This window comes from Oncorhynchus keta, chromosome 35 (assembly GCF_023373465.1).
Source record: "Oncorhynchus keta strain PuntledgeMale-10-30-2019 chromosome 35, Oket_V2, whole genome shotgun sequence".
In the NCBI taxonomy this organism is placed as follows: domain Eukaryota; kingdom Metazoa; phylum Chordata; class Actinopteri; order Salmoniformes; family Salmonidae; genus Oncorhynchus; species Oncorhynchus keta.
The window spans coordinates 7,068,090-7,128,522 of NC_068455.1; the positions used below are offsets into that span (position 1 = coordinate 7,068,090).

The following is a 60,433-nucleotide window of genomic DNA, read 5'->3' on the forward strand; positions in this document are numbered from 1 at the left end:
AGGATTTTTAATGAATTTATTTGCAAATTATGGTGGAAAATAAGTATTTGGTCACCTACAAACAAGCAAGATTTCTGGCTCTCACAGACCTGTCACTTCTTCTTTAAGAGGCTCCTCTGTCCTCCACTCGTTACCTGTATTAATGGCACCTGGATTTCTGTTCTCATTTTGTCATAGTTGAAGTGTACATATGATGAAAATTACAGGCCTCATCTTAAGTGGGAGAACTTGCACAATTGGTGGCCGACTAAATACTTTTTTGCCCCACTGTATATAAAATAAAAAAAACACACTACCGGCCAAAAGTTTTATAACACCTACTCATTCAAGAGTTTCTTTATTTGTACTTTTTTCCTACATTGTAACTATGAAATAACACATGGAATCATGTACCAAAAAGTGTTAAACTGATTTAAGTATATTTTATATTCTTCAAATAGCCACCCTTTGCCTTGATGACAGCTTTGCACACTCTTGGCATTCTCTCAACCAGCTTCAGCTGGAATGCTTTTCGAACAGCCTTGAAGGTGTTCCCACATATGCTGAGCACTTTTTGGCTGCTTTTGTCCGGTGGCTAAGCGTACCAACAGGACGGAACATAGTCTGTCCTTTGTCCTCACTGGAACTCTCATGGCAGCGTGTCCATGTTCTGAGTCAGATCTTGTATTGTACTAGTCTCTCTCATACTTGTCTGTAACCATGTTCATAATGTCGGGGCGGCAGCGTAGCCTAGTGGTTAGAGTGTTGGACTAGTAACCGGAAGGTTGCGAGTTCAAACCCCTGAGCTGACAAGGTCGTTCTGCCCCTGAACAGGCAGTTAACCCGCTGTTCCCAGGCAGTCATTGAAAATAAAAATGTGTTCTTAACTGACTTGCCTTGTTAAATAAAGGTAATTTTTTTTTTTTTAAGTTACTATTAGTTGAAAAATAAAACATTAAAATACATCAGATCAGAGACGATTAGATTTATTTTTAAGTAACAAATACAGAATATTTGAAAATTAAGGGTCATGATCAACTTTTTTTGATAACTTCACTTTCAAGTACAGTATGAGCCAGTTGGCAACTGAAAGACACGGTAAGAATCTGGTTGCAACAGTGTAGCACCTAGAAGACGGGGTCAGAAAAATAGAACACTGTTTGTTTATGCAGTCAACTGCTTTACATAAAGAGCTCCGTTTATGGAGTTACATATTTTCAGATTTTCCCTTTAAATAATGGCAGGCAATCTGGGGTGAAGTTTTCCCTAGGTACAGGTCAAGGATTAGCTTCCCCATCTCCCACTCCTAACCATTAAACTGACAAGAACAGCATCTAGGAGTAACTTCACCCTGGTCCACACCACACCAGGCAGCCTCACTTCTCCCGCAGCGCCCTGGCCGTCTCGTCGAGGGCCTCGCGTGGCTCATTGGGGGGTGGGATCTTCAGATCTGTAGGCTCCACCCCCCACACCTCCGTGGCGTAATCGGTGATGGTGCGGTCGCTAGAGAACTTCCCAGACGCAGCGATATTCTTGATCACCATCTTGGTCCACTCCCTCGGGTTCTAAGGGGAAAAAAACATGATATATATATATAGATATATAATGCCACTTTACTTTTACATTTTGGTCATTCAGCAATTTTTTAAAAATATACACACACACTTTTGTCTGAAAAGACTTGCAGTAGTGAGTGCAAACATGTTTATGGTAGCATGTAAACCCCTGTGGGAATTGAACCTACAAATTTGCTAACACCACTGTCTTACCTACTGCGCCACAAAGGACCACCTTAGAATGGTAATTGTGCCCAGATGTACCTTTTCTGCAGGACGATCCGTATCAGGCTCTACTGTAATCTATTCAGCAGGACGATCCGTATCAGGCTCTACTGTAATCTATTCAGCAGGATGGTCCGTATCAGGCTCTACTGTAATCTTTTCTGCAGGGTGATCCGTATCAGGCTCTACTGTAATCTAGTCAGCAGGATGATCCGTATCAGGCTCTACTGTAATCTATTCAGCAGGGTGATCCGTATCAGGCTCTACTGTAATCTAGTCAGCAGGATGATCCGTATCAGGCTCTACTGTAATCTAGTCAGCAGGATGATCCGTATCAGGCTCTACTGTAATCTAGTCAGCAGGATGGTCCGTATCAGGCTCTACTGTAATCTAGTCAGCAGGGTGATCCGTATCAGGCTCTACTGTAATCTAGTCAGCAGGATGATCCGTATCAGGCTCTACTAATCTAGTCAGCAGGGTGATCCGTATCAGGCTCTACTGTAATCTAGTCAGCAGGATGGTCCGTATCAGGCTCTACTGTAATCTAGTCAGCAGGATGATCCGTAATCAGGCTCTACTGTAATCTATTCAGCAGGATGGTCCGTATCAGGCTCTACTGTAATCTAGTCAGGATGGTCAGGCTCTACTGTAATCTATTCAGGTCCGTATCAGGCTCTACTGTAATCTAGTCAGCAGGGTGATCCGTATCAGGCTCTACTAATCTAGTCAGCAGGGTGATCCGTATCAGGCTCTACTGTAATCTAGTCAGCAGGATGGTCCGTATCAGGCTCTACTGTAATCTATTCAGCAGGATGATCCGTATCAGGCTCTACTGTAATCTAGTCAGCAGGATGATCCGTATCAGGCTCTACTGTAATCTAGTCAGCAGGATGGTCCGTATCAGGCTCTACTGTAATCTAGTCAGCAGGATGATCCGTATCAGGCTCTACTGTAATCTAGTCAGCAGGATGATCCGTATCAGGCTCTACTGTAATCTAGTCAGCAGGATGGTCCGTATCAGGCTCTACTGTAATCTATGCAGGATGGTCAGGATGGTCCGTGGTCCGTATCAGGCTCTACTGTAATCTAGTCAGCAGGGGTGATCCGTATCAGGCTCTACTGTAATCTAGTCAGCAGGGTGGTCAGGCTCTACTAATCTAGTCAGCAGGGTGGTCAGGCTCTACTGTAATCTAGTCAGCAGGATGGTCCGTATCAGGCTCTACTGTAATCTATTCAGCAGGATGGTCCGTATCAGGCTCTACTAATCTAGTCAGCAGGGTGATCCGTATCAGGCTCTACTGTAATCTAGTCAGCAAGATGATCCGTATCAGGCTCTACTGTAATCTATTCAGCAGGATGGTCCGTATCAGGCTCTACTGTAATCTATTCAGCAGGATGGTCCGTATCAGGCTCTACTGTAATCAGGCTTCCGCAGCATACCACCCTGCATCCCACTGCTGGCTTGCTTCTGAAGCAAAGCAGGGTTGGTCCTGGTTGGTCCCTGGATGGGAGACCAGATGCTGCTGGAAGTGGTGTTGGAGGGCCAGTAGGAGGCACTCTTTCCTCTGGTCAAAAAAAAAAAATCCCAATGCCCCAGGGCAGTGATTGGGGACATTGCCCTGTGTAGGGTGCAGTCTTTCAGATGGGATGTTAAAATAGATGTGTGGACTCTGTGGTCACTAAAGATCCCATGGTACTTATTGTTAGAGTAGGGGTGTTAACCCCGGTGTCCTGACTCTCTGTGGTCATTAAAGATCCCATGGCACTTATTGTTAGAGTAGGGGTGTTTAGCCAGGACACCAGGGTTAAGTCCCAATCTGGCCTTCATACCATCATGACAATCTAATCATCCCCAGCTTCTAACTGGCTCATTCATCTCCCCTGTAACTATTCCCCAGGTCGTTGCTGTAAAGGAGAATGTGTTCTCAGTCAACTTACCACGCTATTAGCTAGAGGTACATGGGCAATAATGATGATTACCTGATATAGTCATTATTAACTAGAGGTACATGGGGGATAATGATGATTACCTGATATAGTCATTATTAACTAGAGGTACATGGGGGATAATGATGATTACCTGATATAGTCATTATTAACTAGAGGTACATGAGGGATAATGATGATTACCTGATATAGTCATTATTAACTAGAAGTACATGGGGGATAATGATGATTACCTGATATAGTCATTATTAACTAGAGGTACATGGGGGATAATGATGATTACCTGATATAGTTCATTGACTTTCTCCTGGCACTTGATGTAGTCCTCATAGTCTGCAAACACCTTGAAGCTGAAGACAGAGACAGTCAATGTCATGACTCAGGAAGGACCGCAGCAGCCAACAGTACTGTAGCCATAGAAATACAATTACTGGAATCAACATTCCCATTCAAATTAATGTTCTGCGATGGGGTGTTGCAGTCAAATTGACTGGAGAGGCGTTCCTCGACCCCTCTGGTAATTCTATTTCTGCATCCCAAAATGGCATCCAAATCCTTTCAACAGTTGACTACTTTCGACCAGGGCCTGGTCAAAAGTAGTGCACTATATAGGGAATAGGGTGCCATAGGGCCTGGTCAAAAGTAGTGCACTATATAGGGAATAGGGTGCCATAGGGCCTGGTCAAAAGTAGTGCACTATATAGGGAATAGGGTGCCATAGGGCCTGGTCAAAAGTAGTGCACTATATAGGGAGCCATAGGGCCTGGTCAAAAGTAGTGCACTATATTGGGAATAGGGTGCCATAGGGCCTGGTCAAAAGTAGTGCACTATATAGGGAATAGGGTACCATTTTGGGGTTCACAGCCACTACCTACCGGTCATGGTTGAAAAGCATATTGGTGACGTCTTTGAAGAGCTCTGGTTGTTTGGGACAGAAGAATCCACTGTTGATCTGATCGATGGCTTGCTTCAGTTCTGGAATGTTCTGGTAATACGTCATGGCATCGTAGCTTAAGAGGAGAGAACAGGAAGAGCAGCAACATTTCTCACAACAAGACATCATAGTCACATCTCTACATTACAAGGTTTACAATAGAGCAACTTCCCTTTCAACCAAAACGGGTCAACGATGTGTTCATGGATGACTTACTCAGTAAATCAAACACGAGTCAAGATGCTTATTGAGTTAAGCATCGCATAACTTTATGGCGTGGTCGATGTGGTCGATGTGGTCGATGTGGCGCGGTCGATGTGGTCGATGTGGTCGATGTGGCGCGGTCGATGTGGTCGATGTGGCGCGGTCGATGTGGTCAATGTGGCCCATGTGGCGCGGTCGATGTGGTCGATGTGGCCCATGTGGCGCGGTCATGTGGTCGATGTGGCGCGGTCGATGTGGCGCGGTCGATGTGGTCGATGTGGCGCGGTCGATGTGGTCGATGTGGCGCGGTCGATGTGGTCGATGCGGTCGATTTGGCGCGGTCGATGTAACATTGCATAAAGTATGACCCTTAGATAAGTATTAGATATATTTTGTGAAAACAAACCCTACCCTCTATGTCCCCCTGTGTGTGTGTGTGTGTGTTACCCTTGTACGTCCATCTCTGCCACGTCCTCCACCCTCATGCCGAAGATGAACATGTTCTCCTCTCCAGCCTCCTCGGCCATCTCTACGTTGGCTCCGTCCATGGTGCCGATGGTGAGTGCTCCGTTCAGCATGAACTTCATGTTGCCAGTGCCGGATGCCTCCGTGCCAGCTGTGGAGATCTGCTCAGACAGGTCCGTGGCTGGGATTACTGTAGGGGGTAGATTACAGTAAGGTGGGAAATAGATTACAGTAAGGGGGGAAATAGATTACAGTAAGGTGGGAAATAGATTACAGTAAGGGGGAAATAGATTACAGTAAGGTGGGAAATAGATTACAGTAAGGTGGGAAATAGATTACAGTAAGGGGGAAATAGGTTACAGTAAGGGGGAAATAGGTTACAGTAAGGGGGAAATAGATTACAGTAAGGGGGAAATAGATTACAGTAAGGTGGGAAATAGATTACAGTAAGGTGGGAAATAGATTACAGTAAGGTGGGAAATAGATTACAGTAAGGGGGAAATAGATTACAGTAAGGTGGGAAATAGATTACAGTAAGGTGGGAAATAGATTACAGTAAGGGGGAAATAGATTACAGTAAGGGGGAAATAGATTACAGTAAGGGGGAAATAGATTACAGTAAGGGGGAAATAAGTTACAGTAAGGGGGAAATAGGTTACAGTAAGGTGGGAAATAGGTTACAGTAAGGGGGAAATAGGTTACAGTAAGGGGGGATAGATTACAGTAAGGTGGGAAATAGATTACAGTAAGGGGGAAATAGATTACAGTAAGGGGGAAATAGATTACAGTAAGGGGGAAATAGATTACAGTAAGGTGGGAAATAGATTACAGTAAGGTGGGAAATAGATTACAGTAAGGTGGGAAATAGATTACAGTAAGGGGGAAATAGATTACAGTAAGGTGGGAAATAGATTACAGTAAGGTGGGAAATAGATTACAGTAAGGGGGAAATAGATTACAGTAAGGGGGAAATAGATTACAGTGGGAGGGAAATAGATATAAAAAAACAGATCCATCTCTAATACAGGATACAGTTTATAGTGCACTACTTCTGACCAGGGCCCGATTTACATTTACATCGCTCATGTTAGTCATTCAGCAGACTCTTATCCAGAGAGACTTACAGTAGTGAGTCATTTAGCAGACCCTCTTATCCAGAGACTTACAGTAGTGAGCCATTTAACAGACTCTTACCCAGATAAACCTAATTGTTCCTGTAAGTCTAAGTTCATTGCTCAAGGGCACAGACACTTTTTTTTACCTAGCCAGCTTGGGGATTCAAACCAGCAACCTTTCGGTTATTGGCCCAATGTTCTTAACCGCTAGGCTACCTGGCACATTTTGGGGACACATTTAGCGCTACCTGTATCTAATAGAGTAACTGCCACTAAATGTAAATGAAGGACACAAAGTATATTGAAAGCAGGTGCTTCCACACAGGTGTAGTTCCTGGGCGAATTAAACAATTAACATCCCATCATGCTTAGGGTCACATAAAAATGTTGGGCAGGCCATTATTTTGGCTACGCCCTCACAGGATGACAATTCCCTCATCCACAGGGCACGAGTGGTCACAATGGTTTCATGAGCATGAAGACGATGTAAACCATATGCCCTGGCCGTCTCAGTCACCAGATCTCAACCTAATTACCTGGAGATTCTGAAGCGGTGCCTGAGACAGCGTTTTCCACCATCATCAACACACACACAACACAAAACACACAAAAAAAAACACAGAATGATGGAATTTCTCGTGGCAGAATGTTGTCGCATCCCTCCAATAGAGTTCTAGACATTTGTAGAATCTAGACCAAAGGTGCATTGAAGCTGTTCTGACTCACGGTGACCCAAAAACCCTTAAGACGCTTTATATGTTGACGTTTCCTTTATTTTGGCAGTTACCTGGACATCACTAATACTCCCACAAGGATAATGGTAATGCTTTTCCCCTGAAAAGGTAAGTATTATTTTGGCAGCATCATGTTATGGGTATGCTAGTCACTGGCAGGGACTGGAGAGTTTGTCAAGATCAAAATAAACATGAAAAAAGAGCAAAGCCCATGACTTTCACTAGCAACTGTAGATATATACACAGTACCTTTCTCAGCCAGAGAGACTCTGTAGTACTCCAGGTAGAGACAGTACCTTTCTCAGCCAGAGAGACTCTGTAGTTCTCCAGGTAGAGACAGTACCTTTCTCAGCCAGAGAGACTCTGTAGTACTCCAGGTAGAGACAGTACCTTTCTCAGCCAGAGAGACTCTGTAGTACTCCAGGTAGAGACAGTACCTTTCTCAGCCAGAGAGACTCTGTAGTTCTCCAGGTAGAGACAGTACCTTTCTCAGCCAGAGAGACTCTGTAGTACTCCAGGTAGAGACAGTACCTTTCTCAGCCAGAGAGACTCTGTAGTTCTCCAGGTAGAGACAGTACCTTTCTCAGCCAGAGAGACTCTGTAGTACTCCAGGTAGAGACAGTACCTTTCTCAGCCAGAGAGACTCTGTAGTACTCCAGGTAGAGACAGTACCTTTCTCAGCCAGAGAGACTCTGTAGTTCTCCAGGTAGATGACCTTCAGCTTGCTGCCCACCACAGGATCTTTGTTGACCACCTCTCCCACAGCCGTGATCAGCTTGATGATCATCTTGGCCATGTGGTACCCCGGCGCAGCCTGTAGAGGGAGACAAAGGATCCTTCTCAAATTCAGCTTTCCTCCATTCATGGGGTTGCATCCCAAAAAAAAAAAGGGTACCATTTTCCCTATATTTAGTGCACTACTTTTAACCAGGGCCCCCTAGGGGTCATGATAGTGCACTACTTTTTACCAGGGGCCCCCTAGGGGTCATGATAGTGCACTACTTTTTACCAGGGGCCCCTAGGGGTCATGATAGTGCACTACTTTTTACCAGGGGCCCCCTAGGGGTCATGATAGTGCACTACTTTTTACCAGGGGCCCCTAGGGGTCATGATAGTGCACTACCGTTTTACCAGGGGGCCTAGGGTGTCAATTAATTTCACTAGGGTGTCCCCTCTCCTCACTTCCATTTACATTTACATTCAAGTCATTTAGCAGACGTAGAAGAGCCACAGCTCCTCCCCTTCAAGCCTTTTCCTCCAATAGATGATGAAAACGAGGGGAGAGGGTGTAAGGAATACATGAAAGACACAGGGAGAATCTCAATTGCATTTCCTTGATTCCTCGCGTCCGCTTTCCTCCTCCTCAAAACCCCATTTGGATGAGAAAGTCAGGAGGTCAATTCTCTTTTCCGATATTGAGAGAAAGAGTTGAAGGTAGTCTGGAACGTACCTTGCCACCAATGATCACAGTCCGGGGAACAAAAGGTGCTTTTGGGTTCTTCCTGATGCCTTTAAAAAACAAAACAAATAAATAAAATATTTGATCAGATTTTAAACAATAAGGTGTTACTTATTGTAACGCCTAAATGAAGCCTTCATAACCCTTTATAAAAAAAGGCTACGTAGAAGCTTCACAGATCATATATAACCATGGGTCATCATAAGGCAGGTAGGCCCAAATGCCACCCTATTCCCTATTTGACAAAACTAGTGCACTACACACACAAACACACAACGTACGGTTGTACATGGTGACGATGTGAAGGCAGTTGAGGAGCTGGCGCTTGTACTCGTGAATCCTCTTGACGTGGACGTCGAACATGGAGGACGGGTTGATTTCCACCATGTACTCTTTCTCCAGGTACTGGGAAAACTTCTCCTTGTTATCCTGGGCACAGAAAGACATGATACACATGGCATTCTATTCCCTTTTAAGTGAATGTACTCCCTCTGACCAGGGGCCCTAATACCTCTGACCAGGGGCCCTAATACCTCTGACCAGGGCCCATAGGGCTCGCCACAAACAGTCAATGGGGATTTTTTACTTAAGTAGTTTTTTGGGGCATCTGTACTTTACTATTTATATTTTTCACTACTTTACTAAAGAAAATGTGGTACTTTTTACTCCATTAAATTCTCTCTGACACCCCCTGGCTATCTGTATTGATGTCTGAGTGTTGGAGTGTCCCCCTGGCTATCTGTAATGATGTCTGAGTGTTGGAGTGTTCCCCTGGCTATCTGTAAATGATGTCTGAGTGTTGGAGTGTCCCCCTGGCTATCTGTAATGATGTATGAGTGTTGGAGTGTCCCCCTGTAAAATGATGTCTGAGTGTTGGCTATCTGTGTTCCCCCCTGGCTATCTGTAAATGATGTCTGAGTGTTGGAGTGTGACCCTGGCTATCTGTAAATGATGTCTGAGTGTTGGAGTGTTCCCCTGGCTATCTGTAATGATGTCTGAGTGTTGGAGTGTCCTCCTGGCTATCTGTAATGATGTCTGAGTGTTGGCTAGTGTGACCCTGGCTATCTGTAATGATGTCTGAGTGTTGGAGTGTGACCCTGGCTATCTGTAAATGATGTCTGAGTGTTGGAGTGTGCCCCTGACTATCTGTAATGATGTCTGAGTGTTGGAGTGTGACCCTGGCTATCTGTAATGATGTTTGAGTGTTGGAGTGTGACCCTGGCTATCTGTAAATGAAAACCCCTAAAATAAAAAAAAAATTGTGTCCCTGGCTTCTTAAATATATAGTAAAAAATGATGTCTTTTTTTTTAAATCAAATCATTTCACTGTTGTAATTTTTCTTAATGTATATTTTGATGCAAATACATTTACTTTTGATACTTAAGAATATTTAAAACCCTAACTTAAATGATGTATTTTACCACCTATCTGTAAATGATGTCAGGAAGTATCTGTAAATGATGTCTGAGTGTTGGAGTGTCCCCCTGGCTATCTGTAATGATGTCTGAGTGTTGGAGTGTGACCCTGGCTATCTGTAAATGATGTCTGAGTGTTGGAGTGTCCCCCTGGCTATCTGTAATGATGTCTGAGTGTTGGAATGTGACCCTGGCTATCTGTAAATGATGTCAGTGTCCCCCTGGCTATCTGTAATGATGTCTGAGTGTTGGAGAACACAGAGGTTCCATTTGGGTTGCGTGTCCCCGTGTTGAACCAATGGGATTCAATATATGTAAAAAAGATCTTTTTTTTTTTTAAATAGTAACATCAGCAACAAGCCCCAAATACATTTACTTTTGATACCTAGGAACAAAAACCCCAAACTTTTATTTTACTCATGGTTTTACTGTGACTTTTACTTTTACTCTCTACGCTTTACTACAGTATGACATGCTACTTGTACCACCGCAGGAAGTAGAACACAGAGGTATCTTTACTACTGTTTACGTACCACCGAGTTTGCATGGCATTATATGACATGGTCAACTTCCAGGTTCTACGCCAGTATTTGCATGGCATTATATCTTTATGGTCAACTTCCTGTTTACGCAGGAAGTTTGCATGGCATTATATATGGTCAACTTCCTGTTTTTACGCCAGTTTGCATGGCATTATATATGGTCAACATCCTGTTTACGCCGAGTTTGCATGGCATTATATATGGTCAACATCCTACTTTACCACCGAGTTTGCATGGCATTATATAGTGGTCATCTTTACTGTTGACATCCTACGTGCCACCGAGTTTGCATGGCATTATATATGGTCAACTTCTTTACTGTTTACGTGCCACCGAGTTTGCATGGCATTCCATTTGGTCAACTTCCTGTTTAACCAATGGGATCAGTTTGAATGGAAAAATCTTATGAAATGGTCAACTTCCTGCAACGCCCCAACAGTTTGCAAATGGCATTATATATGGTCAACTTCCTGTCTGCGCTGAGTTTGCATGGCAATTATATGGTCAACTTCCTGTCTGCGCCAAGTTAGCATGGAATTAGAGTTCCACACTGATGTGTACTCAGTGTATTTATTCAGTTGGTTGGATTGTTTCTTTGGCTGGAACATTGTTTTTATCCATGGGGGGTCATTTTCTGCCAATATATTATATTACAACATTACTGGCATGGTTCTGAGCCATTTCCCAATAGTAATATTGGCAGAAAATGCCCCCCCCCCCAGGTTAAAAACAATGTTCCAGCCAAGCAAACAATCCAACCAACTGAATAAATAGAGTAAATAAACAGAGTAGAACTCACAAATATGCCCCATGATCCATTATAGGCCATGCATGTTGACTGTTGTTAATGAATGGGTGGGGAGACTTTACCTGCTTGACTTTAGACACATCTCTAATGAAGGTATCATCGTCTACCAGCTCATTGAGCTTCTGTAACTGGCTGAGGTCCTTCACATATTCCTCCCCAATGGCCTAGAAACATGTAGACGAAGTACATGAAGGTGACATAGCAGATTAGCAAAGAAAATTGCATTCAAAAGATACAGGAATATCAAGAGAGATAAAAAAAACGGACAATCAAAGATGCCAATCAAACCTCAGCAATGAGCTCAGCCAATCCCGGGTTACAGAGGAGGAGCCAGCGTCTAGGAGTGATGCCATTGGTCTTGTTCTGGAACTTCTCCGGTTCTAATTCGCTGAAGTCTCGGAACCTTTCAGAACAAAAAAATTAATTATATTTTAGATTCTAGAAGGACGGTAGAATCGTGTTCAATAAGGCCCACCGTACCAAAACAGTTTAACAACAATATAACAGAAGGTTTACATTGAAAAAATATTTTTATTTAAACGAGGCAAGTCAGTTAAGAACAAATTATTATTTACAATGACGGCCTACCGGGGAACAGTGGGTTAACTGCCTTGTTCAGGGGCAGAACGACACACTCCAACCACTAGGCTACCTGCCGCCCCTACACTCTAACCACTAGGCTACCTGCCGCCCCTACACTCTAACCACTAGGCTACCTGCCGCCCCTACACTCTAACCACTAGGCTACCCTGCCGCCCCTACACTCTAACCACTAGGCTACCCTGCCGCCCCTACACTCTAACCACTAGGCTACCCTGCCGCCCCTACACTCTAACCACTAGGCTACCCTGCCGCCCCTACACTCTAACCACTAGGCTACCCTGCCGCCCCTACACTCTAACCACTAGGCTACCCTGCCGCCCCTACACTCTAACCACTAGGCTACCTGCCGCCCCTACACTCTAACCACTAGGCTACCCTGCCGCCCCTACACTCTAACCACTAGGCTACCCTGCCGCCCCTACACTCTAACCACTAGGCTACCCTGCCGCCCCTACACTCTAACCACTAGGCTACCCTGCCGCCCCTACACTCTAACCACTAGGCTACCCTGCCGCCCCTACACTCTAACCACTAGGCTACCCTGCCGCCCCTACACTCTAACCACTAGGCTACCCTGCCGCCCCTACACTCTAACCACTAGGCTACCCTGCCGCCCCTACACTCTAACCACTAGGCTACCTGCCGCCCCTACACTCTAACCACTAGGCTACCCTGCCGCCCCTACACTCTAACCACTAGGCTACCCTGCCGCCCCTACACTCTAACCACTAGGCTACCTGCCTACACTCTAACCACTAGGCTACCCTGCCGTACACATCTGAACCACTAAGCTGTTACTCTAACCACAGGCCTAGAATAACCACTAGGATGAACCATCTACACATCTGAGAGAAAGCACCCTGTTCCTGTCAGGGAGAACCACAGCCTAGATGAACCATCATACACATCTGGCTAGAAAGCTGTTACTGTCAGGGAGAATACAGCAGAGATGAACCATCATACACATCTAACCACTGCCTACTGTCAGCCCCTACACTAACCACTAGGCTATGAACCATCCCCTACACATCTGAACCACTAGCTGCCTCCTACTGTCCACTAGGCTAGAATAACCACTAGGCACCCTGCCTCCATCTACACTCTAACCACTAGCCTACCTGCCGCCCTACACTCTAACCACTAGGCTACCCTGCCGCCCCTACACTCTAACCACTAGGCTGACCCTGCCGCCCCTACACTCTGAACCACTGTTACTGCCAGGGAGAATACAACCACTATGAACCATCTTACACATCTGAACCACTGGCTACCCTGTCAGGGAGAATAACCACTAGGATGAACCATCTTACCACATCTGAGAGAAACCTGTTACTGTCAGGGAGAATAACCAGCAGAGATGAACCATCTTACCACTAGTCTTGATGATGTTAACCACTAGGCTACCCTGCCGCCCCTCACTCTAACCACTAGGCTACCCTGAGATCCCACTAGGCACAGGTGAGCCATGGCTTGACCCCCTCACTCTTCCCCTGCCGTCCCTCCTCGAACCACTAGGCTATCCCTGCCGCCCCTACACTCTAACCATGTCCCTGGGAAGAGAGCTGAAACTAGGCTACCCTGCCTCCCCACACAGAAACCACTGGCTCAGCTGGTCCCACACTCTAACCACTATCCCTCCTAAAAACCACATGATTCTGCCAATCTAACCACAGGCTCCGGCCCCTATCTGACCACTAGGCTACCCTGCCGCCCCTACACTCAACCATGTCTATGGGTGAATTAACCACTAGGAGGGCCGCTGATGGGGACCGGCTGAGTGTCCCCCTCTTCTAACCACTAGGCTACCCTGCCGCCCCTACACTCTAACCACTCAGGCTATCAATGTATTCTAACCACTTAGGCTAGGGAGCCGCCCAGTCTAACCACTAGGCTACCCTGCCGCCCCTACACTCTAACCACTAGGCTACCCTGCCGCCCCTACACTCTAACCACTAGGCTACCCTGCCGCCCTCAGTCTAACCACTAGGCTACCCTGCCGCCCCTGACTCTAACCACTAGGCTACCCTGGTACATCTAACCACTAGGCTACCCTGCCTCCCCACACTCTAACCACTAGGCTACCTGCCACCCAGGTTTCAGACATTGGGAGTTTCTCTTACACAACCTAGAAAGCCCCATCGTACACATCTGAGCTGTTACAGTCAGGGAGAATACAGCAGAGATGCCCCATCATACACATCTGAGAGAAAGCTGTTACTGTCAGGGAGAATACAGCAGAGATGAACCATCTTACACATCTGAGAGAAAGCTGTTACTGTCAGGGAGAATACAGCAGAGATGAACCATCTTACACGTCAGTCTTGATGATGTTAGAGTGTATCTCAGCGACTCCGTTGACGGCGTGAGATCCCACGATGCACAGGTGAGCCATGTTGACCCTCTTTCCCCCGTCCTCCTCGATCAGAGACATCCTGCGTATCCGATCCATGTCCTCTGGGAAGAGAGCTGAAATCTCCTGGATCAACACCAGAAACACACTGTGTCAGCTGGTCCCAATCTGCTCCATATCCCTCCTAAAAACCACATGATTCTGCCAATCTGAAGAGTCCGGTTATTGACACAGTACAAGCAGCATGTCTATGGGTGAATTAGGGCCAAGAGGAGGGAGCTGATGGGGACCGGATGAGTGTCCATGAGTCTTGTAAGGGGGATACATTTCAAGTCATTCAGTATCAATGTATTCATACGCTTAGCAGGGAGCACAGCCCAGTCTATAGTGGTACATCAGTCAGAATACCACCCACTGAACCCAGTCTATAGTGGTACATCAGAATAGGACCCACTGAACCCAGTCTATAGTGGTACATCAGAATACGACCCACTGAACCCAGTCTATAGTGGTACATCAGAATACGACCCACTGACCCCAGTCTATAGTGGTACATCAGAATACGACCCACTGAACCCAGTCTATAGTGGTACATCAGAATACGACCCACTGAACCCAGTCTATAGTGGTACATCAGAATACGACCCACTGAACCCAGTCTATAGTGGTACATCAGAATACGACCCACTGAACCCAGTCTATAGTGGTACATCAGAATACCACCCACTGAACCCAGTCTATACAGTACGTACATCAGAATACCACCCACTGAACCCAGTCTATAGTGGTACATCAGAATACCACCCACTGAACCCAGTCTATACAGTACGTACGTCCAGGTGTCCCTGGTTGATCCTGTAGATGATCTGAAGGTGTCTGGGTAGCAGGGTCTCCAGCAGTCCAATGGGCCAGCGCTCCAGAGCCTCGGGAAGCACCGTGTGATTGGTGTACGCAAAGGTCCGCTTGGTGATGGCCCACGCCTGATAGGAAAGAGCAATGGTTCTAATAGCGCAGTACACACTGAATGACGTAGCCTGGTCACTTTAAATCATGTTTACACACGGCTTTACTCATCTCATATGACTAAAATATATCAGAATAGACAACGCCAGTACAACATTGCTCATCCAAATATTTATACATTTCTTAATTCCATTACTTTTAGATGTGCGTATTGTTAGATACTGCTGCACTGTTGGAGCCAGGAACACAAGCATTTAGTTAGATCCTAGCTCCAACAGTGCAGTAGTAACACAAGCATTTAGTTAGATACTGCTGCACTGTTGGAGCCAGGAACACAAGCATTTAGTTAGATCCTAGCTCCAACAGTGCAGTAGTAACACAAGCATTTAGTTAGATATTACTGCACTGTTGGAGCTGGGAATACAAGCATTTAGTTAGATACTACTGCACTGTTGGAGCTAGAAACACAAGCATTTCTCTACACCCGCATTCTGCTAAATATGTTAGAATAACACAAGCATTTAGTTAGATACTACTGCACTGTTGGAGCTAGAATAACACAAGCATTTAGTTAGATACTGTTTTGTGCTCTATACTCTGTGTTTGTACAGACAGACATCTGAGCACTTGTTCTATGACATAAAGTTGCTTCAAGGTGCTGCGCTGCATGGCTTTAGGGTTCAAGGTGCTGCATGGCTTTAGGGTTCAAGGCGCTGCATGGCTTTAGGGTTCAAGGCGCTGCATGGCTTTAGGGTTCAAGGCGCTGCATGGCTTTAGGGTTCAAGGCGCTGCATGGCTTTAGGGTTCAAGGCGCTGCATGGCTTTAGGGTTCAAGGCGCTGCATGGCTTTAGGGTTCAAGGCGCTGCATGGCTTTAGGGTTCAAGGCGCTGCATGGCTTTAGGGTTCAAGGCGCTGCATGGCTTTAGGGTTCAAGGCTGCATGGCTTTAGGGTTCAAGGCGCTGCATGGCTTTCAGGTGCTGCATGGCTTTAGGGTTCAAGGTGCTGCATGGCTTTAGGGTTCAAGGTGCTGCATGGCTTTAGGGTTCAAGGTGCTGCATGGCTTTAGGGTTCAAGGCGCTGCATGGCTTTAGGGTTCAAGGCGCTGCATGGCTTTAGGGTTCAAGGCGCTGCATGGCTTTAGGGTTCAAGGCGCTGCATGGCTTTAGGGTTCAAGGCGCTGCATGGCTTTAGGGTTCAAGGCGCTGCATGGCTTTAGGGTTCAAGGTGCTGCATGGCTTTAGGGTTCAAGGTGCTACATGGCTTTTCACTCATCTACCCAACACACCACACACACAAAGACTTATTATGCAAGTTTAGATAAAGTTATCAAGTTTTATTATTATTTATTATATTATTATTTTATTATTTTAGTTTAGATAAAGTTTGTGGTTTTATTTTCATACAATAAATAATCAGTTTCATCCTCTCCCCCTTTTTAAAAACGCACCGTGTCCCAGTCAAGTTTCTCAACGTCCACAAAGACCCTCATGAGCTCTGGGATGGCCATGGCAGGATGAGTGTCATTCAGCTGGATGGCCACCTGTCAACACACAACAAAAAAAAAGAACAACCAACTGTATTTGTTGTTGTTAGGATTCAGTGGAGTCATGATAAAAATCAGTAAGTAACCTACTTTCTCTGGGAAGCTGTCGAAGGAAACCGGGCCGGAGGAGCCCTTCTTGGAGTTCTTGAAGCGCCGGATGATGTCCTGGAGGGTAGCAGCCACCACGAAGTACTCCTGCTTCAGCCGCAGCTCCTTCCCTTCAAAGAACTACAACAAATCAAATCTAATGTTATTGGTCCCATGGTTAGCAGATGTTAATGGTCCCATGGTTAGCAGATGTTAATGGTCCCATGGTTAGCAGATGTTATTGGTCCCATGGTTAGCAGATGTTAATGGTCACATACATGGTTAGCAGATGTTATTGGTCCCATGGTTAGTGAAATGTTATTGGTCCTGGTTAGTTCAGATGTTATGGTCCCATGTTAACCCATGGTTAGTAATGTTAGCTGGTCCCATGGTTAGCAAAACTTACTACCTTATAGACAGATGTTATTGGTCCCATGGTTAGCAGATGTTATTGGTCCCATGGTTAAAGATGTATGGTCCCATAAAGATGTTATTGAATGGTTAGTGATGGTCCAGAACGGCATAGGTCAAGATACAGTAGATGGTACTGGCTTCAGACCTGCCTTTATATAAATACCCAGGTTAGAAATACCCATGGTTCTGACCTTAACCACTGGCTTCAGACCTGCCTTTATGTTAATGGTCACATGGTCCAGATGTTAATGGTCACATGGTTCAAGCCTTAACCACATGGTTAGCAGATGTTAATGGTCACAAGTACCAGGTCCTTTGAAATACATGGTTCTGACCTTGTAAATGTTGTCCTTCTAGTTCCACTGCATGTCATAAGTAATGCAACAATTCCAAAACTACTACCTTATAGACACAAGTCTGGGGATAAAGAATATGTACAAAAGATATAAATGAGTGATGGTACATGTAATGTAATGTATTGAGTGCAGTATATACATATGAGATGAGTATGTGGAGGAATCAAGGTGTGCGTGCCGAAATGGCACCCTATACGTTATAGTGCACTAATATTGACCAGGACCTATTGGGTAGTGCACTACTTTAGACCAGGGCTTATCGGGAAACATCCACAAATAGGAGGGGGAGAAAACAAGAGGTGCCAAGTGAGAATTAAAACACACACACACACACACACACACACACACACACACACACGGGGCCCAGTTGGTAGAGCATGGTGGTTGCAACACCAGGGTTGTGGGTTCAATTCCCACGAGGGGACCAGTGTGTGAAAAAAAAAAAAATCATTGAATATGTATGCACTCAATATTTTAAGTCGCTCTGGATAAGAGCGTCTGCTAAACGACACGAAAGAGAGCAGGAGGGAGACAAAACACCTACGTGGTCAATTTACCAATCTAGAACTTACGTTATCGTTGGGGTAAAGCACACGAGAAATATTCTCCGCCAGATTCCTGTCCAGAACGGCTTGGATGTAATCTCCAACATTGACTGAGGAGACATAGAATGACACATAGAAGTGATTTAACAGGGACCTTAATGGGAGAGGACATAGAAGTGAATTTGATTTATTTTACCTTTTATTTAACTAGGCAAGTCAGTTAAGAACAAATTCTTATTTTCAATCACGGCCTAGGAACAGTGGGTTAACTGCCTGTTCAGGGGCAGAACGACAGATTTGTACCTTGTCAGCTCGGGGATATGAATTTGCAACCTTTTCGGTTACTAGTCCAACGCTCTAACCACTAGGCTACCCTGTCTTAAATGGGAGAGCACATAGAAGTGATTTAACAGGGACATTAATGGGAGAGGACATAGAAGTGATTTAACAGGGACATTAATGGGAGAGGACATAGAAGTGATTTAACAGGGACATTAATGGGAGAGGACATAGAAGTGATTTAACAGGGACATTAATGGGAGAAGACATAGAAGTGATTTAACAGGGACATTAATGGGAGAGGACTAGAAGATTTCTGTTTCTCAGGAGAAGAAACAGGGACATTAATATTATTCACTAGACTCAACGGTTCAATGCTGTCATCATTCAGGCCTGGATTCTAACTTGAGACTTTCTTCCTCCGAAGTGATTTACATTGGCAGAAACATAGAAGTGATTTAGTTGACAGGGTCCTTGCATCTCAAGTTAGAGTCAAAGTTAGCTCTGGTCCATGGTGTTAGTGTGGCTTGCTAAAGTGCTTGCATCTCAAGTTAGAATCAAAGTTAGCTCTGGTCCATGGTGTTAGTGATTTAACAGGCTTAATGCTTGAAGAATTAATGGCTGTTTAACAGGGACATTAGGGAGCTGTATTAACGCCCTGGACCAGAGCTTTAGCTCTGGTAGGCAGGTGATTAACAAAAATGTAATGTCATCCTCCTGGCCACTGTCATGAACGTGGCCCTTTTTGGGACATTAATCGAGAGGACATAGTGGACATTAATGGGAGCATCCCCATCTGGTGGAGAAGCCAGGTTTAACAACCCGGTCCGTTTTGTTTCATGCCACATTACCATAACTCTGTTTATACAGGTGCCTCCATTATGAGGTTTGCGTCTAATTATTGTAGAAAACGAATGAGTAAAGATGAAACTATTTGTGAAATTATGTAATGTGATTTTAAACCGTTAATGTGAGAGAATTGAAATTCTCACAGAGGGAGCGAAGGTTTGAGTAGAGTCCACAAAAACCTCAGTATAAGCCAAAGTTGTTATGGTTGTTGAATTCCTAACTAAACCACGTGGAGCATTGGCTACACGGGCGGAAATGGTTCAACTCTGAGACTATCGATCCCAACAGAATAAGAGCAAATCTTAGATACTAATTATTAGTCTGCAGCTAGAAATTGTCAACCTGAGATGCGAGGACCGACAACCGCCGAAACATCTATTCCATGAGAAATATTTCTGAAAGGTACTCCGAAGTATCCATTCTAACCACAAAAGACTTCAGGGAAGCAGAGAGAGACGCTCAGATGAACCTTCAACAGAAGGACTGATGATTCCAACCAAGATCACGATGACACTGAGCGTAAATAAAAAAATAAATAAAAAAAATTATATATATATATATATATATATATTGATTGCAATTATTTCCGAATGAGTGAGCGTTCACGTGCAAAGGATTACAATTTCAATTAATATAATTATCAACTGTGAAGTGACTCCTCAGTCCACACCCACCTCAGTCCACACCCACCTCAGTCCACACCCACCTCAGTCCACACCCACCTCAGTCCACACCCACCTCAGTCCACACCCACCTCAGTCCACACCCACCTCAGTCCACACCCACCCACCACACCCACCTCAGTCCACACCCACCTCAGTCCACACCCACCTCCACACCCACCTCAGTCCACCCACCTCAGTCCACACCCACCTCAGTCCACACCCACCTCAGTCCACACCCACCTCAGTCCACACCCACCTCAGTCCACACCCACCTCAGTCCACACCCACCTCAGTCCACACCCACCTCAGTCCACACCCACCTCAGTCCAAGCCATCATATCAGCTTAGACCACTAGGGAACCTCCCCTATCATTTTCTTGTAACCATATCTACTGTTTGTTTATGCTTTTCTGTGCTTATTTAGTTAGTAAATAAATTATAAATACAATTGGTGTTTGGATGACTCAGTGATGACTGGGTTCGTTCAGATAACCAACAATTTACGACGTTTAGAATGAGATTAATTAATAGAAGAGTTAAAGAAATCTGAAGAGATATATTAGGAAAAGTATAACTTTATAATCTGAAGATGTTTCTTGGTGCCCTGACTTCCTAGTTAATTACATTTACATAGTTTGTTTAATCACGTAATAATAATAATTACAGAGAATTGATTTGATAAATTAACAGTCTTCAATCTCATGGCAGCTGTATTAACGCCCTGGACCAGAGCTAGCTCTGAGTAGGCAGGGTTACAAAAAAGTAATGTCATCCTCCTGGCCACTGTCATGACGTGGCCCTTTCTGGGTATCGAGTGTGGCATCCCCACACTACACATACCCAAGACACGACACCACTTACAGTCCATCAGGTTGAAGTCGTTGGGAGCTCTGGCAGACCACAGCCTCATGGTGTTGACTGTGTTGTTCATATATCCAGGGATGGGTGTGTCATAAGGCATAGCAAGGACCACCTATAGAGGCAAGGCATTGTGGGGAATTAAGGAATTAAGATTAGGTTGAAGATGAAGATTAAAATGTCAGATTTATTCATCATCTTAAAACTTCCTCCCAAATAAGATTAAGGGTCAATTCAAGATGATTGATAAATAAATAAAAATACCAAAGTCAATAAAATCATAGATATGCAGGTACTTAGTGAGTCAACCTGTGGGAAGAATTGGGAACACTTGCATTTAACATTATAAATATCAGTAACACTTTTAGCAAAGTTGAATAACGACCAAAACAATCTTTTTAACACCACAACGAACCCTTAGTTGCTGTTATACCTGTGTAATAACACAAGTGAGTACATTAGAAAATGCATCTCAAATCCCCATCAGATATGCAGGTACTAAGTGGTACAACTTAGCGCTATTATCAGCATGTTTCAACATTTTTTTTTAAAAAGGTAGTTTTCATTATCATGACTGTAGGTACCTGTGTATCCACCCATTTGGCCCCTCCCTTAGACTCCTCCACTCTGCCGTAGAAGTGCACTGGTAGCATGTACTCAGGGCGGGCCTTCTCCCAAGGGTTACCATGACGCAGCCAATCGTCTGCTTCTTCCACCTAGGAGCAAGCCAATCACAAGACAACATACTAAATCGAATGTGTGACTAAGCAAAACTTGACATGGGTCAATATGTTGAATAGAACCATAGCCTGGTCTCAGATCAGTTTGTGTTCTTGCCAACTCCAGCGCTCATTGTCAAGCCAGTGGCATGACAACACAAACCGTGGTAGTCAGGCTAATAAAGCCGTAGATGGTCCATGTACAGCAGTAGTAGAAGTACAGTACAGTGTAGTATAGTTCCAGTACACATACAGATAGACAGTACAGTGTAGTATAGTTCCAGTACACATACAGATAGACAGTACAGTGTAGTATAGTTCCAGTACACATACAGATAGACAGTACAGTGTAGTATAGTTCCAGTACACATACAGATAGACAGTACAGTCTAGTATAGTTCCAGTACACATACAGATAGACAGTACAGGATATAAGCTGCCTCTAACATCATTTTAGAGAATTTGGCAGTAGGTCCAAACGGCCTCACAACCGAAGTCCACGTGTCACCACACCAGCCCACGACCTCCACATCCAGCTTCTTAACCTGTGGGATCGTCTGAGACACCTGGGCAGCTGATGAAACTGTGGGATCGTTTGAGACACCTGGGCAGCTGATGAAACTGTGGGATCGTCTGAGACACCTGGGCAGCTGATGAAACTGTGGGATCGTCTGAGACACCTGGGCAGCTGATGAAACTGTGGGATCGTCTGAGACACCTGGGCAGCTGATGAAACTGTGGGATCGTCTGAGACACCTGGGCAGCTGATGAAACTGTGGGATCGTCTGAGACACCTGGGCAGCTGATGAAACTGTGGGATCGTCTGAGACCAGCCACAAGCTTTTGATAGGACACACCTGTCAAGGTGGCTGGACAATCTTGGCAAAGGAGAAATGCTCACTAACAGAGATGTAAACACACGTGTGCACAACATTTAGAAGAAATAAGCTTTTTGTACATATGGAACATTTATGGGATATTTGATTTCAGCTCAGGGACCAACACTGTCACGAGTCCGACCGAGGGTGTTTCCCCTTCCCGGGCGGGTGGCGCTCGGCGGTCGTCATCACCGGCCTATTAGCTGCCACTGATTGTTTTTCCTCTCCCTCCTTGTATGTTTAGTGGTAGCACCTGTTCATGTTTAATTAGTTTAATTAGTTTGTCTTTATTAGACAGCCGGCCCGCCTGGTTGTTGTGCGGGATTATTTTCATTGTAACCTTCGGCTCTGTTGTAGAGGTACGTGTTTAGTGCCTAGTCGTGTATTTCTTCATTGTAATTTTTCCCCTGTGTTTGGGAACGTTACTTTTGTGAGCACCCTGTGGTGCGTTGATGCTAGTAAAAGACGCACAGCATTGAACTCTGTCTCCTGCATTTTGACTCCACACCCATGACACCCGGAGCATTACAAACACTTTACATGAGTCGATATATTTGTTCAGTATAATAATAATTTGCGGACCCCTGGGGGGGGGGGGGGGCCCAGTTTGCTCTAGATTTTTATTTATTTTACCTTCATTTAACTAGGCAAGTCAGTTTAGAACAAATTCTTATTTTCAATGACGGCCTGGGAACAGTGGATTAAACTGCCTGTTCAGGAGCAGAACGACAGATTTTGTACCTTGTCAGCTCAGGGGTTTGAACTTGGAACCTTCCGGTTACTAGTCCAACACTAACCACTAGGCTACCCTGCCGCCTCTACACTCTAACCACTAGGCTACCCTGCCGCCTCTACACTCTAACCACTAGGCTACCCTGCCGCCTCTACACTCTAACCACCAGGCTACCCTGCCCCCTCTACACTCTAACCACTAGGCTACCCTGCCCCCTCTACACTCTAACCACCAGGCTACCCTGCCACCTCTACACTCTAACCACCAGGCTACCTGCCACCTCTACACTCTAACCACCAGGCTACCCTGCCACCTCTACACTCTAACCACCAGGCTACCCTGCCGCCTCTACACTCTAACCACCAGGCTACCCTGCCGCCTCTACACTCTAACCACCAGGCTACCCTGCCGCCTCTACACTCTAACCACCAGGCTACCCTGCCGCCTCTACACTCTAACCACCAGGCTACCCTGCCGCCTCTACACTCTAACCACCAGGCTACCCTGCCGCCTCTACACTCTAACCACCAGGCTACCCTGCCGCCTCTACACTCTAACCACCAGGCTACCCTGCCGCCTCTACACTCTAACCACCAGGCTACCCTGCCGCCTCTACACTCTAACCACCAGGCTACCCTGCCGCCTCTACACTCTAACCACCAGGCTACCCTGCCGCCTCTACACTCTAACCACCAGGCTACCCTGCCGCCTCTACACTCTAACCACCAGGCTACCCTGCCGCCTCTACACTCTAACCACCAGGCTACCCTGCCGCCTCTACACTCTAACCACCAGGCTACCCTGCCGCCTCTACACTCTAACCACCAGGCTACCCTGCCGCCTCTACACTCTAACCACCAGGCTACCCTGCCGCCTCTACACTCTAACCACCAGGCTACAAATACAACAGCTGAGCTTCTCATTCTAAAACGTTTCTTCATTCAGTCAGTGTGATCTGACTGAACGATGGTCTAAAGACGTGGGGCCCCGTTTCAAAATACCGTTGAGGCCCCCCCCAAACTAGAAATTTCCCCACAGACCTGCTGCTATTATTACACAACTTAATATAACTTTCATGTACGCTTTTAATTTCAGAATAAAAATAAACACAATAGGCCATACATAATTGTTTTGAACACATTGTCATAATATTATATATATATATTTTAATTATTTTTTTATCAGTGATATATATATATATATATATTTTTATCAGTGGGGCCCCCTGGGCAGCCGGGGTTAATTTCAATTGAAATCCACCCCTGTCACACTGTTGCAGTCCAGGCTGGAGCCATAGAGAGGAAGGATGTGGGTCGCCTCAGTGTTGCAGACCTGGAACCTTTCAAATACATTTTAGCGTTCGCTCTAATCTGATTGGACTCTTAGGTGTCAAATGGGCAGGATTATTCGATTGGTTCCACTGCATCAAACAAGCCCAGATAAAGTATTAGAAATTATTTTGAATAGTATTTGAACCCAGGTCTGCGGTGTCGGTCAATCATTTAACAGAAAGAGGTTTGCTGCTGCCTGTCTTCACTCTTTTGAAGTGGTGAAACACTGGCTTTTATCCCAAATAGCACCCTATTCCCTACATAGTGCACTATGTTTGACTAGGCCCCTGGTCCAAAGTAGTACACTACATAGGGAATAGGGTGCCATTTGGGACCAGTGCCTGTTGCGATAGCCTTCTCAACCTCTGAGCCAACCAATCGACGTGTTGTTGCCCTTGTTTTGGATTCTGATAACAACCTACAGTACATTACACACACCGGAGGGGTTTTGGCCTTTTCAATCTGGGCTGTGTGTTTGCAGTGCAATGCACTTCTGAACGCTGAACTAGATGGTTTTGACTATTCATTGACTGATGTGAAGTGGCATGTATGAAACCTGAAACCTGTCCTCTACATAACGAATAGTGTTGTAGAAGTTACACTCTACTGCAAAGAATGAAATCCTTGTGGTTTGTCATTGTTAAAATAAGTGTATCTAATAGGGTAAGACAGTTTAATTAAGCTCGTGATGCATTTATTAATTATATTCTCCAAGAATCAAATGATTCATCTCAATAATTTAGTCAAAAACCTGGATGTATCCATCCCAGATTGCCCCTTTAAAATGCAGTGGAATAAAGCAGAGAAGGGTTGTTACCTGCCAGCCGTTCTTGATCTTCTGATTGAAGATCCCATACTCATAACGGATGCCATAACCGTACGCTGCCAGGCCCAGGGTGGCCATGGAGTCCAGGAAACATGCTGGGCAGGGAATTTCAATTCATTACTAGTCAATGTTTCAAAAATACCAAACCGATGAAGTTTAAAGACACAGTGGATGCAAAGAAAACCTGTATGGTGTAAGGGGTAAAGTATGGTGTACGGGGTAAAGTATGGCGTAAAGTATAGGGGGTAAAGTATAGCTTAAAGTATGTGGAAGGCGTAAAGTATGGTGTAGGGAGTAAAGTATGGCGTAGGGGGTAAAGTATGGCGTAGTATTTCTTAGTATCTGTTCTGGAATATTCCTATGGAGGTTAGTTATAGAGACTATAGGAGTTGGCTTATTAGAACAAACAGATCTGGGACCAGGCTACAGTGAGGTCGATAATTTCCTCCGTGGAATGAAGATCTGCTCTCATTTCAAAAAGGCTGCGTTTACACAGGGAGCCCAAATCTGATCTTTTTTTTTTAGAGAATTGAGCTGCTTGTGTAAACACGGACATGCAGCCATCCAAACAGCCTCCTACGGTTGGTTAAACTTCCTGTTTTGGCCAGCCAACAACAGCCTCATAGTGTTAGGTAAACTTCCTGTTCTGGCTTGCAGACAGGAGAGGTTTGCTGTAGTTTTCCACCCGATGACAACCCACTGTATTCTGTACTACATTAAATAGAACCCTGTAGCCCGGTCCCATTGGTTCCGTGTAGCCAACTTCTTTGGTCATGAACCACCATAGAAGTTAGCAAGGACACACACACCTAACACTTGGTCCGTACTGTACCTGCCAGTCTGCCCAGGCCTCCGTTCCCCAGCCCGGCATCTTCCTCCATCTCTTCCAGATCCTCCATGTCCAAACCCAGCTACACAACAAACAGAGACTTCAAATAAATAACAAACTCACATTCAACTTGTTCAGGCAATACAACAACACAAAAGGGGACAGCCCCATATTAGTGTTTAATGATGTATGAGCTGATGCATCACATCATCACGCTTAACCTGCTCGACTAAGGTGTGTTAATCACGCTTAACCTGCTCGACTATGGTGTGTTAATCACGCTTAACCTGCAAGACTATGGTGTGTTAATCACGCTTAACCTGCAAGACTAAGGTGTGTTAATCACTCTTAACCTGCAAGACTAAGGTGTGTTAATCACGCTTAACCTGCAAGACTATGGTGTGTTAATCACGCTTAACCTGCACGACTATGGTGTGTTAATCACGCTTAACCTGCAAGACTATGGTGTGTTAATCACGCTTAACCTGCAAGACTAAGGTGTGTTAATCACGCTTAACCTGCAAGACTATGGTGTGTTAATCACGCTTAACCTGCACGGCTATGGTGTGTTAATCACGCTTAACCTGCAAGACTATGGTGTGTTAATCACGCTTAACCTGCTCGACTAAGGTGTGGCAATCACGCTTAACCTGCAAGACTATGGTGTTAATCACGCTTAACCTGCAAGACTAAGGTGTGTTAATCACGCTTAACCTGCAAGACTATGGTGTGTTAATCACGCTTAACCTGCACGGCTATGGTGTGTTAATCACGCTTAACCTGCAAGACTATGGTGTGTTAATCACGCTTAACCTGCTCGACTATGGTGTGTTAATCACGCTTAACCTGCAAGACTATGGTGTGTTAATCACGCTCAACCTGCAAGACTATGGTGTGTTAATCACGCTTAACCTGCAAGACTATGGTGTTAATCACGCTTAACCTGCAAGACTACGGTGTGTTAATCACGCTTAACCTGCAAGACTATGGTGTGTTAATCACGCTTAACCTGCAAGACTATGGTGTGTTAATCACGCTTAACCTGCAAGACTAAGGTGTGTTAATCACGCTTAACCTGCAAGACTAAGGTGTGTTAATCACGCTTAACCTGCTCGACTATGGTGTGTTAATCACGCTTAACCTGCAAGACTAAGGTGTGTTAATCACGCTTAACCTGCAAGACTATGGTGTGTTAATCACGCTTAACCTGCTCGACTATGGTGTTAATCACGCTTAACCTGCAAGACTAAGGTGTGTTAATCACGCTCAACCTGCAAGACTATGGTGTGTTAATCACGCTTAACCTGCAAGACTATGGTGTTAATCACGCTTAACCTGCAAGACTACGGTGTGTTAATCACGCTTAACCTGCAAGACTAAGGTGTGTTAATCACGCTTAACCTGCAAGACTAAGGTGTGTTAATCACGCTTAACCTGCTCGACTATGGTGTTAATCACGCTTAACCTGCAAGACTATGGTGGTGTTAATCACGCTTAACCTGCAAGACTATGGTGTGTTAATCACGCTTAACCTGCACGACTATGGTGTGTTAATCACGCTGGACTATGGTGTGTTAATCACGCTTAACCTGCACGACTATGGTGTGTTAATCACGCTTAACCTGCACGACTATGGTGTGTTAATCACGCTTAACCTGCAAGACTATGGTGTGTTAATCACGCTTAACCTGCAAGACTATGGTGTGTTAATCACGCTTAACCTGCAAGACTATGGTGTGTTAATCACGCTTAACCTGCAAGACTATGGTGTGTTAATCACGCTTAACCTGCAAGACTATGGTGTGTTAATCACGCTTAACCTGCAAGACTATGGTGTGTTAATCACGCTTAACCTGCAAGACTGGTATGTTAATCACGCTTAACCTGCAAGACTATGGTGTGTTAATCACGCTTAACCTGCAAGACTATGGTGTGTTAATCACGCTTAACCTGCACGACTATGGTGTGTTAATCACGCTTAACCTGCACGACTATGGTGTGTTAATCACGCTTAACCTGCAAGACTATGGTGTGTTAATCACGCTTAACCTGCAAGACTATGGTGTGTTAATCACGCTTAACCTGCAAGACTATGGTGTGTTAATCACGCTTAACCTGCAAGACTATGGTGTGTTAATCACGCTTAACCTGCAAGACTATGGTGTGTTAATCACGCTTAACCTGCTCGACTATGGTGTGTTAATCACGCTTAACCTGCTCGACTATGGTGTGTTAATCACGCTTAACCTGCAAGACTATGGTGTGTTAATCACGCTTAACCTGCTCGACTATGGTGTGTTAATCACGCTTAACCTGCAAGACTATGGTGTGTTAATCACGCTTAACCTGCAAGACTATGGTGTGTTAATCACGCTTAACCTGCACGACTATGGTGTGTTAATCACGCTAACCTGCACGACTATGGTGTGTTAATCACCTGCACGCTGTAACCTGCACGACTATGGTGTGTTAATCACGCTTAACCTGCACGACTATGGTGTGTTAATCACGCTTAACCTGCAAGACTAAATCACGCTTAACCTGCAGACTATGGTGTGTTAATCACGCTTAACCTGCACGACTATGGTGTGTTAATCACGCTTAACCTGCACGACTAAGGTGTGTTAATCACGCTTAACCTGCAAGACTATGGTGTGTTAATCACGCTTAACCTGCAAGACTATGGTGTGTTAATCACGAACCTGCAAGACTAAGGTGTGTTAATCACGCTTAACCTGCAAGACTATGGTGTGTTAATCACGCTTAACCTGCAAGACTATGGTGTGTTAATCACGCTTAACCTGCAAGACTATGGTGTGTTAATCACGCTTAACCTGCACGACTATGGTGTGTTAATCACGCTTAACCTGCACGACTATGGTGTGTTAATCACGCTTAACCTGCACGACTATGGTGTGTTAATCACGCTTAACCTGCTAACCTTAATCACGCTTAACCTGCAAGACTATGGTGTGTTAATCACGCTTAACCTGCACGACTATGGTGTGTTAATCACGCTTAACCTGCACGACTATGGTGTGTTAATCACGCTTAACCTGCACGACTATGGTATGTTAATCACGCTTAACCTGCAAGACTATGGTGTGTTAATCACGCTTAACCTGCAAGACTATGGTGTGTTAATCACGCTTAACCTGCACGACTATGGTGTGTTAATCACGCTTAACCTGCACGACTATGGTGTGTTAATCACGCTTAACCTGCACGACTATGGTGTGTTAATCACGCTTAACCTGCAAGACTAAGGTGTGTTAATCACGCTTAACCTGCACGACTAAGGTGTGTTAATCACGCTTAACCTGCAAGACTATGGTGTGTTAATCACGCTTAACCTGCAAGACTAAGGTGTGTTAATCACGCTTAACCTGCACGACTATGGTGTGTTAATCACGCTTAACCTGCAAGACTATGGTGTGTTAATCACGCTTAACCTGCAAGACTATGGTGTGTTAATCACGCTTAACCTGCAAGACTATGGTGTGTTAATCACGCTTAACCTGCAAGACTATGGTGTGTTAATCACGCTTAACCTGCAAGACTATGGTGTGTTAATCACGCTTAACCTGCAAGACTATGGTGTGTTAATCACGCTTAACCTGCACGACTATGGTGTGTTAATCACGCTTAACCTGCAAGACTAAGGTGTGTTAATCACGCTTAACCTGCAAGACTATGGTGTGTTAATCACGCTTAACCTGCACGACTATGGTGTGTTAATCACGCTTAACCTGCAAGACTATGGTGTGTTAATCACGCTTAACCTGCTCGACTAAGGTGTGTTAATCACGCTTAACCTGCAAGACTATGGTGTGTTAATCACGCTTAACCTGCAAGACTATGGTGTGTTAATCACGCTTAACCTGCAAGACTATGGTGTGTTAATCACGCTTAACCTGCAAGACTATGGTGTGTTAATCACGCTTAACCTGCAAGACTATGGTGTGTTAATCACGCTTAACCTGCACGACTATGGTGTGTTAATCACGCTTAACCTGCAAGACTAAGGTGTGTTAATCACGCTTAACCTGCAAGACTAAGGTGTGTTAATCACGCTTAACCTGCAAGACTAAGGTGTGTTAATCACGCTTAACCTGCAAGACTATGGTGTGTTAATCACGCTTAACCTGCAAGACTATGGTGTGTTAATCACGCTTAACCTGCAAGACTAAGGTGTGTTAATCACGCTTAACCTGCAAGACTAAGGTGTGTTAATCACGCTTAACCTGCACGACTATGGTGTGTTAATCACGCTTAACCTGCACGACTATGGTGTGTTAATCACGCTTAACCTGCACGACTATGGTGTGTTAATCACGCTTAACCTGCAAGACTAAGGTGTGTTAATCACGCTTAACCTGCAAGACTATGGTGTGTTAATCACGCTTAACCTGCAAGACTATAGTGTGTTAATCACGCTTAACCTGCAAGACTAAGGTGTGTTAATCACGCTTAACCTGCAAGACTAAGGTGTGTTAATCACGCTTAACCTGCACGACTATGGTGTGTTAATCACGCTTAACCTGCACGACTAAGGTGTGTTAATCACGCTTAACCTGCAAGACTATAGTGTGTTAATCACGCTTAACCTGCTCGACTAAGGTGTGGCAATCACGCTTAACCTGCAAGACTAAGGTGTGTTAATCACGCTTAACCTGCAAGACTAAGGTGTGTTAATCACGCTTAACCTGCACGACTATGGTGTGTTAATCACACTTAACCTGCAAGACTAAGGTGTGTTAATCACGCTTAACCTGCAAGACTATGGTGTGTTAATCACGCTTAACCTGCACGACTATGGTGTGTTAATCACACTTAACCTGCAAGACTAAGGTGTGTTAATCACGCTTAACCTGCAAGACTATGGTGTGTTAATCACGCTTAACCTGCTCGACTATGGTGTGTTAATCACGCTTAACCTGCAAGACTATGGTGTGTTAATCACGCTTAACCTGCAAGACTAAGGTGTGTTAATCACGCTGAACCTGCACGACTAAGGTGTGTTAATCACGCTTAACCTGCACGACTATGGTGTGTTAATCACGCTTAACCTGCAAGACTATGGTGTGTTAATCACGCTTAACCTGCAAGACTATGGTGTGTTAATCACGCTTAACCTGCAAGACTATGGTGTGTTAATCACGCTTAACCTGCAAGACTATGGTGTGTTAATCACGCTTTCACAGTTGTTGAGAAATTCTGTCTCTTGTAACAGCTGTTTTAGTCTCTGGCTCCAGTGGTTCCTGCCTGTAGTCATGCCATTGGTGTGCTCCAGACGTCTCTCAGTTCTGTCTCACCTGGTAGATGGCCTCGTCACAGGCGTTCTGCAGCCCCAGGTTAATCATGGTGTTCTGGAGGGTTCTGCCCATGTAGAACTCCAGGGAGAGATAGTACACCCGCTGGTCAAGGAGAACAGGGGTGTATTCATTAGGTGGGCAGACCATAATAAAAAAATAATACATTTTGCAACGCAAACCCGTTTATTCAAATTAGAAAACGTTTTGCATGAAAAAAAAAGAAGAGCGTTTGTATTGAACAAAGTCAGGTCAATAACCAGCTTTAGTTCCATTCTCTGTGTGCTTCCTAGTGAAGAACACATCCCAGGAACATGCAACATTCAGTACTAATACAACACTGGCACGTATCAATAAAAAATAATTGTAAAAAACGTTCTCAGAGTAGTAGTGTAATCCTTTTCATTATGATGTGAAAGTCAAAACTGATCCGAGATCAGCTCGCCGACTCTCAGATTCTTCCGGAATACAACCACGCCATTGAAACTATGATTTCACGAGAGTCCTAAAGCTTCATGGTAAGGATAAATATTGTCGCTATTAGAAATAATGGTGGAAACGCCCACTAACCTATGGTCTCCACCAATCCAACGCTATTAGAAATAATGGTGGAAACGCCCACTAACCTATGGTCTCCACCAATCCAACGCTATTAGAAATAATGGTGGAAACGCCCACTAACCTATGGTCTCCACCAATCCAACGCTATTAGAAATAATGGTGGAAACGCCCACTAACCTATGGTCTCCACCAATCCAACGCTATTAGAAATAATGGTGGAAACGCCCACTAACCTATGGTCTCCACCAATCCAACGCTATTAGAAATAATGGTGGAAACGCCCACTAACCTATGGTCTCCACCAATCCAACGCTATTAGAAATAATGGTGGAAACGCCCACTAACCTATGGTCTCCACCAATCCAACGCTATTAGAAATAATGGTGGAAACGCCCACTAACCTATGGTCTCCACCAATCCAAAGCGATTAGAAATAATGGTGGAAACGCCCACTAACCTATGGTCTCCACCAATCCAACGCTATTAGAAATAATGGTGGAAACGCCCACTAACCTATGGTCTCCACCAAGCCAACGCTATTAGAAATAATGGTGGAAACGCCCACTAACCTATGGTCTCCACCAAGCCAACGCGATTAGATTTGTAGAAATTTGGTTACATTTCAGGAGAAAGGACATATTATCAGGAAGCATCCAGAGGGTGCAGATTGATGATAATGATGACGAGGAGCAGCAGATGGAAACATGTATTAGAAAGGGAGGCGGGGCTGTGACTAGTGATGGTCATTCCGAGTCTTTTCGGAGAGCCACATTATTGGCTCCGTTGACATATAAAAAAATAAGAGACGCGTAAATTGGGTCCCAAACAGCTCTTCATTCAAAACTCTTGAAAATCGATTTTTTTTGTTGTTGTTCAATTGCAAATCTCAAATGTAATCCAAAAAAAGTAGAGTACCATGTCAGATCGTGATATGCACGTTCAGATACATATTTACATAACCCTTTTTTTTGTGTGTATGGGGGGGCGCAGTGCAAAAACGAGCGTGGTACGGATCGATCGATATGCTCTCTCCACTATGTATTTTTTTTGCAGTGAGGATTCACCATCTTCTGATAATTATTTTATGATTTATTAGCAGATAAAAAGAGCCATTGGAACGACCCATCACTAGCTAATACTGGACCAAATAAAGACAGCACAAGACAGACAGGTAAAGCCAGGATAAATTCTCCAAACAAAAGTACAGCATGATATTTGGAAAAGCCAACAACTTTACCTTGGGATCGGTCTCGTAGTAGAACTGCTGGGTTCTGATCCATCTTCCCACCAGGTGATCTCGAACCGTGTGCGCGAGGGCGAAGTAATAATCGCGCGGCGTCGCTACGTTCCTGTCTTTGACCAAAGTGAAGTGGAGGTGTCGGTTAAAACCTTTCTTCAACTCGGCGACGTTCTCCACCCCGACAATTCCTCTGATACTGATCTGTTTACGCTTCTCCTGGTCAGTGAGAGGAGCCGCCATGTTGCTGAACAAAAAGGCTGCTAACAGTCATTCAATTTCAACTGTTAAAGTGGAGAAATTAAGTTTAGGTTGTTGCTTTTCTGTAGCGTCAGTCTCCTCCTCTTTAATGTCCATTGGTGCATGGAGGAGGAGGTGTGTCGTGTTCCCAACCTCCCAACCTCTCGCAGATGAGTGCAGTGAAAAATATTGGAAAAATCTTTTTTGGACACTTATCATTTTATTGAATATTCACAGATACAGAAAACACCAAGAGAGATCAGTAATAAGAGCAACACTTCCAAATATAGGAATAACAATAATCATAACAATAGCAACAGTTGTCTTTATTGACATATAAGTAAACAGACTATATGTAAAGTATAACCAATGTTTAAGGACATTGGACTTTTTGTATAACCCGCCAAGCAGAGCTTCGATTTTATTAATTTAATTTCCGACGCACATTGCTTAAGCGCGCATTATATACATTGAGAGAACTGCCTATAGTGTGTGTCGCCCAGCGACCGTATGTAAATTCTAGAATGCTAAATTAAGCTAAATTAGGAGAGTAAAGAAAGGTTGTCTTGAGGGACTGCAGGACGCATTTGGTTTTTGATACCACCACTACCCACGTGCGTTTCCTGTGCTCAAACTTGTATTTCATTCAACTCACATCTTCTTGGATAGGCACCTTAAATGACTTAAAAGATCAGACAACATGGTCTATACAGCAGGTTTAGAGAAACTACAATGAGTATGGATAAATTACACCAATAGTTCAACATCAACCTTCCAGTACCGACAGTATCTACACATTTGTATTTGGTTGAATCAAATATAAATTCAGTCTCAAAATTGCTTAAAAACTAGTTTACAAAAGAATGCTAATTTAATTTGTATCCTGGAATAGTTATATAACATTGGGATAATGACCATCTTTGTCTTAATTTGGCCTAGATCAGAGATGTCCCTCCCCCTCCCTGTCTTCCTCGAGCTCTCTGTCTCCCCCCACTCTCTTTCCCCCCCACTCTGTCTTCCTGCCCCTCGTTCTGTCTCCCTCGCCCCCCTCTCTATCTCTCTCTAAATCTGTCTCCTTCGACCCTCTCTCTGTCTCCCTCCCCCTCTCCCTGTCTCCCTCGACCCTCTCTCTGTCTCCCTCCCCCTCTCCGTCTCCCTCGCCCCTCTCTCTGTCTCCCTCCCCCTCTCCGTCTCCCTCGCCCCTCTCTCTGTCTCAGTCCCCCTCCGTCTACCTGTTACTCTCTCTCTCTCTCTCTCTCTCTCTCTCTCTCTCTCTCTCTCTCTCTCTCTCTCTCTCTCTCTCACACACAAACACACACGTGTCCAGTGACCTCCTCAGTGCTGGGCCTGTGTAGATATTTTTGGGCAGTGTGGGAAAGAGTCTGTCTAGTAGACTGCATAATGACTCAACAAAGAGGCAAACAGAAAAAACAACTACGTGTTTAGAGAGTTGGCAATGGCATTAATGAGTTCCAGGGTGAAATGTCCTCTAGATACAGATCTAGGATCATCTTCCTCTCCTCCAATCCACAACCTTAACCAACCATGTATCTAGGAGAAAACTTCAATCCTGTCTCAGAGCTCTATTCTAATTGTCCGTAGAGCTCTGAGACAGGATTGTGTCGAGGCACAGATCTGGGGGAAGGGTACCAAAAAAATGTCTGCAGCATTGAAGGTCCCCAAGAACACAGTGGTCTCCATCAGTCTTAAATGGAGAAGTTTGGAACCACCAAGACTCTTCCTAGAGCTTGTCGACCGGCAAAACTGAGCAGGGAGGTGACCAAGAACCCGATGGTCACTTTGACAGAGCTCCAGAGTTCCTCTGTGGAGATGGGAGAACCTTCCAGAAGGACAACCATCTCTGCAGCACTCTACCAATCAGGCCTTTAGAGGGGCCAGACGGAAGCCACTCCTCAGTAAAAGGCACATGACAGCCCGCTTGGAGTTTGCCAAAAGGCATCTAAAAGACTCTCAGACCATGATGGTCTGATGAAACCAATATTGAACTCTTTGGCCTGAATGCCAAGAGTCACGCCTGGAGGAAATCTGGCACCACTGGAGTAAAGTACAGAGAGATCCTTGATGAAAACCTGCTCCAGAGCGCTCAGGACCTCAGACTGGGGTGATGGTTCACCTTCCAACAGGACAACGACCCTAAGAACACAGCCAAGACAATGCAGGAGTGGCTTCGGGACAAGTCTCTGAATGTCCTTGAGTGGCCCAGCCAGAGCCCGGACTTGAACCCAATTGAACATCTCTGAAGAGACCTGAAAATAGCTGTGCAGTGACGTTCCTCATCCAACCTGACAGAGCTTGAGAGGATCTGCAGAGAAGTCAGAAACTCCCCAAATACAGGTGTGCCAAGCTTGTAGCGTCATACCCAAGAAGACTCTAGGCTGTAATCACTGCCAAAGGTGCTTCAACAAAGTACTGAGTAAAGGGTCTGAATACTTATGTAAATGTGATATCTTTTAAAAAAGTTTTAATTTTTTTTTTAAATATGCAACATTTTCTAAAAACCTGTTTTTGCTTTGTCATTATGGGGTATTGTGATGTCATTATGGGGTATTGTGATGTCATTATGGGGTATTGTGATGTCATTATGGGGTGCTGTGTGTAGAACAAATGAGGGAAAAAACGATTTAACCCATGTTATATATAATAAGGCTGTAACGTAACAAAATGTGGAAAAAGTGAAGGGGTCTGAATACTTTTCGAATGCACTGTATCTCCATAGCTCCTACCAACACCCCAAATAACTAACACCCCAATGTATCTCCATAGGTCTACCAACACCCCAATATATCTCCATAGGCCGACCAACACCCCAATATATCTCCATAGGCCGACCAACACCCCAATATATCTCCATAGGCCGACCAACACCCCAATATATCTCCATAGGCCGACCAACACCCCAATATATCTCCACAGGCCGACCAACACCCCAAATAACCAACACCCCAATGTATCTCCATAGGTCTACCAACACCCCAATATATCTCCATAGGTCTACCAACACCCCAATATATCTCCATAGGTCTACCAACACCCCAATATATCTCCATCGGTCTACCAACACCCCAATATATCTCCATAGGCCGACCAACACCCCAATATATCTCCATAGCTCCTACCAACACCCCAAATAACTAACACCCCAATGTATCTCCATAGGTCTACCAACACCCCAATATATCTCCATAGGCCGACCAACACCCCAATATATCTCCATAGATCTACCAACACCCCAATATATCTCCATAGGTCTACCAACACCCCAATATATCTCCATAGGTCTACCAACACCCCAATATATCTCCATAGGTCTACCAACACCCCAAATAACTAACACCCCAATATATCTCCATAGGTCTACCAACACCCCCAATAACTAACACCCCAATATATCTCCATAGGTCTACCAACACCCCAAATAACTAACACCCCAATATATCTCCATAGGTCTACCAACACCCCAATATATCTCCATAGGTCTACCAACACCCCAATATATCTCCATAGCTCCTACCAACACCCCAAATAACTAACACCCCAATGTATCTCCATAGATCTACCAACACCCCAATATATCTCCATAGATCTACCAACACCCCAATATATCTCCATAGATCTACCAACACCCCAATATATCTCCATAGATCTACCAACACCCCAATATATCTCCATAGATCTACCAACACCCCAATATATCTCCATAGGTCTACCAACACCCCAATATATCTCCATAGATCTACCAACACCCCAATATATCTCCATAGGTCTACCAACACCCCAATATATCTCCATAGGCCGACCAACACCCCAATATATCTCCATAGGTCTACCAACACCCCAATATATCTCCATAGGTCTACCAACACCCCAATATATCTCCATAGGTCTACCAACACCCCAATATATCTCCATAGGTCTACCAACACCCCAATATATCTCCATAGGTCTACCAACACCCCAATATATCTACCAACACCCCAATAGATCTACTACAACACCCCAATATATCTCCATAGGTCTACCAACACCCCAAATAACTAACACCCCAATATATCTCCATAATAACTAAATATACTCCATAGGTCTACCATACCCCATAACTCTACCAACACCCCTATATATCTCCATAGGTCTACCAACACCCCAACTACCACACCCCAATATATCTCCATAGCTACCTACCAACACCCCAAATAACTAACACCCCAATAACCAACACCCCAATATCTCCATAGATCTACCAACACCCCAATATATCTCCATAGATACCAACACCCCAATATATCTCCATAGATCTACCAATATATCTCCACCCCAATATATCTCCATAGATCTACCAACACCCCAATATATCTCCATAGATCTACCAACACCCCAATATATCTCCATAGATCTACCAACACCCCAATATATCTCCATAGGTCTACCAACCCCACAATATATCTCCATAGGTCTACCAACACCCCAATATATCTCCATAGGTCTACCAACACCCCAATATATCTCCATAGGTCTACCAACACCCCAATATATCTCCATAGGTCTACCAACACCCCTACCAACACCCCAATATATCTCCATAGGTCTACCAACACCCCAATATATCTCCATAGGTCTACCAACACCCCAATATATCTCCATAGGTCTACCAACACCCCAAATAACTAACACCCCAATATATCTCCATAGGTCTACCAACACCCCAATATATATCTCCAATATATCTCCATAGGTCTACCAACACCCCAAATAACCACATATATCTCCATAGCTCCTACCAACACCCCAAATAACTAACACCCCAATATATCTCCATATATCTCCATAGGTCTACCAACACCCCAAATAACTAACACCCCAATATATCTCCATAGCTCCTACCAACACCCCAATATATCTCCATAGATCTACCAACACCCCAAATAACTAACACCCCAATATATCTCCATAGGTCTACCAACACCCCAATATATCTCCATAGGCCGACCAACACCCCAATATATCTCCATAGCTCCTACCACACCCCAATATATCTCCATAGGTCTACCAACACCCCAATATATCTCCATAGGTCTACCAACACCCCAATATATCTCCATCCACCATACCCCAATATATCTCCATAGGCCGACCAACACCCCAATATATCTCCATAGGTCTACCAATATATCTCCATAGGTCTACCAACACCCCAATATATCTCCATAGGTCTACCAACACCCCAATATATCTCCATAGCTCCTACCCACACCCCAAATAACTAACACCCCAATATATCTCCATAGGTCTACCAACACCCCAATATATCTCCATAGGTCTACCAACACCCCAATATATCTCCATAGGTCTACCAACACCCCAATATATCTCCATAGCTCCTACCAACACCCCAATATATCTCCATAGGTCTACCAACACCCCAATATATCTCCATAGCTCCTACCAACACCCCAAATAACTAACACCCCAATATATCTCCATAGGTCTACCAACACCCCAAATATAACTACCAACACCCCAATATATCTCCATAGGTCTACCAACACCCCAAATAACTAATATATCTCCATAGGTCTACCAACACCCCAATATATCTCCATAGGTCTACCAACACCCCAATATATCTCCATAGCTCCTACCAACACCCCAAATAACTATCTCCCCAATGTATCTCCATAGATCTACCAACACCCCAATATATCTCCATAGGTCTACCAACACCCCAATATATCTCCATAGCTCTACCAACACCCCAATATATCTCCATAGGTCTACCAACACCCCAATATATCTCCATAGCTCCTACCAACACCCCAATATATCTCCATAGGTCTACCAACACCCCAATATATCTCCATAGCTCCTACCAACACCCCAAATAACTAACACCCCAATATATCTCCATAGGTCTACCAACACCCCAATATATCTCCATAGCTCCTACCAACACCCCAAATAACTAACACCCCAATATATCTCCATAGGTCTACCAACACCCCAATATATCTCCATAGGTCTACCAACACCCCAATATATCTCCATAGGCCGACCAACACCCCAATATATCTCCATAGGTCTACCAACACCCCAATATATCTCCATAGGTCTACCAACACCCCAATATATCTCCATAGGTCTACCAACACCCCAATATATCTCCATAGGTCTACCAACACCCCAAATAACTAACACCCCAATATATCTCCATAGGTCTACCAACACCCCAAATAACTAACACCCCAATATATCTCCATAGGTCTACCAACACCCCAAATAACTAACACCCCAATATATCTCCATAGGTCTACCAACACCCCAATATATCTCCATAGCTCCTACCAACACCCCAAATAACTAACACCCCAATGTATCTCCATAGATCTACCAACACCCCAATATATCTCCATAGATCTACCAACACCCCAATATATCTCCATAGATCTACCAACACCCCAATATATCTCCATAGATCTACCAACACCCCAATATATCTCCATAGATCTACCAACACCCCAATATATCTCCATAGGTCTACCAACACCCCAATATATCTCCATAGCTCCTACCCACACCCCAAATAACTAACACCCCAATATATCTCCATAGGTCTACCAACACCCCAATATATCTCCATAGGTCTACCAACACCCCAATATATCTCCATAGGTCTACCAACACCCCAATATATCTCCATAGGTCTACCAACACCCCAATATATCTCCATAGCTCCTACCAACACCCCAAATAACTAACACCCCAATATATCTCCATAGGTCTACCAACACCCCAATAACCAACACCCCAATATATCTCCATAGATCTACCAACACCCCAAATAACTAACACCCCAATATATCTCCATCTCCTACCAACACCCCAAATAACCAACACCCCAATATATCTCCATAGGTCTACCAACACCCCAAATAACTAACACCCCAATATATCTCCATAGCCCCTACCAACACCCGCAATAACTAACACCCCAATATATCTCCATAGGCCACCAACACCCCAATATATCTCCATAGATCTACCAACACCCCAATATATCTCCATAGGTCTACCAACACCCCAATATATCTCCATAGGTCTACCAACACCCCAATATATCTCCATAGGTCTACCAACACCCCAATATATCTCCATAGGTCTACCAACACCCCAAATAACCACCACCCTAAATAACCATCACCCCAAATAACCATCACCCCAAATAACCATCACTCCAAATAACCATCACCCCAAAGAACCGGCAGTTGAAAGATGTTTGATGACCATCCAAGTCCCCCTGTGGAGTGCTTTGTTTGATTCCTAATGACATCAAGGAAATGAATACGCTTACAAAAAGGATGCCTCAAGACATAAATCCTCTGTAGTTAGTTAGTGAGCCCATTTGACAAGGTTTTAAAGGGATTTTGAATGGATTTGAAAGGGATCATTTCAGGGTGAATGCCAAGTGTCACTGATCTCACTGCCTGTGTCCCAAATGGGACCTTATTCGCTATATAGTTCACTACTTTTGACGAGAGACCTATGAGCCCAGGTCAAATGTATTGCCCTAAATAGGGAATTGGGTGCCATTTGGGACACACACACTGTGTGCTGATGTAAACACTCCAGTAGGTCTAGAGTTGTTCTAGAGTTGTTCTAGAGTTGTTCGAGAGTTGTTTGAGAGTTGTTTTAGAGTTGTTCGAGAGTTGTTCGAGAGTTGTTTGAGAGTTGTTTTAGAGTTGTTCTAGAGTTGTTCGAGAGTTGTTTGAGAGTTGTTTTAGAGTTGTTTTAGAGTTGTTTGAGAGTTGTTCTAGAGTTGTTTGAGAGTTGTTTTAGAGTTGTTTTAGAGTTGTTCGAGAGTTGTTTTAGAGTTGTTCGAGAGTTGTTTTAGAGTTGTTTGAGAATTGTTTGAGAGTTGGTCTAGAGTTGTTCTAGAGTTGTTTTAGAGTTGTTCGAGAGTTGTTCGAGAGTTGCTCTAGGTGAAGCATCCTGTCTTTGGTTTTTGAAGGTTTTGTAGCCCATCAACCACTAGCGCTAGCCTGGGTACCAGTCTGATTGTGCTATCATTCTACTTCTTGCCACTCCCTGTCAACAGTCCTGCTTGTAGAAAACCAGGAAACAGCCCTGCTTGTAGACAGCTAATACCTTAATGGGATATTCCATTCATCATTAAAATCATATATTAAGTAAACATTTTTTTAAAAGAACAACAATGTTATATGAAAAATCAAAGATACTCTGTCTAAACATCAATAATCAATCCATCTATAAATCTCCTTCACATAAAGAGCATTTTCAAGAACAATCGTACAAAAAACTATGTCTTAGATAAGGGGTTCTCAAACTCCTAAACAGAACACAACTCGAGTGAGATAAAAATACGAGGACTTCTACTATGACGTTGGCATGGCGTTGCCGGACGAACCAAGTCCTTGGTCCCAGGAAGGAACGTTTTAAAGACCCATCTCCTTGGCAACGAGAAAATGTTGCCGAATTTTCTGCAATTCTACTCATTTTGCCGCGAGGCAGAAAGAAATCATTGCCATTTTAAAGCTTAAATTACAGTGCATTTCTGTTTGTAAAAAATATAATATTTTGGGGGGTAATTGAGTTGAAAAATGTACAATTGGTGGAGTACTGTGGGATACCAATATCCCTGTAAGCCACCCAGGCCCAGGGTTGAGGACAGAAACGTGTAGATTAATAAAATTACATTGTATTTTATTGTATTACACTCTCTTAACTTACTCCACGGATCCCTTCGCCAAAATTATTTTAATCTGTTTGTTGTTAGTAATATTGACTATATGTCAAAACAAAAGTATGTGGACACCCCTTCAAATTAGTGGATTTGGCTATTTCAGCAACACCCGTTTGCTGACCGGTGTATAAAATCGAGCACACAGACATGCAATCTCCATAGACAAACATTGGCAGTAGAATGGCCCTTACTGAGGAGCTCAGTGACTTTCAAATGTGGCACCGTCATAGGATGCCACCTTTCCTACAAGTCAGTTTGTCAAATTTCTGCCCTGCGAGAACTGCCCCGGTCAACTGTAAGTGCTGTTATTGTGGAGTGTATCATTCTAGATGATTCTGTGCCTCTAACTTTTTTTGCAACAGTTTGGTGAAGGCCCTTTCCTGTTTCAGCATGACAATGCCCCTGTGCACAAAGCGAGGTCCGTACAGAAATAGTTTGTCGAGAACAGTGTTGAAGAACTCGACTGGCCTGCACAGAGCCCTGACCTCAACCCCATCAAACACCTTTAGGATGAATTAGAACGCCGACTTCGAGCCAGGCCTAATCGCCCAACATCAGTGCCTGACCTCACTAATGCTCTTGTGGCTGAATGGAAGCAAGTCCCCGCAGCAATGTTCCATCATCTAGTGGAAAGCCTTCCCAGAAGAGTGGAGGTTGTTATAGCAGCAATGTTCCAACATCTAGTGGAAAACCTTCCCAGAAGAGTGGAGGCTGTTATAGCAGCAATGTTCCATCATCTAGAGGAAAGCCTTCCCAGAAGAGTGGAGGCTGTTACAGCAGCAAAAAGGGGACAAACTTCATATTAATGCCCATGATTTTGGAATGAGATATTTGACGAGTAGGTGTCCACATACTTTTGGTCATGAAGTGTATATATTGAGATCTACTAAAACGGATACCCTACAGTACCCCACTTTGAGAACAGCTGTCCTAGTTAGTGCACTACTTTTGACCAGAGCCCTATGGCCACTGGTGTAAAGTGGTTCACTCTATAGGGTATAGGGTGCTATATGGGACCCTAGGATTCAGTCATCTACAGGAAGAGCATTAGTACGCTGCGTTGCAGTAGCCCCTTATTTCAAAACAGACAGGAGTGAAACATCAAGCATTATAAAAATGTGTTCTTAACTGACTTGTCTAGTTCAATAAAGGTTCAATAAAGGTTCAATAAAGATTCAATAAAAAATATAAATACATTATCCCCATCACCACCACCTCCACCTCCACCACCTCCACCACCCCCAACACCACCTCCACCACCACCTCCACCCCAACACCACCTCCACCACCACCTCCACCCCCAACACCACCTCCACCTCCACCACCTCCACCCACAACACCACCTCCACCACCACCCCCAACACTACCACAACCTCCCCCCATCACCTCCAACACCACCTCCACCCCCAACACCACCACCACCCCCAACACTACCACCACCCCCAATCCCACCACCACTACCAACACTACCACAACCTCCCCACCAACACCACCCCCAATCCCACCATCACCCCCAACACCACCTACACCCAAACCACCACCACCACCACCCAAACCACCACCACCACCCCCAACACCAACGAATGGGACGCACGAACAGACAGACATATACTCAGCGTTTATATCACACTGACAGATGTCCTGTGGAGAAACAGAGGAAGTGGCATCCCGACGAGCCCTGGGCAGAAGTAGTTCATATAGGGAACGCCATGTGGGATGTACCATAGGTTTGAATAAATAAAGGTCTTCTTAGTAGAATAGAATAAGTCGACTGTATTTCGTTGGTTACAAACTACGGGTGAGATTCAGGTTAAAAAAACACAGCCTCTGGTAGCGTCTCATTTACATAATACAATAGAAATACAGTCCACGTCTACAGTCCGTCCCACATGACAGTCCGTCCCACAGTCCGTCCCACATGACAGTCCGTCCCACAGTCCGTCCCACATGACAGTCCGTCCCACGTGACAGTCCGTCCCCCGTGACAGTCCGTCCCACATGACAGTCCGTCCCACATGACAGTCCGTCCCACATGACAGTCCGTCCCACAGTCCGTCCCACATGACAGTCCGTCCCACATGACAGTCCGTCCCACATGACAGTCCGTCCCACGTGACAGTCCGTCCCACATGACAGTCCGTCCCACGTGACAGTCCGTCCCACATGACAGTCCGTCCCACATGACAGTCCGTCCCACGTGACAGTCCGTCCCACATGACAGTCCGTCCCACAGTCCGTCCCACATGACAGTCCGTCCTACATGACAGTCCGTCCCACATGACAGTCCGTCCCACATGACAGTCCGTCCCACATGACAGTCCGTCCCACATGACAGTCCGTCCCACATGACAGTCCGTCCCACAGTCCGTCCCACATGACAGTCCGTCCCACATGACAGTCCGTCCCACATGACAGTCCGTCCCACGTGACAGTTCGTCCCACGTGGCAGTCCGTCCCCACATGACAGTCCGTCCCAGTCCGTCCCATGTGGCAGTCCGTCCCACATGACAGTCCGTCCCACATGACAGTCCGTCCCACATGACAGTCCGTCCCACAGTCCGTCCCACATGACAGTCCGTCCCACATGACAGTCCGTCCCACATGACAGTCCGTCCTACGTGACAGTCTATCCCACGTGACAGTCCGTCCCACGTGACAGTCCGTCCCACATGACAGTCCGTCCCACATGACAGTCCGTCCCACATGACAGTCCGTCCCACATGACAGTCCGTCCCACATGACAGTCCGTCCCACATGACAGTCCGTCCCACATGACAGTCCGTCCTACATGACAGTCTGTCCCACATGACAGTCCGTCCCACATGACAGTCCGTCCCACATGACAGTCTGTCCCACAGTCCGTCCCACATGACAGTCCGTCCCACATGACAGTCCGTCCCACATGACAGTCCGTCCCACATGACACCCAGTTCTCTATGTGGGGCTCTACATTTGACCAGAACCCTACGGGCCAGTTTGAGAGCAGAAAACATCTATGTGCCCTGGTCAACAGTAGTGCACAACCCTATAGGTCCTGGTCTAAAGTAGTGCACTACCCTATAGGTCCTGGTCTAAAGTAGTGCACTACCCTATAGGTCCTGGTCTAAAGTAGTGCACTACCCTATAGGTCCTGGTCTAAAGTAGTGCACTACCCTATAGGTCCTGGTCTAAAGTAGTGCACTAACCTATAGGTCCTGGTCTAAAGTAGTGCACTACCCTATAGGTCCTGGTCTATTGTAGTGCACAACCCTATAGGCCCTGGTCTAAAGTAGTGCACTACCCTATGGGCCCTGGTCAATATTAGTGCACTACCCTATGGGCCCTGCTCTATTGTAGTGCACAACCCTATAGGCCCTGGTCTAAAGTAGTGCACTACCCTATGGGCCCTGGTCTATTGTAGTGCACTACCCTATGGGCCCTGCTCTATTGTAGTGCACAACCCTATAGGCCCTGGTCTAAAGTAGTGCACTACCCTATGGGCCCTGGTCTATTGTAGTGCACTACCTTATGGGCCCTGGTATATTGTAGTGCACTACAAAGGGAGTAGGGTGCTATTTGGAACTCACACTTTTGCTTTCTGTCAGGGATCATTACATCCGTCAGCCAGTCCTCCCCCACCGGGAACAGACACTAGTTTTGATATACATTTGGTTGACTTGTCAACTAACGTGAAATCAACAACAAAATGTCAGCATGTCATTGGATTGAAGTTACAAGTTTGGTGAAAGACATGACAGAATCCCCTTTGACTACTCTGTTTCAAATCCAATCAGTTTTTTTTCGCGTTGATTCAACTTCATCACATTGCATTTTTTGGGTTGTAATGGCGTGGAAACAACGTGGATTCAACCAGTTTTGGCCCAGCGGGCCTCTTCAGCAGGTAGATGAGTGTCCTCTTCTGCTTCCCTGGCTGTCATCAAGGGTCATCCACTCCTGTTCCATTCTGCAGTCTCATGTATGTGGGTTTGGTTGGACAAGGATTCTGTTGAAATGTTAGTGTGGAGAAGTGGTTTGTACAGACTATGGTAACAGGGTCGTTGTGTGTGTGTGTGTGTTGCTGAGAGAGTGACAGAGAGAGAGCGAGAGCAAGAGACAGAGAGAGACAGAGAGAGACAAAGACAGAGAGAGAGAGACAGAGACAGAGAGAGAGACAGAGAGACAGAGAATGTCTAAAGTTAAAGGTTCTATGATGACATAATATGTTGTCTTCTTCAGAGATCTAGAACCAGAACTAACAGGGCAGGATTCTAGAGTCTAGAGGGGTTCTAGAGTCTGGTGATGAGCAGTAAGTAGTCTTCTTGGATTGGTTAGATGGATGAATCTAGTTCACTTTTCAGCCAATCATAATAATTAAGCCAAATCAGAGTTCCATTTCAGTTGAGAGTTGGGTGTTGATGGCTCAGTAAGTTTGTACAGTAACTGTATGGCTGGGTATTGAGAGTTGGGTGTTGACGGCTCAGTAAGTATGTACAGTAACTGTATGGCTGGGTATTGAGAGTTGGGTGTTGACGGCTCAGTAAGTTTGTACAGTAACTGTATGGCTGGGTATTGAGAGTTGGGTGTTGACGGCTCAGTAAGTTTGTACAGTAACTGTATGGCTGGGTATTGAGAGTTGGGTGTTGATGGCTCAGTAAGTTTGTACAGTAACTGTATGGCTGGGTATTGAGAGTTGGGTGTTGATGGCTCAGTAAGTTTGTACAGTAACTGTATGGCTGGGTATTGAGAGTTGGGTGTTGACGGCTCAGTAAGTTTGTACAGTAACTGTATGGCTGGGTATTGAGAGTTGGGTGTTGACGGCTCAGTAAGTTTGTACAGTAACTGTATGGCTGGGTATTGAGAGTTGGGTGTTGACGGCTCAGTAAGTTTGTACAGTAACTGTATGGCTGGGTATTGAGAGTTGGGTGTTGATGGCTCAGTAAGTTTGTACAGTAACTGTATGGCTGGGTATTGAGAGTTGGGTGTTGACGGCTCAGTAAGTTTGTACAGTAACTGTATGGCTGGGTATTGAGAGTTGGGTGTTGACGGCTTAGTAAGTTTGTACAGTAACTGTATGGCTGGGTATTGAGAGTTGGGTGTTGACGGCTCAGTAAGTTTGTACAGTAACTGTATGGCTGTGTATTGAGAGTTGGGTGTTGATGGCTCAGTAAGTATGTACAGTAACTGTATGGCTGGGTATTGAGAGTTGGGTGTTGACGGCTCAGTAAGTTTGTACAGTAACTGTATGGCTGGGTATTGAGAGTTGGGTGTTGACGGCTCAGTAAGTTTGTACAGTAACTGTATGGCTGGGTATGGAGAGTTGGGTGTTGATGGCTCAGTAAGTTTGTACAGTAACTGTATGGCTGGGTATTGAGAGTTGGGTGTTGACGGCTCAGTAAGTTTGTACAGTAACTGTATGGCTGGGTATGGGGAGTTGGGTGTTGATGGCTCAGTAAGTTTGTACAGTAACTGTATGGCTGGGTATTGAGAGTTGGGTGTTGATGGCTCAGTAAGTTTGTACAGTAACTGTATGGCTGGGTATTGAGAGTTGGGTGTTGACGGCTCAGTAAGTATGTACAGTAACTGTATGGCTGGGTATTGAGAGTTGGGTGTTGACGGCTCAGTAAGTTTGTACAGTAACTGTATGGCTGGGTATTGAGAGTTGGGTGTTGACGGCTCAGTAAGTTTGTACAGTAACTGTATGGCTGGGTATTGAGAGTTGGGTGTTGATGGCTCAGTAAGTTTGTACAGTAACTGTATGGCTGGGTATTGAGAGTTGGGTGTTGACGGCTCAGTAAGTTTGTACAGTAACTGTATGGCTGGGTATTGAGAGTTGGGTGTTGACGGCTCAGTAAGTTTGTACAGTAACTGTATGGCTGGGTATTGAGAGTTGGGTGTTGATGGCTCAGTAAGTTTGTACAGTAACTGTATGGCTGGGTATTGAGAGTTGGGTGTTGATGGCTCAGTAAGTTTGTACAGTAACTGTATGGCTGGGTATTGAGAGTTGGGTGTTGATGGCTCAGTAAGTTTGTACAGTAACTGTATGGCTGGGTATTGAGAGTTGGGTGTTGATGGCTCAGTAAGTTTGTACAGTAACTGTATGGCTGGGTATTGAGAGTTGGGTGTTGATGGCTCAGTAAGTTTGTACAGTAACTGTATGGCTGGGCATTGAGAGTTGGGTGTTGATGGCTCAGTAAGTATGTACAGTAACTGTATGGCTGGGTATTGAGAGTTGGGTGTTGACGGCTCAGTAAGTTTGTACAGTAACTGTATGGCTGGGTATTGAGAGTTGGGTGTTGATGGCTCAGTAAGTATGTACAGTAACTGTATGGCTGGGTATTGAGAGTTGGGTGTTGATGGCTCAGTAAGTTTGTACAGTAACTGTATGGCTGGGTATTGAGAGTTGGGTGTTGACGGCTCAGTAAGTTTGTACAGTAACTGTATGGCTGGGTATTGAGAGTTGGGTGTTGATGGCTCAGTAAGTATGTACAGTAACTGTATGGCTGGGTATTGAGAGTTGGGTGTTGACGGCTCAGTAAGTTTGTACAGTAACTGTATGGCTGGGTATGGAGAGTTGGGTGTTGATGGCTCAGTAAGTTTGTACAGTAACTGTATGGCTGGGTATTGAGAGTTGGGTGTTGATGGCTCAGTAAGTTTGTACAGTAACTGTATGGCTGGGTATTGAGAGTTGGGTGTTGACGGCTCAGTAAGTTTGTCAGTAACTGTATGGCTGGGTATTGAGAGTTGGGTGTTGATGGCTCAGTAAGTATGTACAGTAACTGTATGGCTGGGTATTGAGAGTTGGGTGTTGACGGCTCAGTAAGTTTGTACAGTAACTGTATGGCTGGGTATTGAGAGTTGGGTGTTGACGGCTCAGTAAGTTTGTACAGTAACTGTATGGCTGGGTATTGAGAGTTGGGTGTTGATGGCTCAGTAAGTTTGTACAGTAACTGTATGGCTGGGTATTGAGAGTTGGGTGTTGACGGCTCAGTAAGTATGTACAGTAACTGTATGGCTGGGTATTGAGAGTTGGGTGTTGACGGCTCAGTAAGTTTGTACAGTAACTGTATGGCTGGGTATTGAGAGTTGGGTGTTGACGGCTCAGTAAGTATGTACAGTAACTGTATGGCTGGGTATTGAGAGTTGGGTGTTGATGGCTCAGTAAGTTTGTACAGTAACTGTATGGCTGGGTATTGAGAGTTGGGTGTTGATGGCTCAGTAAGTTTGTACAGTAACTGTATGGCTGGGTATTGAGAGTTGGGTGTTGATGGCTCAGTAAGTTTGTACAGTAACTGTATGGCTGGGTATTGAGAGTTGGGTGTTGATGGCTCAGTAAGTATGTACAGTAACTGTATGGCTGGGTATTGAGAGTTGGGTGTTGACGGCTCAGTAAGTTTGTACAGTAACTGTATGGCTGGGTATTGAGAGTTGGGTGTTGACGGCTCAGTAAGTTTGTACAGTAACTGTATGGCTGGGTATTGAGAGTTGGGTGTTGACGGCTCAGTAAGTCTGTACAGTAACTGTATGGCTGGGTATTGAGAGTTGGGTGTTGATGGCTCAGTAAGTTTGTACAGTAACTGTATGGCTGGGTATTGAGAGTTGGGTGTTGACGGCTCAGTAAGTTTGTACAGTAACTGTATGGCTGGGTATTGAGAGTTGTGTGTTGACGGCTCAGTAAGTTTGTACAGTAACTGTATGGCTGGGTATTGAGAGTTGGGTGTTGATGGCTCAGTAAGTATGTACAGTAACTGTATGGCTGGGTATTGAGAGTTGGGTGTTGATGGCTCAGTAAGTTTGTACAGTAACTGTATGGCTGGGTATTGAGAGTTGGGTGTTGATGGCTCAGTAAGTTTGTACAGTAACTGTATGGCTGGGTATTGAGAGTTGGGTGTTGATGGCTCAGTAAGTTTGTACAGTAACTATATGGCTGGGTATTGAGAGTATCTTGTACTGTACAGTCAAGCCTATGGGTCCGGACCGTCCAGTGGTCTGTAGAGGGCAGGAGCATTGTCTTGCGTCAGACTCTGACGTCACTCCAACCCAACGCTGGTCCTGCGATCAACAGGCGACGGTTGCGCTGTCTGACACCTGACAATGGGCCTGGTTGGTCTATAGAAGCTAGCGAATAGGGATGTGGTGTTGTGTACATGGCTGTGAGTTGAACGAGCACTGAACGGAACCCTATTCCTTATACAGCAGACTACTTTTTAGCATGAGTCTAGCTAAGGGCAGTGCACTATACAGGGAATAGGGTGCCATTTGGGATCCACACTTAGAGAGCCCAGAAGGTGAGCAGCTTGTTGCCATTCTCTGAGTCCCAAATGGCACCCTATTCCCGATATAATGCACTACGTTTGACCAGAGCTCTATGAGCCCTGTGCACTATGAAGGGAATTAGGGTGCGCTATAGTGTGCCATTTGGGACGTAGCCCCTTGTCTTGTCTTGCTTCACTGCAGTGCTGAGTCAACTCCTTAACACACTGAGCCAGACAGGTCTGCTTCCCCTGGAGTGTAGAAGTCAGGAATGGGCAGGCCGGTGTGCAGGGTCACCTACAGAACAAACAAAAATCATAATCTTCCTCCTCCTTCCTCATCCTCTTCCTCTTCCTCATATCCTAGCAGCAGAAAATAATAGTTCTCGAAGCAGATCGAACAACCGTCTGTAGATGTCATTGCAGGTATTGACCAGCAGGTGGAGTCGTTGAACTAATGTGAAATAGACTGAGCTATTGTATCACTTGCATGAGGTGTTAGCAAGCACTGCATTACCAATAGAGCCACAATACACATAAAACCTAGCAGTCAAACAGTTCCAATCGTTTTTTCCACCATTCATTTTTTTCTGTAGTAGATTTTAGAAATACTTTTTAAAAATTGTACCTTTATTTAACTAGGCAAGTCAGTTAAGAACAAATTCTTATTTTCAATGACTGCCTAGGATCAGTGGGTTAACTGGCCTAGGAACAGTGGGTTAACTGGTCTAGGAACAGTGGGTTAACTGGTCTAGGAACAGTGGGTTAACTGGTCTAGGAACAGTGGGTTAACTGGTCTAGGAACAGTGGGTTAACTGGTCTAGGATCAGTGGGTTAACTGGTCTAGGAACAGTGGGTTAACTGCCTTGTTCAGGGGCAGAACGACAGATTGTTAACTTGGCAGCTCAGGGATTTGATCTTGCAACCTTTCGGTTACTAGTCCACCGCTCTAACCGCGAGGCTACCTGCCGCCCCAACTACATATGAGGGCTGTGTTTAGTGGAGGTGTGACGTTTTGACAACCGTGTACATCTCTCTAGGACAAGGTGACTTTTATCAATATATTCTCCTGTATTTATCCTCCCCCAAAATGAAATGCTAATTAGTTGCTAATGTATTCTCCTGTGTTTAGCCCTGTCGTCCTAAAAAAAAAATGGAACGCTAATGTGGCTATCATACAGAACTAAAAATGACTGTCTCAAGCTGGGGTGGCAGTGTAGCCTAGTGGTTAGAGTGTTGGACTAGAAACTGTAAGGTTCTACGTTGGGGCTGTAACGTTGTTTCTACGTTGGGGCTATAACGTTGTTTCTACATTGGGACTATAGCATTGTTTCTACGTTGGGGCTATAGCATTGTTTCAACGTTTGGGCTATAACGCTGTTTCTACGTTGGGGCTATAACGTTGTTTCTACGTTGGGGCTATAATGTTGTTTCTATGTTGGGGCTATAGCGTTGTTTCTATGTTGGGGATATAACGTTGTTTCTATGTTGGGGATATAACGTTGTTTCTACTTTGGGGCTATAACGTTGTTTCTATGTTGGGGATATAGCGTTGTTTCTATGTTGGGGATATAACGTTGTTTCTATGTTGGGGATATAATGTTGTTTCTACTTTGGGGCTATAGCGTTGTTTCTACGTTGGGGATATAGCGTTGTTTCTACTTTGGGGCTATAACATTGTTTCTATGTTGGGGATATAGCGTTGTTTCTATGTTGGGGCTATAGCGTTGTTTCTACGTTGGGGTTATAATGTTGTTTCTACGTTGGGGCTATAACGTTGTTTCTACTTTGGGGCTATAACGTTGTTTCTATGTTGGGGATATAATGTTGTTTCTACTTTGGGGCTATAGCGTTGTTTCTATGTTGGGGATATAGCGTTGTTTCTACGTTGGGGCTATAGCGTTGTTTCTACTTTGGGGCTATAACGTTGTTTCTATGTTGGGGATATAACGTTGTTTCTACGTTGGGGCTATAATGTTGTTTCTACTTTGGGGCTATAATGTTGTTTCTACTTTGGGGCTATAACGTTGTTTCTATGTTGGGGCTATAGCGTTGTTTCTACGTTGGGGTTATAACGTTGTTTCTATGTTGGGGCTATAGCGTTGTTTCTACGTTGGGGTTATAACGTTGTTTCTACGTTGGGGATATAATGTTGTTTCTACTTTGGGGCTATAACGTTGTTTCTATGTTGGGGATATAACGTTGTTTCTACGTTGGGGCTATAGCGTTGTTTCTATGTTGGGGATATAACGTTGTTTCTACGTTGGGGCTATAGCGTTGTTTCTATGTTGGGGATATAGCGCTGTTTCTACGTTGGGGCTATAACGTTGTTTCTACTTTGGGGCTATACCGTTGTTTCTACGTTGGGGCTATAACGTTGTTTCTATGTTACCTGTACGTTTCGGTTGAGGCTGATAGCAGGGTAGTAGAGCCCCTCGATGCCTTCGAAGGCCACAGGACCCTGCTGTTCGTCGTTGATGAGGAAGATGAGGACCCTTCTGGTGAAGTCTAACAACACTCCCACTGTAGCCCCTTTGCTGACGCCCCCGTCCGTCCTGAAGAGACACACAGACTGTCAAATACATACAGTATGCATAGTATACAGTATTCAGACTCCTTCCCTTTGTCCACATTTTGTTACGTTACAGCCTTATTCTAAAATTGATCAAATAATATACAATTCTCATCAATCTACACACAAAACCCATAATGACAAAGTGAATTACAGGTTTTCCTGAAATTTTAGCAAATGTATAAAAAAAACAGAAATACCTTATTTACATAAGTATTCAGACCCTTTGCTATAATACTCCAAATTGAGCTCAAGTTCATCCTGTTTCCATTGGTCATCCTTGAAATGTTTCTACAACTTGATTGGAGTCCACCTGTGGTAAATTCAATTGATTGGACATGATTTGGAAAGGCACACACCGGTATATATAAGGTCCCACAGTTGACAGTGCATGTCAGAGCAAAAACCAAGCCATGAGGTCGAAGGAATTGTCCGTAGAGCTCAGAGACAGGATTGTGTCGAGGCACAGATCTGGGGAAGGTTACCAAAAATTGTCTGCAGCATTGAAGGTCCCCAAGAACACAGTGGCCTCCATTATTCTTAAATGGAAGAAGTTTGGAACCATCAATACTCTTCCTAGAGCTGGCCACCCGGCCAAACTGAGCAATCTGGAGAGAAGGGCCTTGGTCAGGGAGGTGAACAAAAACCCGATGGTCACTCTGGGAGACCTCCGGAGTTCCTCTGTGGAGATGGGAGACCCTTCCAGAAGGACAACCATCTCTGTAGCACTCCACCCAAATCGAAAAACCTGTTTTTGCTTTGTCATTATGGGGTATTGTGATGTCATTATGGGGTATTGTGATGTCATTATGGGGTCTTGTGATGGCATTATGGGGTATTGTGATTTCATTATGGGGTATTGTGATGTCATTATGGGGTCTTGTGTGTAGATGGATGAGGAAGAAAAAAAACAATTTAATCCATTTTAGAATAAGGCTGTAACGTAACAAAGTGGGGAAAAAGTCAAGGGGTCTGAATATTTTTCCGAACGCACAACTGTTTGACATAGAAGCACCGGATTTTCGTCATAATTTTTTTGTAAAAAAATCTAAAAATGATGATTAATAATAATAATAATACATCTAAAAATGATTAATAATATTAATAATGACAATGTTTACATTTTTACAAAAAATAAATAAATGAAATACTGAAATATCAAATTTACATACAGTAAGTATTCCCACCCTTGAGTCATCACTGTGGTGAGAAAAAATATCTATTTAATCACTTTATAACGCAACAAAATGTGGAATAGGTAAAAGGGTGTGAATACTTTCTGAAAGCTCTGTAAATACCTACAGTCCTTTTTCTTTCTTCTTAAGAAAAATAAAAACTTGCATCGTTGGAAAAGGACCGTCAGCATTTCACTATGTCTACACCTGTTGTTTACCAAGCATGTGACAAATACAATTAGATTTGATTTGAGTCCTACTGACACATCTTAAGCATACAGGTAAAAGAAGCAGTATCTTCACAGTCGTGTAACCGGTCGTGTGGAATGGTCAGCTGGTTAGCAGCTAGTTGTGTTTAAAATCGAGACCTTGAAGTAGTTTCCCCGCGGCTTTTGTGGAGCGATAAGTAACGATGTTCAGAGGGTCCCTGTTTCGAGTTCAGGTTGGGGCGAGGAGAGGGACGGAAGTAACACTGTTACATTGGTGCCGTGACCTGGATCACTGGTTGCTGTGGGGAAGAAGGAGGTCAAAGGGGGGTGAGAGTAACCGGTGTGAAATGGCTAGCTAGTTAGCAGTGTGCGCTAGTAGCGTTTCAATCTAAGACGTCACTCGTTCGGAGACCTGGAAGTAGTTGTTTCTCTTGCTCTGCAAGGGCCGTGGCTTTTATAGAGCTGTAGGTAACGATGGTTTGCGGGTGACTGTTGTCGATGTGTTCAGAGGGTCACTAGTTTGAGCCCAGGTCAGGGGCGAGGAGATGGATGGAAGCAACACTGTTACACTAGAGAGACTATTACTGTTACGCCAGAGTGGATTGGTTGGTGTTTCATTATACACATCCTCTCCATTAGCTGTTGGTGTGGATGCATCAGGTGTACCAGGTGACCTACCTGTTGGTGTGGATGCATCAGGTGTACCAGGTGACCTACCTGTTGGTGTGGATGCATCAGGTGTACCAGGTGACCTACCTGTTGGTGTGGATGCATCAGGTGTACCAGGTGACCTACCTGTTGGTGTGGATGCATCAGGTGTACCAGGTGACCTACCTGTTGGTGTGGATGCATCAGGTGTACCAGGTGACCTACCTGTTGGTGTGGATGCATCAGGTGTACCAGGTGACCTACCTGTTGGTGTGGATGCATCAGGTGTACCAGGTGACCTACCTGTTGGTGTGGATGCATCAGGTGTACCAGGTGACCTACCTGTTGGTGTGGATGCATCAGGTGTACCAGGTGACCTACCTGTTGGTGTGGATGCATCAGGTGTACCAGGTGACCTACCTGTTGGTGTGGATGCATCAGGTGTACCAGGTGACCTACCTGTTGGTGTGGATGCATCAGGTGTACCAGGTGACCTACCTGTTGGTGTGGATGCATCAGGTGTACCAGGTGACCTACCTGTTGGTGTGGATGCATCAGGTGTACCAGGTGACCTACCTGTTGGTGTGGATGTATCAGGTGTACCAGGCGACCTACCTGTTGGTGTGGATGCATCAGGTGTACCAGGTGACCTACCTGTTGGTGTGGATGCATCAGGTGTACCAGGTGACCTACCTGTTGGTGTGGATGCATCAGGTGTACCAGGTGACCTACCTGTTGGTGTGGATGCATCAGGTGTACCAGGTGACCTACCTGTTGGTGTGGATGCATCAGGTGTACCAGGTGACCTACCTGTTGGTGTGGATGCATCAGGTGTACCAGGTGACCTACCTGTTGGTGTGGATGCATCAGGTGTACCAGGTGACCTACCTGTTGGTGTGGATGCATCAGGTGTACCAGGTGACCTACCTGTTGGTGTGGATGCATCAGGTGTACCAGGTGACCTACCTGTTGGTGTGGATGCATCAGGTGTACCAGGTGACCTACCTGTTGGTGTGGGATGCATCAGGTGTACCAGGTGACCTACCTGTTGGTGTGGATGCATCAGGTGTACCAGGTGACCTACCTGTTGGTGTGGATGCATCAGGTGTACCAGGTGACCTACCTGTTGGTGTGTGAGTTGTTGTGCATGAACCAGGAGCGGTTGTTGTCCACGTACATGGCCCAGGCCCTGTCGTCTTTCCCCAGCATCACGTCCTTCAGCACGTCGCCGCGGGCAACCCCAAACGCAGGGTCCGGGTGGTTGTCGTAGCGATCCACCGTGATCTCCCAGTAGTGCACACCGCGGGAGAAGCCTGAATTACCCATGACCACCCTGTCATCGTAGCTGTTGCACGTCACTGTCAGGTTGTCGTTGGAGAGGATGATGTCAGGGTGGGCTGACGCGGGGTCAAAGGTGAACCAGGCAACTACAAGAAGTAGACACACACACACACACACAGATAAATTGTTTCACTTGAAGGTTTTCCCACCATAAGGAACCATCAGCATGGTGAAAACACCTAACAGAGGAGATGAGGCTAGAAACTGGTGGTCTGAGGTGAGGTTAGACCAGCGTTTCCCAAACTCGGTCCCGGGGTCCTCAAGTTGTTACCTATCATTCCACTCCTTGACGAACATTGTTTTTGGCATATGACACGTGAATACAAGGAGTGGAATGACAGCTACTGCATCCCAGAGTGTTATCAGAATAGAAGACTTATGTACTGGCTGATACTCTATGGTACGGTACATGAGAGAGGCCTGTCATTTTCATCATAGGTACACTTCAATAAATTCATAAAAAATCCTACAATGTGATTTTGTGGATTTTTTTTCTCATTTTGTCTGTCATAGTTGAAGTGTACCTATGATGAAAATTACAGGCCTCTCTCATCTTTTTAAGTGGGAGAACTTGCACAATTGGTGGCTGACTAAATACGTTTTTGCCCCACTGTATCTCTGGCACATACTGTCAAATACACTATTATTATAAATAAATGACAGATATTACAAAAACAATACTCCATTAGACACTCAAGGTGAGGGCCGCTGCTATCTCTGTGGGCGCTCTATGGGACTTGATACTGTTACCATGGTAATTGGAACATCAGAACACGAGAGTTCCCATGGGAACATACGTTTTTAAAAAAAATGTTAATTGGAGGTTCCCAGTGAAACCTGGAATAACTGAAGCCCTCATTGGACAGCAAACTGCTCACCCTGTGGTTATCGATTCAATGATTGGTTGCTGTGATGACATTGGCAATGATCAGGTTAGGAGTGGAGCAGAGTGGAGCGCAGGAGACATTCAGCAATGAGAGGGTTAAAAGGTGTGTGAACCATCCATACCTGTGGCCAGTATTTGCATATCACATGGAGATTGTCCAGGTGCAATGTGAAATGAATAGAGGGAGAGCGAGAGAGGGAGAAAGACGGAAAGAGAAAGAGAGAGGAAGAGGAGGGAAGAAAGTTGGTGGGGAGAGAGAGCGAAAGAAAGAGAGAGAGATGAAGAGGAGGGAAGAAAGTTGAGAGAGAGAGTGAAAGAAAGAAAGAAAGAAAGAGAGAGAGAGGAAGAGGGGAAGAAAGTTGGGAGAGAGAGAGAGTGAAAGAAAGAGAGAGAGATGAAGAGGAGGGAAGAAAGTTGAGAGAGAGTGAAAGAAAGAAAGAGAGAGAGAGGAAGAGGGGGAAGAAAGTTGGGAGAGAGAGAGAGTGAAAGAAAGAGAGAGAGAGAGATGAAGAGGAGTGAAGAATGTTGGGAGAGAGAGAGAGTGAAAGAAAGAGAGAGAGAGAGATGAAGGGGGGGGAGAAAGGGGGCAGAGAAAGAGAGAGAGTGAGGGGAAGGGAGAGAGTGTGAGGGAGCAGATTAAAAGCACAGTGTGTAGGAGGTGAGGGTGGAGGGTGAGGGGGGGTGGTAGAGACTGTAAAAGCCGTGTTGAGTTTATCAGGGAAACTGCTTCTTTTCAGTGGCCATTTTAGTATCACAGAGAAGACTCAAAGCATATATCCAATCAGCCTAGGGAATCTTTTCCCAACCAACGACAAGGGCTACGTAGATTATTACAGCACTCTGTCCCCTAGACTATTTACCAGACGGGGAGAAAATTCAAGGAGGAACAAATACTCGTTGCCTGGCATCAAAATATGTCAATTGAAACCTGAAACCAATATAATCTATCCAGACATGTTTGTCTTGTTTTCCAGATACAGTGTTATCCTTGTTAAACCAACAGCTACATAGGACAAAATCATGTCACAAAGAGAGAAGGAGCTGCCTGGATCTCACAGGTCCACTGAAGCGTGACAAGATTCTGCTATCTGTCTGTCCATCTGTACGTGTAGAGCTGAGCTGCATACACAGTGGGAGAGCAGGTGGCAGGCACGTATAAGGGAGAGTGGGAATACTGTATGTGTGTGTACCAAAGCTGTGTCCAGGCAGTCCGCGTTTCGACGTGCATAAGAACAAGCCCTTAGCCGTGATATATTGGCCATATACCCCCCCCCACCCCCTCCCTCGGGCCTTATTGCTTAATTAGAACCCAGGTCTGATAGGCAGCTGTCTATATTCTCTTTAGATTCACCGTCACCAATCAGTATGTGCTTTAGCCAACCGTTGTCTGCGTCGGCTCATCGCCATGCTAAACATACATGTCTCGGGCATGACAGCGATGGATAAGACAAGTTGGTGACACTGCATCCCAAATGGTCCCCTATTCCCTGCTAGAGTGAACTACTTTTGTCACCCTGTGGGGCCTGATCAAAAAGTAGTGCACTACATAGGGAACAGGGGGCCATTTGGGCCATATGCTCTATAGAGCGGGCTCAGGTAGGGCTTACTCTCAGAGGTCTGCATGGCCAGTATCTTGCTGTACTGTCCCACACCGCTGGTGTTGAAGGCTTTGACCCTGGACATGTAGGTGCTGTTGTAGTGGAGTCCATCCACCGTGCAGATCGTCTCCGTCCCCACGTACACTTCCTGTAAGAACCATTACAACTTCCGGTTAGAACCATGACAACTTCCTGTTCGATAATCGTCACACTGGTATGATTGTGGCTAGCCTCGTACTTCTGTTTGGAAACAGAATGTGAAGGATGGTTGTACGAGGCTAGACGATGGCAGCTATTTGTCACAACAGAGACTGTAGAACTGACCCGATTATAAGAGTATAAAACACGTTTAACTAGCTAATGTAGCAGAGGTGATTTGTTGGTGATGAGGTAGCTCTGCCTGAGACTTGTAAAGCCCACGTGTCATCCTTGGACCTTGAGAATGTCCTCTTGGTCTAACGGGTTAAGATGTGGGCTTGTTAAACAACACACAGTCCAATAACAAGAAGATGAATAAAACACTATCAAACAAGGCTAACAGAGGGGTGGGTGCTCTATCTTTCTATAATTACACTGGCCCATTTAGAGACTTTTACACTCAGTGCTGATGAGAGAGGGGGAGGGAGAGAGGGGGGGGGCAGAGAGAGAGAGGAAAGGAGGGAAAGAGAGGCCAGGTGTTGGTACTGCGTGAGAAAAGCAGCATCAGTAGTCCCTGCAGTAGGAGTGGTAGTAGTAGTAGTAGTAGTAGTAGTAGTAGTAGTAGTAGTAATAGTAGTAGTAGTAGTAGTAGTAGTAGTAGTAGTAGTAGTAGTAGTGGTAGTAATAGTATTAGTAGTAGTAGTAATAGTAGTAGTAGTAGTAGTAGTAGTAGTAGTAGTAGTAGTAGTAGTAGTAATAGTAGTAGTAGTGGTAGTAATAGTAGTAGTAGTAGTAGTAATAGTAGTAGTAGTAGTAATTGTAGTAGTAGTAGTAGTAGTAATAGTGGTCCTTCTGTGGCTCAGCTGGTAGAGCATGGCGCTTGTAATGCCAGGATAGTGGGTTCGATTCCCGGGACCACCCATACGTAGAATGTATGCACACATGACTGTAAGTCGCTTTGGATAAAAGCGTCAGCTAAATGGCATATATTATTATTATTATTATTATATTAATAGTAGTAGTAGTAATAGTAGTAGTAGTAGTAGTAGTAGTAGTAGTAATTGTAGTAATAGTAGTAGTAGTAATAGTAGTAGTAGTAGTAGTAGTAGTAGTAGTAGTGGTAGTAGTAGTGGTAGTGGTAGTAGTAGTAGTAGTAGTAGTAGTGGTAGTAGTAGTAGTGGTAGTAGTAATAGTAGCAGTAGTAGTAGTGGTAGTAGTAGTGGTGGTGGTAGTAGTAGTAGTAGTAGTGGTGGTAGTAGTAGTAGTAGTAGTAGTAGTGGTAGTAGTAGTAGTGGTAGTAG

General features: G+C 44.9%; 2 protein-coding genes and 5 long non-coding RNA genes across 41 annotated transcripts in view; 4 read left to right on the top strand and 3 right to left on the bottom strand.

The window, feature by feature from the left end:
- Nucleotides 1-949: 949 nt before the first annotated feature.
- LOC118379105 (glycogen phosphorylase, liver form-like) lies at nucleotides 950-33,652 on the bottom strand. Its single transcript, XM_052496221.1, has 21 exons — nucleotides 33,325-33,652; nucleotides 31,530-31,631; nucleotides 26,218-26,296; nucleotides 25,377-25,480; nucleotides 21,483-21,614; nucleotides 20,902-21,013; nucleotides 18,275-18,357; nucleotides 16,936-17,073; nucleotides 16,750-16,842; nucleotides 15,171-15,317; nucleotides 14,300-14,463; nucleotides 11,673-11,787; nucleotides 11,447-11,548; nucleotides 8,900-9,047; nucleotides 8,610-8,668; nucleotides 7,832-7,973; nucleotides 5,293-5,500; nucleotides 4,583-4,717; nucleotides 3,991-4,057; nucleotides 1,360-1,544; nucleotides 950-1,106 (listed from the first exon to the last, which is right to left on the bottom strand). Exons 1-21 carry the CDS (start codon nucleotides 33,565-33,567, stop codon nucleotides 1,001-1,003), a joined length of 2,664 nt encoding a protein of 887 aa, XP_052352181.1. The 5' UTR covers nucleotides 33,568-33,652; the 3' UTR covers nucleotides 950-1,000.
- On the top strand, nucleotides 1,948-3,171 carry LOC127915795 (uncharacterized). The gene is made up of 3 exons (XR_008092237.1): nucleotides 1,948-2,280; nucleotides 2,422-2,494; nucleotides 3,078-3,171. It is a non-coding gene; the product is annotated as an uncharacterized LOC127915795 (long non-coding RNA).
- On the top strand, nucleotides 5,517-6,174 carry LOC127915793 (uncharacterized). Its single transcript, XR_008092234.1, has 3 exons — nucleotides 5,517-5,848; nucleotides 5,955-5,986; nucleotides 6,071-6,174. It is a non-coding gene; the product is annotated as an uncharacterized LOC127915793 (long non-coding RNA).
- LOC127915796 (uncharacterized) lies at nucleotides 7,392-7,870 on the top strand. Its single transcript, XR_008092238.1, has 3 exons — nucleotides 7,392-7,489; nucleotides 7,584-7,724; nucleotides 7,772-7,870. It is a non-coding gene; the product is annotated as an uncharacterized LOC127915796 (long non-coding RNA).
- LOC127915794 (uncharacterized) lies at nucleotides 21,628-25,370 on the bottom strand. The gene is made up of 3 exons (XR_008092235.1): nucleotides 23,542-25,370; nucleotides 22,222-23,410; nucleotides 21,628-22,183 (listed from the first exon to the last, which is right to left on the bottom strand). It is a non-coding gene; the product is annotated as an uncharacterized LOC127915794 (long non-coding RNA).
- Nucleotides 33,653-34,769: 1,117 nt separating the features above from the next.
- LOC127915797 (uncharacterized) lies at nucleotides 34,770-40,727 on the top strand. 35 transcript variants are annotated; one of them, XR_008092246.1, is made up of 8 exons: nucleotides 34,770-36,604; nucleotides 36,665-37,466; nucleotides 37,974-38,003; nucleotides 38,791-38,867; nucleotides 38,989-39,065; nucleotides 39,382-39,412; nucleotides 39,567-40,355; nucleotides 40,492-40,581. It is a non-coding gene; the product is annotated as an uncharacterized LOC127915797 (long non-coding RNA). The 35 variants fall into 35 exon arrangements; XR_008092249.1 differs by lacking the exons at nucleotides 37,974-38,003; nucleotides 38,791-38,867 and adding an exon at nucleotides 38,488-38,533 and having other exon boundaries at nucleotides 36,665-37,406; XR_008092240.1 differs by having other exon boundaries at nucleotides 36,665-37,286; nucleotides 37,317-37,346; nucleotides 37,914-38,003; nucleotides 38,791-39,065; nucleotides 39,352-40,355.
- Nucleotides 40,728-50,079: 9,352 nt separating this feature from the next.
- The window catches only part of LOC118379106 (E3 ubiquitin-protein ligase TRIM9-like), a 109,867-nt gene continuing 99,513 nt past the window's right edge, over nucleotides 50,080-60,433 (bottom strand). Inside the window, 4 exon segments of the mRNA XM_052496224.1 lie at nucleotides 50,080-50,863; nucleotides 52,958-53,120; nucleotides 56,293-56,596; nucleotides 59,004-59,142. Of these exon segments, the coding sequence (XP_052352184.1) occupies nucleotides 50,786-50,863; nucleotides 52,958-53,120; nucleotides 56,293-56,596; nucleotides 59,004-59,142 (684 nt within the window). The 3' untranslated portion in view covers nucleotides 50,080-50,785.

What these genes read in the sequence shown, in the direction of transcription:
- LOC118379105 (XM_052496221.1), bottom strand. Translation starts at nt 33,567, where the DNA reads ATGGCGGCTCCTCTCACTGACCAGGAGAAGCGTAAACAGATCAGTATC. An exon ending in AGGCCTGGGCAGACTGGCAG is followed by an intron (nt 25,481 to 26,217) that starts GTACAGTACGGA and finishes TTCCCTGCCCAG; the next exon opens with CATGTTTCCTGGACTCCATG. An exon ending in CCAAATGGGTGGATACACAG is followed by an intron (nt 21,014 to 21,482) that starts GTACCTACAGTC and finishes TTGCCTCTATAG; the next exon opens with GTGGTCCTTGCTATGCCTTA.